The 71783-nt window shown below is 41.8% G+C and overlaps 2 protein-coding genes and 1 non-coding gene across 3 annotated transcripts; all 3 read left to right on the forward strand.

The window, feature by feature from the left end:
* The first annotated feature begins 2114 nt into the window (after nucleotides 1-2114).
* STX12 (syntaxin 12) lies at nucleotides 2115-36660 on the forward strand. Its single transcript, XM_065877567.1, has 9 exons — nucleotides 2115-2356; nucleotides 15902-15971; nucleotides 17537-17636; nucleotides 21777-21914; nucleotides 27792-27835; nucleotides 29150-29255; nucleotides 32941-33013; nucleotides 34044-34126; nucleotides 35438-36660. Exons 1-9 carry the CDS (start codon nucleotides 2239-2241, stop codon nucleotides 35528-35530), a joined length of 825 nt encoding a protein of 274 aa, XP_065733639.1. The 5' UTR covers nucleotides 2115-2238; the 3' UTR covers nucleotides 35531-36660.
* A 4970-nt stretch (nucleotides 36661-41630) lies between these two features.
* Nucleotides 41631-59019, forward strand: PPP1R8 (protein phosphatase 1 regulatory subunit 8). The gene is made up of 7 exons (XM_065880792.1): nucleotides 41631-41742; nucleotides 43645-43705; nucleotides 48325-48478; nucleotides 49788-50008; nucleotides 51596-51740; nucleotides 56025-56089; nucleotides 57559-59019. Exons 1-7 carry the CDS (start codon nucleotides 41687-41689, stop codon nucleotides 57910-57912), a joined length of 1056 nt encoding a protein of 351 aa, XP_065736864.1. The 5' UTR covers nucleotides 41631-41686; the 3' UTR covers nucleotides 57913-59019.
* LOC136141021 (small Cajal body-specific RNA 1) lies at nucleotides 45271-45436 on the forward strand. Its single transcript, XR_010657696.1, has one exon. It is a non-coding gene; the product is annotated as a small Cajal body-specific RNA 1 (non-coding RNA).
* Nucleotides 59020-71783: the final 12764 nt, after the last annotated feature.

Below are 71783 nucleotides of genomic sequence, written 5' to 3' on the forward strand. Positions count from 1 at the left end.
TGGAGGATCTGAGTTACTTTGACACAGAGAAGCAGCCTCAATTTCCAACCCAGGTGCAGAGCTTCAGATAAGGGGTTTCCAGATACAGCATTCCACATTTATCTTCACGCTGTAGTTTCCAAGGAAACAGGATTCTGAGTCTTCTTGTTAGCTCAGGCCTGATGATAATCCCTTTACACATAGCCTGGTGTGCTTTGAGGCTATCAAAAACACTGCTTCTTTTAAATTTTACCTATACTCCATCTTTCCAAATCCTGGAATAATTCTATCTCTCCCGTGCTTGGTGAGATACCCCATGATTCCTCTGTTGTGTCGTCCCCCTTGCAGCAGTAAGTTAATAAACCTAACCTTGTCAGACCATATAAAGATAAAGCCACTTTATCAGATGGGCTTTATCTTGGGTATTACCAATAACTTTGTAAAATGTGTTCACATTACCTGGATGGACATTAAGAAATGATAGCTATTTTTTATTATTCATGTATAAATTCAATATATGTTCATTTGACATCTAGTATTTGCAAGGCACAAATGTATTGCTATGAGAGATAGCACAAGATAGCCATGGCACAGATGGAAAACCACATTTTATTTTAGCTGGAGAAAGAAACCAACAATAACAACCACCACTATGTTTTCAATCCTAGGAGAAAAATACCTTTACTGAACTTCACTTTAAATAGAATCAAATGTAAATGAAAACATTCTCAAGACTATTTTATAGGTAAAAAGTACAATGTACACGATTTACTATAAGATAGGACATAAAACTATGGATTCTAAGAAATCGTATGGTTTTAATAACCAGGATGAGAGGACCCAAATGTCTGTCCTTCTCTAAAGAGAAAAAATTGCTCTTATAAATGCTCCAACGAAAAATAGAGACAGCATTGCTTACAAAAGCTCTAAGGCTGAATGCAGGCTCATTCACCCATTTAGGGTCCCCTCCTACACAGGCAAGCAGCTTCCTCTCTTGGTCATTCCCCAGAGATTGCAAAGCAGACTGGAGTGAAGTGGGGTGGAGAATACAGGAAACAAACACTGCCAGTTCCCCTTCACTTCTCTCTATCTTGATCTCCTCCAACAGCAAAATCCTACTCTTGTCTCTCCATCTAACATATGCTCACAAAATGCAGTCTTCCATGGGAACATTGAGGTCATACACTCCAAATTACTTAAGAGAATGATTTTAAAAATTTGACAGTCTAGTTCTCCAAGAAATCCTGGTTTGGGATATAGATGAAGAAATTATTTGGGAGGGATTTAGATGGAGAATGAATTTGGTAATATAAGAATGTGTTTTAGGGACATAGCAAGATGACAATACAATTAGCTTAGTGTTTGGGTTTTGCAGTCAAATCTCAGAAAAACAAATTAACCTCTATGGTCTTAACTTTCTCAACTGTAAAAGGGAAAATAATAATGCTTGCTCTGTCGAGTTACTTTACTTCAACATTAAAAAAATCGATTGTCCGTTATCTAGTCTGAAGGTAAAAATATAGTTAGAACATCGTCCCTTGCTGTGAAAGAGCTTATGAACAACTGAATTGCAGTGAGGGGATCACAAATAATACGTGCTCAAGAAATCTTATTATTATCATTTTATTGTTTAGACTAGAAGAGGGGTGGAGGGAAAAATGAAAGTAATTTGTAAACCATAAAAGTGCACTCCAATAAAGATGTAAAAAAAATAATAATAAAAAAAAGTGCTCCACAAATCCTAACAAAGCCCTAGAGGATGGAAGCAGAGTGAGGAATTTCAGCAGTTTGGTTACGGATCTGGGTTTCAAGGCTGTCGAATTCTCCATATTTGGGCCTGAATGCTCAGAATAGAACAGAATAGGATGTTAGGGCTGAGATCATCTGGTACAATTTTATGCTAATCGAAAAATTCTTGCCTTCTGTCACCGTGCCCTGGCGATAAACAACACCGCCACCTCAGATTCTCCAATCCGAGCCCCAATGGTATGATGTCATCACCCCGCCCCGCATCCCCAAGCTCCAGGGCGTCACGTCTCTAAGCTACCGTGCCTACACCGGTTCCAGAGGCGCCTGCGCAATGTGGGGGAGCCAGGGCGGACGTGTGCGCGCTGCGAGGGGGCGGGGCTAGCGCTCACGCAGCTTTATCCCCTTCCCCGCCCTTTCTCTTCCCGGTTTCCCTGTCAGCCTGCTGGTCGGGTCTGGCGGCTGCTTCCGGTAGGAGCGCGGTGCAGGGCGAGTCGGTCTCGGCTCCTCGTCATGTCCTACGGTCCCTTAGATATGTACCGGAACCCGGGGGCCTCGGGGCCCCCGCTCCGGGACTTCAACAGCATCATCCAGACGTGCAGCGGCAACATCCAGCGGATCAGCCAAGCCAGTGAGCCGGGGTACCGGGCTGGGGGGCGGGGGCCGTCCCGGGGACAGGCCCGGGTGAGGCTGCCGAGACGCGGAGCCCGGCTAGGGCTACGGCCAGGGCCACACCTGAGGCCGTCTTGGGTGCTCTGCTCTGGATACGGCGGGCTGCTATCCCCGAGTCTGCCAGGCCTAGGCACCCCGAGGGTCCGGAGCCCCAGCCGCAGCTCGAGTTTCTTCTCAGGAGTTCTGCTCTTACCGTGTTGGGGCCAAGACAGCAGTCCTGACAGCCGCAGGGTGGGAGGGTGTGTGTGTGTCCCCTCCAGAGCAGTGAATGAGTCGACTGGCTCCAGTGGTCAGCCTAGTTTTTCCTGTCATCTGCCTCCCTCCACCCACCTCTCTTTCCTCTTTGGCCAGCTTGGATCGGGAGCTGTTTACTGGTTTAGACTTTACATTCTGCTGAGCTTCTGGCTTCTTGGAAGTCAGAACCTTTCAATTAAGGGAAGTGGAGAGTGCATGTGTTTTGGTGACTTTAATACAATTCTTCCTGTAAGGAATTTGGAAATCAGATACAATGACTTGTATTCGAGGGGTGAGATGACTTCTACTTTAATAAAGAGAATTCACCAAAAACATTTAGGTTTACATTCTTTTGTCTTTTGTAGCAAAAGATTTGCATATATTTTTGGATTTCAAGCCAATGAGGCTTTTGTTTTCCTTCCCCACCTAGTTACTCTTTTGAACAAGCATGATACACAGAGAAGCTCAGGGACATGGCCACAATCACATAGCAAGTAAGACATGGTAGAGGTGGTGGTGGATTTCAGAATGTCATTGCTTGTCTTAAAACTCCCTCCCCACCATTAGGGTCTGAATGATACTATAGTTGAATGAGTCAAATACACGTTATTCCTTGTGCCTGAAAATTAGCTCAGAGCCTTATAAACAGGAGGTCAGCAGCAGCAACTACTTGGAAAGAATGGTATCATGATCCTTGTTGTTTATTATTGTGTTTTTGTGAGCTTGGCTGTACCCTGTTAATAGGTACAACTAGTTGGTCCTGAATTATGTTCTATATTTTAAAGAACAATCTATCACTTAGCTTTTAAATTTAAATATATAATGAGAGAGGGAAGTTTCTGATGGAAAGCGTTTGAATCTGGGCACTTTGGAAGTGGAAAGAAGAATATGTGGTCTGTTAAATCCAGAAATTTGAAACAAAAATTAATGTGACCACTGGTTAGAAAGTATAGTACTTTGTGTTCCAGTTTCCTTTTGTGAGGGAGCTGTAATGCAGGTTAGATCAGAATATTCTGGTTCAATGCTGAAAGTTTCTTATTGAGGCCAAATATAATTTTAATGTCTATTTGTGAAATTTTCATTCTGCATGTATTTGAGTATGAGGCATGTAGTATGTATAGGAACTGACATGGATTCCTTCAACAGGGAGCCTGTGGCGTACATAATGACTGAAAGCGATCGCTACTATAGAAGAGATATAATAAAATTATAGATATTTAGGAGAGAAAGACACCTTTTTCACTTGGGAGAGGCCAGGGAAGGCATTATTGGCATTTGAGCTAGGTCTGGAAAGATGGTGGAAAGTATTTGAACTTTCGAGAGTAAAGAAGGGAAGAGCATTCCAGGAGGGAATAAAATGAACAAGGCATGGTAGTGGGAAAGCATGTGGTGTGTATAGAAAAGTAGAGTGATTTAATTTGGCTAGACTGGTGGAGTCCAGGAAGTAGTGGAAAATAGGATTGGAAAGGTAAGTTGGGGTCCAAACATGAAGTGCTTTAAGTGCTACACTAAGGGGGTTTGGATATAATTCTTTAGAAATGTGGAAATTGAGTTGGAAGGGAGAGAGACTGGAATCAGAGACACCAGTTAGGATCTGAAAATGAAAAGAAGGAAAGGATAGGAGAGGTGTCTGGTGATAGAATTGATAAGGTTTAGCTGTTGATTGGGCATCAGGCTCAAGGGATAGTTGGATTCATTCCATTAATAACATTAATAGCTAACATTTGAGTATATACTGTATGCCAGGCAATATAAGTGCTTTACATGCATTATCTTAATTTTGTAACAACCCTGTGAAGTAATTACCAATATTATTTCTTTTTATGGGTTAGGAAACAGGCTGAGAAAGGTTAAATAATTACCCAGCTTACAAATGGCAATACCTAAATTTGAAACCAGACCTGTCTCTTATGACCAGCATTCAGCCTTTTTATAATTTTTAATTCATATTACAGTTTTATAACAGTTAACACTTCAAGTTACAAGTGACTTTTCTTTTTCTTTCTTTTTTTTTTTTTACTCTTCATAGGAAGCTGTGGGGAATACCTGAGGCTGTGGAACTTTCTCTTCTTGTGGTGTGTCTGCCTCTCCTGCTAGATTGTTAGTTCCTTTGAAGAAATGGGACATGACTTATTCATCTTTATATTTCTAGTACTTATCTCAGACCCAAGTATATGTTAGGTTCATTCATTCACTGTTCAACAAATATTCTATGAGCACCTGCTATGCACTGGGGATGGAGTGATGAGCAGGACAGACAAAACCCTGCCCTGATTGTGTGTATGTGTTTGTGTATGTGTACGTATACACACGTATGCATACATGCACATATATAAACAATATTGAGAAATAATAAGTGCTATGAAGAAAAAAATAAGGGAACAGAGAGTGAGGAGAGCAAGAGGGTGGGTGTGCTATTTTATATTTTTACATCAGTTGGTCAAGGAAGGCCTCTCTGAGGGGGTGATGTTTGAGTAGACACCTGAATGAAGTGAGGGAGAAAACCTCGTGAGTAGCTGGGGGAAGGCATCCTAGGCAGAGGGAATAGCAAGAGCGAAGACCTCAGTGATTTCAAGAATAGCAAGGAGACTAGTGTGGCTGGACTGCAGTTAGAGAAGGGGAGCATAGTAGGAAAAGAGGCCAGGGAGGTAGCCAGGGATCATATCATTTAGGGTCTTGATGCTTAGTAAATTGTATTTAGTAGATTTGAATGAATGAGGTTTCTCTACCATCTTGGAACTCTTCCTGACTCATTTACCTTGTGCTGTGTGGTTCCTACCACATCTTATGACCCTAGTCAGTGTGAGTTGGAATTCTCCCCTTGGGATTATTTACTGAGGCACTGGGAATTTGAAATTGGTAGGGTGACATTGCTTCTACCCACTTATCAGGCTGGTGCCCATCCCCCAGACGTGGCCAGCATACCTAAGTATACAGTCTGAATGTGACCTCCCAGACATATGCCCACATCCATATAGTCCTGCAAGGACCTGTATCTATTGAAAATTTGAGAGAATAGCTATTCTTTTTTCTCAACTGTGGGTTTTTTCACATATGTGGGTTTGGAATTGCTGAGCATATCAGCCTGAAATGCGGCAGGCCACTGCGTGGGTTGTTACAGGTACAGCTAAGGTTGACTGCCTGGTACAAGGGGTTGTTATCAGTATGTGTGGGCTACAGAGGAAAACTGCTTGACTCTGCCTGTTGTGAAACAAAGGGTCTGGGCAAGTATTGCTGAGGCAGATATAAGGAAATAACCTTAACAGGCGCCAAGTTATCTCTGAAGAGATTAAAGAACATCATTTCTGTTCTTTAACGTTGCTAATTTTTTTTAAAAAATTTATTTATTTATTTATTTTTGGCTGTGTTGGGTCTTTGTTGCTGCATGCGGCGAGCGGGGGCTACTCTTCGTTGCTGTGTGCAGGCTTCTTATCGTGGTGGCTTCTCTTGTTGCGGAGCACAGGCTCTGGCGCGCGGGCTTCAGTAGTTGTGGCACGCGGGCTCAGTAGTTGTGGCTCACGGGCTCTAGAGCGCAGGCTCAGTAGTTGTGGCGCATGGGCTTAGTTGCTCTGCAGCATGTGGGATCTTCCTGGACCAGGGCTTGAACCCATGTTCCCAGCATTGGCAGGCGGATTCTTAACCACTGCACCACCAGGGAAGCCCAGCGTTGCTAATTTATTGATATGGTTCTGTTTACTAAAAAAATTAAAAGCAGTTGAACTTTTAAAACTGATTATCGTGTGCAGTCCTCTGGGTTGTTCTTTCAGAGTTATTTTCATATTGGTCCTTTGCTCTTTATTTCATTGTCCTCCTCATAAGCCTTCATGATCTCAGCCTCTGTCATCCAGCAGCATACTCTCAGCGTCTCTGTTCCCATTCTAGTTCATCCTGATAAGGCTATCAGCAGTATGTCTAAAGTCCTGTTTTCATTATACCACTCACCTCCTCAAGAGCCTATGGCGGCTCTCTGTTGTCTGCTGTATCAGATCTTAACATTCCACCTTGCTTTCACTGTCTCTGTCATCTTAACCCAAATTAGCCATATTTTCTACTTCTCTTTGTTACAGGCAGGCTGTTTTTCTTAACATCCCTAAACACGGGGTTTTGCTGCAAGTTTTTGCTCTTTCTGTTCCTCCTTTCTTTAATCTTTCCCTATCTCACTAGCTACCTAAATTATAAAAATCCTTTGAGTTGTGCTTAAATCCTGCCGCTTGTAACTAAGCCTTCCTTTGCTTTTGAAAGAGTGAAGTCAGGAAGAGCCTGGGCCTTAAGCTCAGTAGATCTGTCACTGAGTCCTTGCTCCTCTGTGTTGTACTGTTCACCTTGGGCAGGCTAGTTCCCCTTTCTGTCTGTTACCCCATATGTAAAATGAATGGTGTTGTTAAAGTGGGATGTTTGAAAGTGCCTAGTCTAGTGCCCGGTACATAGTAGACATTCAGTAAATGGTGATATCATTGGTTGAGCCCCCTGCTCCACTACAGTTTAGTAGTTAAGTGAGCAGGCTCAGGAGTCAGACTGCCTGGGTTTGAGCCCTAGATCTGCTTCTTGCTAGCTATGTAAACATATTGCTGTACCTCTCTATTTCACAGTTTCCTCATCTATAAGATGGAGTTAATGATAGACTCTACTTCACAGGATTGTGGGAATTAAGTGAGGTAGTTTATATAAAGTGCTTAAAGCAGTGCCTGCAACATCGTTTAAGAAATGTTAGCTATCATTTTGGTTTTTTCCTTTGAACTTGCAAGCTTAGCACTTACTTTATTCTGTAGTCTTTAATTCATGCTTTTTGACCTTGTTATTCCAACTGAGAGATTACTACTATTAGTTTTGTTGTGGGGATAGTGATCACGCATTGTACAGCTGTCTTTAGCTTCAGTGCCTGGCACAGCAGTGGATATGTAGTTAGCATTCGATATGTACTTAATTGATTTTATCATTGCTAAGTACATTTTTCTTGGTCTCGAGTTTGATAATAATAGCTATCCTTAATTGAGTTCTTTTAAGTGCCAGACATGTTCTAAATTTAGCTTCATATTATCTTAGGTTATCCTCACAACAACCATATGAGGGTTCTCTTGTTTTTCCCATTTTTTAGGTGAGGAAACTGAGGCACAGAGGAATAGAAACTTTTGCTAGGAAGTGGTGGAACCAGGAATAGCACACAGCAGTCTTAACTGAGAGTCTGTGCTCTTAACGAGTTCGTGTCCTGTCATGGGTATGGTAAATAGAAGATTATACCTTTGATGTTTAGTATTCATGTTCAGTTTAGTTTAGAGCTTTACTATTGTAGTATAGTGGCTACTTTTTTTTTTTAGTTGTTTTAATTTTTTAGCTGCATTGGGTCTTCGTTGCTGTGCGCGGGCTTTCCCTAGTTGCGGTGAGCAGGGGCTACTCTTTGTTGCGGTGCGCGGGCTTCTCGTTGCTGTGGCTTCTGTTGTTGCGAAGCACGGGCTGTAGGCGCGTGGCTTCAGTAGTGCGGCACACGAGCTCAGTAGTTGTGGCGCATGGGCTCAGTAGTTGTGGCTCATGGGCTCTAGAGCGCAGGCTCAGTAGTTGTGGCACACGGACTTAGTTGCTCTGTGGCACGTGGGATCTTCCTGGCCCAGGGTTCGAACCCATGTCACCTGTTTTGGCAGGCGGATTCTTTTTTGTTGTTGTTGTTGCTAGAAATCTCTCCCGTCTTAGGAAGTTGACAGAGAGATACTACTTTTTTTTTTTTCTTGAATTTTATTTTATTTATTTATTTATACAGCAGGTTCTTATTAGTTATCCATTTTATACATATTAGTGTATATATGTCAATCCCAATCTCACAATTCATCACACCACCACCCCGTGGCAGGCGGATTCTTAACCCCTGCGCCACCAGTGAAGTCCTATAGTGGCTACTTTTAAAAAGTCAGGTCAGGGCTTCCCTGGTGGCGCAGTGGTTGAGAGTCCGCCTTCCAATTCAGGGGACACGGGTTCGTGCCCCGGTCCGGGAAGATCCCACATGCTGCGGAGCGGCTGGGCCCGTGAGCCATGGCTGCTGGGCCTGCACGTCCGGAGCCTGTGCCCCGCAATGGGAGAGGCCACAACAGTGAGAGGCCCGCGTACCGCAAAAAAAAAAAAAAAAAAAAAAAAAAAGTCAGGTCATTTTCATTGTAGCTTTGCAAAAGCAGTGCAAACCTAATTTTCAAAGACACTGAGATGACTTCATTGTAATAATGACCACATAGGCTATCATTTTCTCATTTAATGTAAATAATGCTCTTTCTTTGAATTTATATTTGCTTGTTTAATATACTGAATTAGAGCGTTCGAGTCTCTCAGATGAAGAAATTTTTACCTGTATGGTAGTTGCTTTTGATATGACTAGACGTTGATTTGGATTAAGGTTCATTTGGAGATTCACATTCTGCCTATATCAGCTAAAAGCACATGAAGAGTGTTCAGTCTAGAGTAGTTCCTAGTGTAGATGTTAGCTGTAATGGGCAATAAATTGATTTGCTTCGTAGTCTTTTAAAAATTTTAGCCAGGACATGCTTTTAAAAGTGAGAGGTCAGTGATAGGAGAAATTGAGGCCTAGTTTTAAAAATAACAAAATTGCTTACACGGAACTGAGGCCTAGTCATCTGGTTTCCAGGATTATGTAGCATTTCATAGAGAATAGATACCCAATTATTTTCATCCAAAATATTGTGACAAATCAATCCAAAGTAAAACTTTTATTTACTAGAATGCTTAGAAAAGGAGTTTTCTCATTAACCAAGCTGACCAGAAAACCCTTTTAGATGTAGCCCATTTTGGTAAAAATTGTTCCAAGGAGTGTCACTGCACTTTTTGACATTTTAAGTACATTCAAGTGAAAATAAGCATGTATGTAAACATTCACACTATTCTATTTCTTTTTGTGCTTTAGGTTGAAGGGATACATTTCTTAGTTGTAAAACAGATGGGTCATTAAGTCACTATTTTCAAATAAACCTCTGATGTTGGTGGTTATGGAGGGCGGTATACAAAACAATGATACTTCCAGTAGATGTAGACACCACTGTCTTTATCATTTGAGTTTTGGGGCATCTGATACCTGAGTCTTGCTGGAAACTTTTAGGAAAATATCAATATGCAGGAATTTAGATAGAATTGATGGAGGCTTGGATTCATTCTGGTGCTTAACTAGTAAGTGACCCTATAAAGTCCTCCTCTGCCCCACCCCCCCATCCCAATTCAGGTAATGTCAGCAAACAAAAGAAGTCAGAAAAGTCTAGATAAATAAAAGTTCTCAGCTGAGAATATACAAAGAGCAGCTGAATTTCAATTGATTTTTTTCCCCCCAAAGTCTGTAAAGTCCCCTTTGCTCTCCAGGGCATTTAATATGGTTTGATAGACGATTAACAACTTGAAACTTTGACATACCTGTAGAGTTTCTAAGGAGAATGCTCTGTATAAAGACAGTCAGTAAGATGAAATGTTTCCTTGAACTGCCATACCAGTAACATTTCCCTTTATGTGTCACCCTGTAACCAACTATTTTCTGGAGGGGTATGTATGTGTGTGTGGTTATGCAAATACAAAAATGAGTAGAATGTGGTCAGTGCCATCAGAGGCATATAGTCAATCCAGTCCCATTTGTACACAGGCAGAGTCTCTCTAAGCCAAACTCTGGCTTAAAAACACTGCTTGGTTACACAGCATCATTCTGGGACTAGAGCTTCTTCATTATTGCTGAATTTTAGCATTGAGCAGTGGTGGGAGTACTTAGAGATCATTTAGTCCTTACATAGTTGTAATAATTTAATGAATACAAAGCCCCACACAAATAGTAAGTACTGTGACAAATAGTAAGTACTCAATATATGTTAGTTAAACCTGAATATCATATACAATTGGTGAAAGAGACCCAGCAACATGAAATGACTTGTCTGGTGCCATACATGTAGTTAGTGGTCGAATCCGGCTTAGAGTTTAGGTCTCATTATTCCTAGCTCATGTTTATTCATATCTTCTGCCTTGAAAGTGGCATGACATAAAACAGAGGCTAACTCAATTAATCAGCAGTTACTTATTACCCGCTGGGTGCTGGCACTCTGCTGAACTCTGGTGAGTACACAGGAACCTTACCAAAGGTGGGAGGGAGTCCGGGAAGGGAGCAGGTTAGAGCAAGGGCATCAGCCTATCTAGAGCAGAGAGCTATTAAGTTAGGAAGCTATCAGATAAGCAGGGTGGGGCGAAGTGGAACACTGGGAAACGGAGGCCTGCCCTAAGTCACTAGTTCTGTGTATTTCCTTCAAGCGTCAGCCTTTTGAGAGAACCTAGTGTGGCATAAAAAATATAGTCATTGTGGGGGGCTTCCCTGGTGGCACAGTGGTTGAGAGTCCACCTGCCGATGCAGGGGACACGGATTCGTGCCCCGGTCCGGGAAGATCCCACATGCCGCGGAGCAGCTGGGCCCGTGAGCCATGGCCGCTGAGCCTCTGCGTCCGGAGCCTGTGCTCCGCGCGACGGGAGAGGCCACAACAGTGAGAGGCCCGCATAGTTATTGGAATTAGCCCTCCTGGGTTTGAATTCTGGTTTTTATGACACTCTGCTCAAAACCATCAGTGGCCTCACATTTCTTTAAAATTCGAAGTCCTTGCTCTAGTTTACAAGGCCCTATGTAATCTGGCTCCCCTCTCTCTCTTACCTCTCTTTTGCTCCCTCTAGGCCTCCTGTGCCTCCATCACAACAAGTGCTCTTGCCTAGGGGATTTTGTGCTTAATGCTCTCTGCTAGAGAGCTCCCCCAGAAATTTCGCATGGCTTGATCTTTCACTTCATTTGGGTCTCTGCTCTGTGTCACCTTATCAGAGAACTCTTCTCTGACCGCCCCGTGTAAACTAGTACCCCCTCCCTACCAGCCTTTATCTGAATTTATTTTTCTTTATAGCACTTATCACCACCTGACATATGCTTATTATCTCTTTTCCTTAAAATGTAAGCTTCTCGAGAGCAGTATCTTCTAGAGCATATAACAGTGTAGAGTAGGTATTCTAAATGAATGAATGAATGAGTTTTGTAACACTCAGTGTGAGCCTCAGTGTGCCCATCTGTAATAATGCTTATTTAATAAGATAATACTTATCAAGTGTGAAGGAAAAACACTTCTGTGTTTCCTCTACTGTCAATACTTCTGACACCAGATGTGTGGATTTACCACACACCAAGCAGTTATCAGATTCTCTGGACTTCAATTGGGTGTCCTCCAATTTAACTCAATTCTGACACTACCTGGAGTTAGCATCAGATTCCACAAATCAAGGGCTTAGTCCCACAAGATTCCCTCCACCCCACCCCCTTCAGATGCCAGTTGTAAGTCCAAGTTCTTATCTGAGCCATATTGGAGGTTCCCAGGAGCCCCTCCTCAGGTTCAGCTAGTTTGCTAGCCCAGCTCACATAACTCAGGAAAACATTTACTTACTAGATTGCTGGTTTATTATAAAAGGATATAATTCAGGAGCAGCCAGATAGAAGAGATGCATAGGGCAAGGTATGTGGGAAGAGCTCAGAACTTCCATGCTCTCTCTGAGCGCTGACACCCTCCCTGCATCTCCGCGCCGGGGGCGTCCCCCCCCCCCCACATTTCCAGAGGTTGATGGGTGGAACTGAAAGTTCCAACCTGATAATCACTTGATCTTTCTGGTGACTAACCCCACCCAACCTAAGCCTATCAGGAGCCCTACCCTAAGTCACTTCAATAGGTAAACTCAGTATGCTCCAAAGGAACCCTTTATGAATAACAAAAGACACTACTATCACTCAGGAAATTCCAAGGATTTTAGGAGCTTTATGCCAAGAACTGGGGACAAAGACCAAATATATTTTTTATTATACCACATCAAGTATGTAGCCCAGTGTCTGGCACATGGTGAATGCTCAGTAAATGCTAACGTCTGTCCTCTTTCTTAAATTATTTGTTTGGCCACCCAGTAGATAGCTTTGACTCTGATTCCCATTTGACTTAGGTAAGAAGGACATTATACATCTTAGTGATGAAAAATGATTATTTATATCTTACATAGTGTTTTTTTTTAGCAGAATGCAGTATTTTATAGTGCTTACATTTTCCAATGGAACCAATAAGCTAAAAACCCTCATTTAATAGAATAGATATATTTTAGGAAAGTTTGTCAAAAGGCAACTTTTTAATCAAGTGAATTCTATATTTCTATTGTGAAAGTGGAGTTATAGTTTTACTTAAAAAATGGCCTCAAAATAAGATAAAATCATAATTTGAAGTGTTAAAAACCAATATATTCTTGACTTTGCAAAATTTTGCTTTGTTACACCCATGATGACACAGGGATTTGGGCTAGGGAGTGTTGACCTAAAACAGAGACTGCCAGATATTTCTCCAGCAAACAGGGTTTTATTCACGATCAGCAGAGAGTTGCAGTTTGGGGTCTGCAATCATGGCTAGCCAAGTGGAATCCCCCTCCTGGCAAGGGAAGGGGAAAAGGAAGTTGGGAGGGGTATAGCAAACAAAGAGTCCATGGCTTTTCATTGGCTGAGAGGAGTCTTCTTCATAGCAGTTGGGCTTGGCTGTTGTGGCAGGGTGTGCGAGCTCCCCCTTCTGGTCTCCCAACTCTGTTTAACTGAAGTTTCTGTTTATTAATTTTTTACAGGAGAAATAACTTGTACATGCTGCTAAGGACTAAGTTGTTCAGTTTCTACTTAGGAGAAGAGTCACTCAGCAATCACCTGGAAGATTTTGCTTAATTATTGTTTCTTAACAGACTTAGAGGCTATTAACACATCTGTGTTTTTGTAAGGTAACTGGTACTTAATAAACTTCGGCTTGCCTTTTTACTACCCTTGGTGACCGAATAAGGGCCAAGGTTATGACTCTGACCCCCAAATTTTGTTATTTAAGAAGCATCTTATCATAAGAAACAATTAATTTTTATTTATTAATTTTAAAAAATATTTATTTTGGTTGTGCTGGGTCTTAGTTGCGGCAGGTGGGCTCCTTAGTTGCAGTTCACGGGCTCCTTAATTGTGGCACGTGGGCTCCTTAGTTGCGGCAGGTGGGCTCCTTAGTTGTGGCACGTGGGCTCCTCAGTTCTGGCGTGTGAACTCTTAGTTGCGGCATGCATGTGGGATCTAGTTCCCTGACCAGGGATCGAACCTGGGCCCCCTGCATTGGGAACACGGAGCCTTAACCCCTGTGCCACCAGGGAAGTCCCAGGAACAATTAATTTTTAAAATTTAAAATTCTAATAAGTGCAGTTTCGTTTTCATTGGACATTGAAGCTTTGTTTATATATTGTTCCTATGAGATATATACAAATGATACAGTATACAGTGGTTTCCTCATCTTCTTCCACTAAGCCAGTCATTTAGCAGTCTGGTGTTTCACAGGTGAAACTTGGGCATTAATCCTGAGAGGGTAGGAAAGGCCCTCACAAAGGACACTGTCTTTTGGCTAGAGGAGCCATATATTACCTATTGTGTTATAGTATCTCTTGAAGTTCTAGTGAAACTTGAAGATAATTAATTGTGTTTCCCCTGGGCAAAAAGTACTCTATTATTGTGTTCTGTATTCCAGCTACTTGCAATAGAAGACAGGGAATGCTCTTAAAATGCAAGCGTGTAAACAAACAAAAAAGTCGTACAATAAAATTCCAAGCTCTGCAAATGAATGAATGAATGAATCTCCCTCGTCCTCCCTGCCAACCAGAAAAAGAAAATAGAAAGCAGGACATGGGAAATCAGGGGCTTTGTTCCTGTTGCAGAAGTCAGTGAGGGACAAGGGTGTTCAGATTCCCAGGCAGGCTGGTGTTTCTCCTTATTGAGAGATAATCCATTCCTCTGCTTTCCTAGTCCAGGACTAGGGGCTTAAACATCTAGGATTCAAACATGACCATTCCAAATCTTAGCACGATACCTAGGTAGAGTAATCTGAACAAAACGATACACTGTTTGTCTACAGACAGCGTAGTTAAAATATAGGCATTGCAGTCTGATGTACCTGGGATTGATTTTTTTGCCCTGCTACTTTTTGTGTGCCCTTATATAAGATATTTAACTTCTTTAAATGTACTTCCTCATCTGCACAGTGGAGATACATCTACTTCACACTGTTGCTATGAAAATTAATAAGATTATGTATACAAGGCTCCTAATATAGTACTTGGCACATAGAGGTGCTCAGTTAGTGGTAACTTAATAATAAGTGTACATTGTCTTTCCAAAAATGTTTGCCGTATAAAATATTGTGTATGAGTGAATTTAAATTTTTATTGTTGTGAATTGATATTTGGTATCAAGGCCATTCCAAAAGCGATGAACATTTTAACCGGTGCCATGGGAAATCTGGCAAAATGTGGGAGTTCTTTGGGAGTGACGAACAAAATCACCACCCTCTACTTAGTGGCACAGTTACTCTAGAGGAGAAAGGCGGACCTTATAAGTAGCTTTCGACGGGAATATATATGCCAAGGTCTTGATCATAGCATGCTTTCTATTAGTTGTATGTACTTATTCAGGATGTGGAGAGAGACCAGTGATCTGAGAATTAGCATGCTCGTGATGAATGTATTTTTCTTTTTTAAAAAAATTTATTTATTTTATTTATTTATTTTTGGCTGTGTTGGGTCTTCATTGCTGAGCGGGGGCTACTCTTCGTTGCGGTGCACAGGCTTCTCATTGCAGTGGCTTCTCTTGTTGTGGAACACGGGCTCTAGACGCGTGGGCTTCAGTAGTTGTGGCACGTGGGCTTCAGTAGTTGTGGTTCACGGGCTCTAGAGCGCAGGCTCAGTAGTTGTGGTGCACAGGCTTTGTTACTCCGCGGCATGTGGGATCTTCCTGGACCAGGGCTCGAACCTGTGTCTGCTGCATTGGCAGGTGGGTTCTTAACCACTGCACCACCAGGGAAGCCCTGTGTTTTCCTTTTCAATAAATCTTTTTTTTTTTTTTAAATGACATGTCACTTTAAATTTTTATTTATTTATTTATTTTTGGCTGCGTTGGGTCTTCGTTTCCGTGCGAGGGCATTCTCTAGTTGCGGCGAGCGGAGTACACTCTTCATCGCGGTGCGCGGGCCTCTCACTGTCGCGGCCTCTCTTGTTGCGGAGCACAGGCTCCAGACGCGCAGGCTCAGTAGTTGTGGCTCACGGGCCCAGTTGTTCCGTGGCATGTGGGATCTTCCCAGACCAGGGCTCGAACCCGTGTCCCCTGCATTGGCAGGCAGATTCTCAACCACTGCGCCACCAGGGGAGCCCCTCAATAAATCTTTTTTTCTTCTCTCCGCAGCTGCTCAGATAAAGAATTTGATGAGCCAACTAGGAACTAAGCAAGATTCAAGCAAGCTACAGGAAAATCTGTGAGTAGCTTCCTAACAAGGTTGGGATTTGTGAGGACCTTTTGGGGACCCACTTAATACCCTTGCTGCCTGGCAGCTGAGGTTTCAGGCCTGTGAAATCAGAATGAGAGGCAGTGGGATATGAGGTCATAGCTGGATCTAGAAGGGGAGCAACAAAATATATTAATGGGTTGTGATCTCCGTTACCTCGCAGAGTCCTTGAACGCTGCTTCTTTTCTCCCTTGGACAGTTTAGCAGAACAATTTAGGGAGGCAGAGAGGGAATCCCTACCACTCTTAAACTACATTCTGCCTAAATGAGCTTCCTTGTTGGCAGAGGCCTCCTGATGATCTACAGCGCTCGTCTAATCGGGTTGGATTTCCAACTGTCTATCATATTAGAAAAATGTATTCAGAATGACCCGAGGAGAGTCTGAGGGAGAGAATAGTGGAATAGATTCTTTTTATTATGTCCTTCTTGACTCCATCTCTGCTTTTAGAAGTTCTAGTTTTCATCTTTAACACGCACTGAACAATATTCTTTGTTTCCTGTCCTAGACATTGTGAAGTGAGAGAATGACTTACTACTTTGAGCTTTTTCCAGGGAGATGTGAGATAGCTCTGGGTATGTTAGTACTCTATGCAATGCTCAGGCTTCTGATTGACTTCCCTCTTGGGGTTGTTTTGTTTGTTTGTTTGTTTTGTCTCCCTCTTGGTTTTGGCTCCCTTGTTTTATTTATTTATTTATTTTTATTTTTTTATCTTGGAGGCCCCTTTGCAGTGAAAAAAACATTAGTAATTAATGGTGTGGTTTCCCTGTCCTCCCTTAAACCCTTTGTAGAAATGGCCAGATAGTAGAGGAAACCATGACTAAAGGAGCCTTTTTTGTATTTCTGCTACCTTTCAATCCCACTTAATATAGCACACATTCTTCCCTCTTTAATTTCCTTCCCCCTCTGCTCGTTACATTTTTTTACACAGTATAGGGCTTCTTTGTTTTGGAGGGAAGAGCCAGAAAGTCAGGCCTAAGGGACAGGTAGGGAGCCAAGGATAAAGCTGAAAAAGCAGGAGCTTCAAGCAAGAGCGTGGGAGTAGATCTTTGGAGGTTGTTCCCTAGGGTGGAAGCTGTGCTTCTAATGCACATTTCGTCCAACCTCCAGTGCCTGGATTCTGTCACTAGTCAGTGGACTGTGACAGACAGTACCCATGCAGAACTCCTGGGCAAATCAATACGAGAGTTTTGAGAGAGCGTTCAGTTTGTTAAAACTCTTAGATTGAGGTGTGGGGGCAGTTGCTCTTCTTCTATCAGAACTGCTGAGAATGCTTTTCCTTCCTCCCCGAGGAGTTAAAATACCCAGTCAGCAGGTTTCATTGAGGCAGGTTCTTTCTACTCAGTAACATGAAGACGACTTGAGGTGAGTATGACTGGGTAGTATTTCCGGAATTTTGTTGTGAACCTGGGCATCTGGGAACCCATTTCTTCAAGTGCCCTTTCATTCCCTGCTTTGTGAGACACTATGAGAACGAACTGATACCAACAGCTCTCAAGAAGTGAGAATATCCTAAAACATATCTTTTCTCTCTTAGGCAACAGTTACAGCACTCTACAAATCAGCTTGCCAAGGAAACAAATGAATTACTGAAGGAATTAGGGTCCTTGCCCCTTCCTTTATCTACTTCAGAGCAGGTTGGTATTTTGTGGGGTTTTGGCTTGTTTTTTAATAAGAAAGGACTTTGTTTTTGTGGAGAGGCAGTGTGTGAAACAAAAATAACTTGGCCTTTGGTTCTAGATAGACCTTCTCTGAACCTCAGTTTCCTTATTCATAAAATGGATAAGTGTCTTTTGTGACAACAGAAAGAACGTATGCACCGGATCTTGCAAAGTGCCTAGCATTTAGTAGGTACTCAATATGGGTAGTGGCTGCTGTTATTAGTAATAATATATTAGTAAAATGGGTTTAACTGGAGAAGAATATCCATGTTTGCATCTTGTTGGGGTTTGACCTGAAGCTTTATGCTTTCAGGCTTGATCCTAGTTTTCTTGTATCCTGTATCTATAAATTTCAAGCAGACGTCTTTTATATTTTGTAGTCACTTTCATGTCGCATCATGAATCATTTATAGGTCTCAGGTTGAGGAAATGCTCAGGGAAATAGATTCCTCTATTTAAGTCATTTTCTTCAGTGGCCATTTAAATCCTTTAAAAACACACAATTTTTACTGGAATTCATTGTTCCCTTGATATGCGTGCCTTTTCTTCAGACGTTCCTGAAGTCAGATGTACCCCCTCCTTTGTGGCTTGACTTTTTAATCTATTATTCATGGTCTGCCTCAAATCCTCTCTCTTCCAGGGCAAAAACCTTCTCCATCTATCTTAGCCTATTATGATTCTATTTTGCTTTTAGTTTCTGTACCATTCATGGGAGCATTTAACTTACATTTCTTTTTATTATTGAATTTTTTTAAATGTGGTATCCTATCTCTGATGGCTCTAAAGATGAAGCCTACCACCTCCCTATCCCGGGTTGTCTGTGCACTGTGACTATTGGAACATAAAACAATTTTAGTGTGTTGTGATCATCATTTATAAAAATGAAACAAAGTAGAAATATCAGGGTGTGTAACCATGTAATAAGGGTAAATACTGTTAATGAAACTTTCATACATATGTATATATATGGTGCTAGGTCAAGATGTCACATTCTTATTCTGTGTCTCCATCAAAAAAGTTTGAAAATCATCAGTTTAACCCATTCCTGGCAAGTCGTTTAATGAAGTATACGGTTCAGCCTTTGGAGTTTTGGCATCCCCTTGCACAAAAGAAAAGAACCCAAACTAGGTGCTTTTGTCATCCTGCTACAAAGTAGTAACCTTAATGTAATCACCCTTTGACTATCCACATTCTTGGATCATTAAGAACATGAAATAAATCTACAGACATATTCTCTCTGGTGAAATACAAATCCTTGATTCCCTTCCTCCTATTGTGCTGAATATTCTTTTCCCTTTCAACTGTTTCTTTACCTAATTAATCTTAGCCCTGTCACCCATCTTTTTGTTACTGGACTATCAAACCACACATCCTACTCTCAGCATTTTTCTCATACTTACGTGCTATCATCAGTAATCTTCTAGTTGCTAAATCCAGTGGCCTTTTTTGAGTTTATTCACTTCTCTTTGTTTCATTTGATCCTCTTGCCCATCCTGTCTTCACTGAAACTTTCTTCTTTCCATGATCTCTGTAGTAAAGCCTACAAAGTAGTTTTCATGTCTCCCAACTCTGGTGATCCCTTTCTGGCCTATTTTCTCTTACCCCAGGTTGAGTCTCAGCCTCCTTCTCTGACTTTATATCTTCCTAGAAGTGGGTGTGCCCCAAGGCTCTGCCATTGATCCTGTAATTTTATTACTCTATGCTTTCTCCCTCAGGAGTCTTTTCTACTGTACTTTTATGAGCTTCCTGTCACCTTTATGAACGTGATCCCCAGATCTTTTTCAAGCCCTAGCCCCTAAACCTCTAAGTATTTGGCCCACATTGCCAATTCCTGCTCTAACATCTCCTCTTGAATATGCTGCCTTCATCTAAAATTTAATGTGTTGTCTTATACTGAATTCCTCCTGTTTCACCCAAACCCCTTAACTAAGCTGATTAACAATGCTTATTGTCATAAAAAAGTTTGTGCCTTTTGACCTAATGTTCCCACTCCTGCAAATGTGTCTGCGTTCTAAGAAAAAGAAACCAACTATGTACTCCGGAGCCAAATTTCCTGGATTTAAATTCTACCCCTGCCATTTACTCTGTGATCATAGGCAAATTGCTTAACCTCTCTGTGCCTCATTTGTCTGATCTGTAAAATAGGTACTATAAGAGTACCTAATTTATAGGTTGATGTATGGATTAAATGAGTTATTATATAAGGTACTTATAACAGTACTGGTACATGATAAGCACTGTATAAATATTAGCTGTTACAATGGGGCTCACTTTAGCTTTATTTATAATGGTTAAAAGTGGAACAGTCTAGAAGGAATGTTTACCTAAAATTTACTAGATCAACTTGATGGAGTATTATATAACAAAGACCATAATTGTGAAGAGTATGGTAACATGGAAAATGTTAATGATAGTACTTTTGTATAGTGAGATTGGGGAGTGATGGGTTTTTCCCCCCTATTGTTATAATGTTTATGTAAAAATTAAAATCCAAGAAAAGGGATAAAAAGTCCCTTATCTAAATTTGCTTTTCAGTATTACCATCACTCTCCCAGGTGTGAAATTTGAGTCATCCCTTGACTTTATACCCCTTTCCCCACAGCCAGTCACATAATATTCCTTAGATTCATTTCTTTGTGTCCCCATTACTGATACCACGTCTTCCTAACCTTAAATCTAGATTATTGCAGTCATCTTTTTTTTTTTTTTTTTTTTTAAAACTTCTTTTATTTTTTGGATGTTGGGGGTAGGGATTTATTAATTAATTTATTTTTGCTGTGTTAGGTCTTCGTTTCTGTGCGAAGGCTTTCTCTAGTTGTGGCAAGCGGGGGCCACTCTTCATTGCGGTGCGCGGGCCTCTAACTATCGCGGCCTCTCTTGTTGTGGAGCACAGGCTCCAGACGCGCAGGCTCAGTACTTGTGGCTCATAGGCCTAGTTGCTCCACGGCATGTGGGATCCTCCCAGACCAGGGCTCGAACCCGTGTCCCCTGCATTAGCAGGCAGATTCTCAACCACTGCGCCACCAGGGAAGCCCTGCAGTCATCTTTTTGACTTGTTTCTTTTTCCCATTCCATCACCATCACGGACTAATTTTTCTAAGTTATCATTTTGTACCCATCGTGTTCTCCACACAGAAATTTTCGTTGCTCTTTGTTCTGTAGAGGTTGAATCCCAAACTCATTATCTTGGCATTTAAAACCTGCCGTGGCCACCCCCTTTCCTCCTTTTCCAATTTTATCTTTTAGCTATGCTCGTGAAAAAGCCTTTGGTTCAAGCCAAACTATCTTTTTCTAGATCCTCTGCAAATTTCTGCCACCATGCCTTTGCTCACACTGTTGCCTTGCCTGGATTCGCTTTACCCCTTCTCTCTGCTCTTCATGCCTTACTCTTCCTTCGGTGCCCACCTCCTCTGGAGGCCTTTTGATCACTTAGATTCTTACTGATCATACTTGCCTCTGTATAATGTGTACAGTACTCTGTATAGTACTAATTGAATATAGCAATTATTTGTATATCTAAATTCTTTATCTCCAAATAGATGATAAGCTGTTTGAGGTCAGGGGTGACTTTTTACTTCTGTGTTCTCAGCACCCAGCAAGTGCTCTCAGTATGTGTTTTTTGAGACGTAGCATCAGTAAGCTTAGTAAAGGTAGCTTGTAACTCTACAAAGTAGTTTTCAGGTTCTCAAAGATTTTGAACCTCACTACAGTGTGAAGGAAAATGATGGTTTTCAGGTTAGCTGTGAACTCAGTATAGATGAATACAGTATTAACATTTTAGCAAGAAAACAATCTCTGTTGGGTATTCTGCTTTTAGATTCTCCTGGGAGCTAACATTTTGAATTGTGGCTCCCTCTGAGATTCCCTTACCAGGTAAATGATACCCAATTCCCAGGTTTGTCAGAATGAAAGAAGGAAAACTCTGACTTGGCCTATAGTATTAACCAGGGATTTGAGTTAGAAAAGGACAAATTTATTAATTTAAGGAAGAGCCTATTTCATAGTAATTTTCCTAGTTGGAACTCTGTAGGAGGTATAATTTTGCTTTTAATGGGAATTAAAACCAAATGATTCTGGGTTAATGTGAAATTTAAAGTTCTTATTTAATTTCCTTAGCGCCAGCAGAAACTTCAGAAGGAACGTCTCATGAATGACTTCTCTGCAGCCTTAAACAATTTCCAGGCTGTGCAGAGAAGGGTATCTGAAAAGGAAAAGGAGAGTATTGCCAGAGCAAGAGCTGGATCTCGTCTTTCTGTAAGTTTATTTCCAAAAGAAGACCTTTGCAAATTTCAGGATGTTCTTTCCTAAGTTTTTAAAAAAATTTTGACCATTTTCTTTGCTTACTATCCCTCCAAATAATAAACATAGACATTAGCTGCTGTGAAAATGTCAGATTGGTTTACCCTTTGTTTAAAAAAAAAAGTGGACATATGGTCACTTTGTACACTAGACTAGAAAAGAATGTGCCCAAAGATTTACAAAAGTGACAGGTAGAATTGTGTGTAATTTTCTTTTTCCTTTTTTCTTGTCATGTTGATCTTATGTTAAAAACTTAAAAAAAGAAAACATGTTTCCTAGAATATCGCAGGCTAGGTTATTTGGACTAGCCTTCTCTTTGAAAAGAATTAACAAATTCTAGATTTTAACAACCCAATTTCTTAAAAATATTAAGAGCCCTGAAAATATTAAGGTCAAAGTCTAAGAGAAGGTGTGAACCCATAGACATAAGCAGAGCACTGAAACTGCTTTTCCACTGAGTACATTTACTGAGGGCCAACTTAGATTCAGTTTCGATGTCCTCATGGCATGAAGGGGGACAAAAGTCAAAGCCAAGAATCCATGCATGGTGGATAATCTAAAAGAAGGTGCTCCTCAAATTAAACTGGGCCCTAAAAAATGAAAAGTAAGCCCTCCTTTCCCCTAGCAGACTGCAAAAAAGATCGCATTAGCACTGAGGATGGCAGGAGGGAGGGGAAATCCAGACAGTAAGTTGTACCACAAAGTAACCTTCAGGCAGATTTACTGCCCAAATTCTACCTGAATGGTCCAAAAGCCTAAAGCTTCAAGTAGTCCTGGTCTGGTTGAGTACCTACGTGCCAGACAGAAGCAAATACAAATCCTTTCTGTTTAAAGGCCTTTATCCTAGCCCTAAAAGAATACCCTCAAATAATTTTTGAAGCGTAATGAGCAGCCCAGGGTACACAAATAAACAAATAACCCTGGACAAAAACTAGTAGAAACAAAAGTGAGGTGAAATAGACCTATAAAGACTTAATGTATTAGAATTATAAGACAACTATACTTATTGGGTTTAAAGAAATAGAAGATCTTGAACACATCTGCAGGAAGAAGGAAACTACAAAAAGCTTTGTAAAGAGTCAAAAGATTTTCTAGAATTGAAAAATATAATGTGGAAATTAAAAACTTAACGGGTATGTGGTTTAACTAGAAACTAGGTTAGAAAATATTATCCAGCATGTAGCAAGAGGGTTAAGAAGTTAAATAGGGAAGAAAGGTTATGAGAAATGGAGACTGAAGTAAAAGGATCTAAAATAGTTTTTTTTTTAAATAAATTTGTTTATTTATATTTGGCTGCGTTGGGTCTTTGTTGCACGTGGGCTTTCTCTAGTTGTGGCGAGTGGGGGCTACTCATTGTGGTGTGCGGGCTTCTCATTGTGGTGGCTTCTCTTGTTGCGGGCTCTAGGCACATGGGCTTCAGTAGTTATGGCACACGGACTCAGTAGTTGTGGCTCGCAGGCTCTAGAGCGCAGGCTCAGTAGTTGTGGCGAACGGGCTTAGTTGCTCCGTGGCATGTGGGATCTTACTGGACCAGGGCTCGAACCCGTGTCCCCTGCACTGGCAGACGGATTCTTAACCACTGTGCCACCAGGGAAGTCCCTATAATAGTTTTAATTAGAGTTACAGAATGAGGGTAGAGCAGACATAGATCAGAAGTCATATTTGAAGAGAGAATGGCTGGTAATATTTCAGAACTGATGAAAGTCACTAATCTACAGTTTCAAGAACCCCAACAAATCCCAAGAAGGATAAATTTAAAAACTCTAATTCTAGGTATATCAAAGAGAAACTTCAGAACACCAAAGACAAAGAGAAAATCATAAAAATAGCCCGGGAGGGCTTCCCTGGTGGCACAGTGGTTGAGAGTCCGCCTGCCGATGCAGGGGACACGGGTTCGTGCCCCGGTCCGGGAAGATCCCACATGCCGCAGAGCTGCTGGGCCTGTGAGCCATGGCTGCTGAGCCTGCGCATCCGGAGCTTGTGCTCCGCAACGGGAGAGGCCACAGCAGTAAGAGGCCCACGTACCGCAAAAAAAAAAAAAAAAAAAAAAAAGCCAGGGAAACAATAGAATATCTTCAAAGGTGCAATAGTTAGACTTCTCAACAGCAACACTTGAAGCCAGTAGAGTGTTGTCTTTAATGTTATGAAGGACGATAACTGCCTCCCTAGGATTCTAAACCCAGTGAAAATAGATAACCAGAATGAGGGCTAATTAAAGACGTTTTCAGTCAAAAGAGAGTTTGCTATCAGCACACCTTACTTAAGAACATTCTAAAGAATGAACTTCAGGCAGAAGGAAGGTGATCCCAGATAGTAAGCCTGAAAAGCAGAAAGGAGTAAGAATAAAGAAAGTGGTAAATATGTGAAAAGACAAATCACAAACAGGGAGAAGATACTGCTATTTGTACAACTGACAAAAGACTGGTATTGAGAATATATAAAGAATTCTCAGGAATCAATATGAACAAGACACAACCCAACAGAACAATAGTTTCTTAAACTTTTTGATTTCAGGGCCCCATTATACTCTTAAAAATTATTAAGGACCCCAAAGAGCTTTTGCTTGTATGAATGATATCTATTGATATATATTGTATTAGAAATTAAAACTGAGTTTTTAAAATGTTTATTATTTCATTTACAAATAATAATAAACCCATTACATACTAACATAAAAATGTAAATGAGATTTTAATTAATACTACTTTTCCAAAACAATAAAAAAAGTTTTAATGAGAAGAGTGGCATTGTTTTGATTTTTGCAAATCTTTTTAATATCTGGCTTGACAGAAGGAAGCTAGATATTCATACCTGCTTCTGTATTCAGTCTGTTATGATATGTTGTTTTGGTTGAGGTATCTGAAGAAAATCCAGCCTCACAGAGGTAAGTAACTGGAAAAGGAAGGAGTATTTTAATTAACCTCTTCAGATCATTGTTGATATTTTTCCTTGATACTACATCAAAACTTAGTTGCATTGTGGAATCGAAAACCATTGTCAATGACTTGTTCATACTCTGATGCATTAAAATCTTGGTCTGTCTTATGCTTTTATTGGATCTTTTATCCGTGCATGATTTTTATAACATCATGTATTTATCATTTGGAAAATATTGGTTCCCTGACTTATGCAGGTCTTCTAAATGTTGATATATTTCATTTTACAATATCAAAAACTCATGTATTATCTTCAGCTTGACCAGAAAAGTCTTTAAATATTGAGAATCTCTCAAGTTCACAAGCAGTAGATACAAGTTTTCTAGAATTCTTTTTTTTTCTATTTGAAAGCTAGATTTTTATCACTGGCAACAAACACTGTGCATTATTTTCCTTGAAGTGACAGGCTCACATTGTTTATCTTGAAGACCTTGTCTTTTGAATACCCATCTGAGTAACCATAGATTGTTAGTTATTCTTTTATATATATCATATATAATATATGTTTGTGTATACATATATATGTGTATATATGCGTATATATATGTATATACACAAATTGTATTAAAAGTTTATATATTTTAAAAGTTTTATATATAAGTATAAACTATATTGAATAAGTAAAAATGCTATTCCCTAAAAATAGTAGCTAGTTCACCCAGCAACTCAATTACACAAGTGCTCTTCCTGGAGACAAACATCGTATTGCTGTTTGTAGCAGGAGGGCTTTATGTATACTTCCCATTTCATCATACAGAATATTAAAAAGACATGTACTAAAGAAAAAAGAGACATGTACTGAGATTTAGTTAATTAATAAATTTAATGGCTTCATTAAGGACGAACTGGCTTTTATCCCCCTATGTGTGGTGATAAAGAATAGAAAACTCCTAGTATGGTTTGGTGCCACTGCCTTGATTTGTGTTAAAGTGCAAGTGGTAGTTTTGTCCACCTTTGTTTTTGTCAACACAGTGATAAAAGCAAATAACATCTTAGTATTGCTTTGAATAATGGTCAAATGGACCATTTTTAGTAGTCATGGAATTACAGATTAAAACCACCCTGAGATACTATTTCATGTCCAAAATAAGGGCAGAAAAAAAAAAAAGGCAGAAATTTAAAATTCTGTGAACAGGGAGGGTTGTTGCCATGGATATGATGCACAGGAACTTCCCTATCTGGCCAGTGGTAGTATGAGTTGGAACAACCACTGGAAAACATTCTGGCTGCAACTTCAGAACACATGCACACCTTATGACCCAGCAGTTCTATGCTAGAGAACACTGTAAGTCTGTACCAGGGTATATGTACAGGAATGTTCATAGCAGCATTATTTGTAGTATTCAAAAATTGGAAACATCCAAATGTCGATTAACAGTAGAAGAGATAGGGCTTCCCTGGTGGTGCAGTGGTTAAGAATCCACCTGCCAATGAAGGGAACACGGGTTCGAGTCCTGGTCCGGGAAGATCCCACATGCTGCAGAGCAACTAAGCCCATGCGCCACAACTACTGAGCCTGCTCTCTAGAGCCCGTGAACCGCAACTACTGAAGCCCATGCACCTAGCGCCCATGCTTTGCAACAAGAGAAGTCACTGCAATGAGAAGCCTGCGCACTGCAATGAAGAATAGCTCCCGCTCGCCGCAGCTAGAGAAAGCTCGTTGCACAGCAACGAAGACCCAAAGCAACCAAAAATAAATAAATACATTAATTTTAAAAAACATATAAAAAATACAAGAAAATGATGATCACAAAGTCAGGATGATGGTTGCTCTAAAGGAGAGGGAGGTGATTGTAACTGGAGGAGGGCACATAGGTAGGCTTTAGGACACTAGCAGTGTTCTGTTTCTTTTTTTTTTAATTTATTAAATTTATTTATTTTTGGCTGCATTGGGTCTGTTGCTGCGCGTGGGCTTTCTCTAATTGTGGCGAGTGGGGGCTACTCTTCATTGCTGTGCACAGGCCTCTCATTGCGGTGGCTTCTCTTGTTGCGGAGCACGGGCTCTAGGCATGCGGGCTTCAGTAGTTGTGGCACACAGGCTCAGCAGTTGTGGCTTGTGGGCTCTAGAGCTCAGGCTCAGTAGTTGTGGTGCATGGGCTTAGTTGCTCCGCGGCATGTGGGATCTTCCTGGACCAGGGCTCAAACATGTGTCCCCTGCCTTGGCAGGCAAATTCTTAACCACTGTGCCATCAGGGAAGCCCTTGTTTTGTTTCTTGATATGGGGAAAGAGTAAAAATGTTTTTTAAAAAAACCCACAGTGTTCCTCTCGGTGGGTGGAATTTTGAAATTTTCTTTATTTTGCTTATCTTTTTAATTATTGTTATCATAAAAAGGGACGGCTTTTTAAAAATAGGAAAAGATTGCTCTTTTAACATTTTTTCTTAGTTTGTTGTTAAATTACAAAAGTAATACATAATTAGACTGATTTTTAAAGTCAGTTTGCCACTTTAGTACCTAATATGCTTTAAATGTCCATTTAAAAAAATCTTCACATGTTCTGAAAATTTGTTTCCTAGCAAGTTTTCAACTCCTTCCCTTAATCCACCTGCCTCCAAATTTTAAGATAGGTTATCATTATTATTAATTTTTATTCCTTTCTCCTATCCATGTTTTCTCCGTCCTACTTAGTATGGTTTCTGTTCTGAATCCAAATTGGAATGCAGATTTGCTTTCAACTACTTCACACCCATTTCCTGGTCCAGTCAGATTGCCAGAGCCCTGTGTCATCTTACAGACTCTGTTGGAGCCAAGGGATGTTACTTCTTTATACTGTAGCTAAAGGAAGCCATTGTGTGTGTGTGTGTGTGTGTGTGTGTGTGTGTGTGTGTGTGTGTGTGTGTGTCTGTCTGTGACATGTTTCTGGATAACAGCAGCAATAATGCCATCTGCTTTCTAGGTGGAGGAGAGGCAAAGAGAGGAGCAGCTCGTCTCATTTGACAGGTAAAGGAATTATTCTAATGTAGAGAGTTGAGATGGGATTTTATACTTTATACTTAATTTTAATTTTAAAAATCAATGAGAAAAAAGGAGGAAAAAGAAAGGGAGTCCTGGAGTAGGTAATTTATAATCCATCAAATAAAAAAGTCAAAACTGTGGGCTTTTCCAAGATCTTTGAATTATGGAAGGAATAATTTCAAAGTGAATAAAAAACTTTCAAGAAATCTCTGATGTCTATGTGTTGAGGAGAGGGTGTGGCTCAATAAGAATAAGTATGAGCCCCCAAATCTACGGATTTGGAGGTCTAAATAATTTTACCTCAAATTCAGATTTAAATTCTTCAAAGTTCTTGGGTCAGTGTTTACTCATCCCTAAAATGGAGGCAACCCATCCTTCTAGGAGTATTAAAAGAAAAAGCAAATAATTTGTATCTGAAGGACATCTCCTTTCTTAACTTCTCCAAACTGAATTAACTAATTCCATAAAAATGTACTGATGGTATTAGTTGAGAACATAAAATGTTTTCTTATAGGTATGTATCTATCTCCCCCCCACTATACTGTGAGCACCTCAAAGGCCTGGGGTGCTGTCTTATTCAGTTTTGTATCTCCAGGACATGGAGGAAATTCTTTAAATATTGTGGAGATGATTTATGATTTATGTGTACTGTTGGAAAATGCTTAATACTGAATTTTCAAAGTGTTACATTTCTAGTATAAGATGTCGTATGCATTTCTTTTAAATATGGTACCTGAAAAGAAGGGTTATAACATTTCACTAGCTTTTTACTTTGGCTTTCTGTTAAGAGACATTTAACCTAAAGCATAACCTCAAAGAGATTCTCGAAAACCAGGGGATGTGATTCTATCGGACTAATTGGTGAAGCACTGACAGGTCACTTAACCTGCTCTCCTCCACCTGTCTAGTACCCGAGATACCAATACAGCTTGCACTTTGAGAGTGCCCTGGGAGAGAATGGGCCTTTGTTGATTTCAAATCTCTGCCCACTTCTGTCTAGCAAGCCCTAGCAAGATTGTAGAGTGTACCCCTGAAGGGAAACAGCAAGGGGTCCCATCCCTTATAATTCTGCTTCCTCTTAGTTTTGCCCAGGAAAGCTGAGACTTTGTTTTCTTGGTATTACCAACTCTTTGCCTCTGGATGTGAAGAATGTGGCCTCTGACACTTGTATTGATACCAGAGGAGTTGGAGCCCTGGTACTGTCTTTGGGCAGGCTCTGCTGGCAGCAGAGGTGATGAAGGTATGTCTTATGCACACCTTAGAGAGGAGGAGTCAACTAGTGTGCTTGTCTCCCTGCAGCCATGAGGAGTGGAACCAGATGCAGAGCCAGGAGGATGAGGTGGCCATCACTGAACAGGATTTGGAACTTATTAAAGAGAGGGAAACGGCAATTCGGCAGCTGGAGGTGAGAGCCAAGTCATGTTTTTTGTTTGACTCAATGTAGATGCAGTCTCTTAATTCACCTGGTTTTTCTCGCAGTGATTATGAAAAAGGATGAAATGAGTTGTTGTATGGCTAATGAGACATATTATGTCTCAGTGTAATCACGGTGAATTTGAACTACCCTTATGTTGGTATAGGCCATGGCACCTGAGAATACCCGAATCCTCTCCTCAGTTACTGTATCTTATATGGACTCCATGAGACTATGCATAGAGAACAGAGCAAGGCCAACAAATATTTTATTGCTCATTAAGACTTTGTCCCCAGGGCTTCCCTGGTGGCGCAGTGGTTGAGAGTCCGCCTGCCAATGCAGGGGACACCGGTTCCTGCCCCGGTCCGGGAAGATCCCACATGCCGCGGAGCGGATGGGCCCGTGAGCCATGGCCGCTGAGCCTGCGCTCCGCAACGGGAGAGGCCACAACAGTGAGAGGCCCGCATACCGCAAAAAAAAAAAAAAAAAAAAAAAAAGACTTTGTCCCCAAACCTCAATGCCAACCTCTAGGTTAGGTAGGGCTCTATGGAGAGCCCTTTGCTTAGTCTGAATAGCCCAGAATAAAGATAGGCCAAAAAGGTTTGCTCCATTTTTGTGTATCCCAAAGTCCACTCCCAAGTTTTGGATATCACGTCAGTGAGTCAGAGAAATAGGAAGAGTTTTTGAGGTAGGGGTTGAGAGAGCGGTCTTGAGGCCTCTCTTACCTTAGTTCCCAACTTTAATCTTGTACAGTGACCAGTAAGATATCCTTAAACCTGAGTACTTTTCTCCTCCATGGGGATAGAAAACTGCCATCCGCGGAGGCAGTGGGGAGGGGAGGGTTGAGAGAGGAGAAACTTTGAGCTCCTCCTTGACCTTCATCTGTGGCAGTCGTTCTGAACCATGACTGCACTTTAGAATCACTTGGAGATTTTTTTTTAAATTCCCCAGCTCTCCTCCTCTACTACCAATTACTATGTTTGGACTATATGATTTGCCTATTTTTCATAGATTAAAAATGGGCAAACATCCACAAGAGGCCCTGGCCGTGGACACATTTTTCCTTACAAACTTCGCAGGTGATTACAATGTGCAGTCGAGGTTGAGCCCCACTGCCCTAGAGCCCATCAGTGTCAGTGTTTTTGATGGGACAGCTCATCCTCAGGTTTGATTATTACCTTCAAAAATGTCATGTCTTGGGCTTCCCTGGTGGCGCAGTGGTTGAGAGTCCGCCTGCCGATGCAGGGGACACGGGTTCGTGCCCCGGTCCGGGAAGATCCCACATGCCGCGGAGCGGCTGGGCCCGTGAGCCATGGCCGCTGAGCCTGCGCATCCGGAGCCTGTGCTCCGCAACGGGAGAGGCCACAACAGTGAGAGGCCCACGTATTGCAAAAAAAAAAAAAAAATGTCATGTCTTTTCTCTGTTTCACCTTCAAAAATGTCATGTCTTTTCTCTGTTTCACCTATTGCTACTAATCATTGACTTGGTTCTTAACATGAGAAATCCTGTTATAGCAGGGAGTAGAGTGAGATATATGGAGCTAAGGAGAAGAATGTAATGTAGTAGATGTCAGGAGTGTAATGGGCACTTCATTCAACAGAATTAAGGCCAAATTCCTTAGCCGGGGCTGGATTTTCATGTCCAGTCATTTCCTGCATCTAACATACAAACCCCATGCTAATGGTGAGGCATCACACTCCTGTGTGCCTCTTCTGCTGTCACACTACACTGCTGACACTCCTGGCCCCTAGATGTGTGGGCTTATTCCCACATCAAGCAGCTCTGCCACACCATCGGGATGTCCTGCAATTCAACTCAACTCTGACACTATCTCCCTGGAGTTAGCCTCAGATCCCACAAGACTGACCCCCCTCCCTGTGACTTCAGATGCCACTCCCAAATGCAGGTCATCACCTGTGCTTCTGACTGACAGGCTGGAAACCGGAGGTTCTCACGACCCCGTCCTTGGGTTTGATTAATTTGCTAGAGCTGCTCACAGAACTCAAGAAAACAGTTTACTCACTAGATTACCGGTATATTATAAAAGGCTACAGCTCAGGAACAGCCATATGGAAGAGATGTATGGGGCAAAGTATGTGGGAAGGGGTACAGAGCTTCCATGCCCTCTCCAGGCACACCACTCTCCCCAAATCTCCATGTGTTCACCAACCAAGAAACTCTGAACCCTGTGGTTACATGGGCATGATTGATTAAATAATTGGCCCTTGGTGGTTGATTTAACCTTGAGCCCTCCTCCCCTCCCCAGAGGTCAGGATTGGGGCTGAGAGTTCCAACCATCTAATCATCAAGTTGGTTACCCTGGCAACCAGCCCCAATCCTTACTGGTTTTCCAAAAGTCAAGCCATTAACATAAACTTAGGAGTGGTTGAAAAGGGCTTGTTATGAATAGAAAAAGACATCTTTATCTCATTTATCACTTAGAAAATTCTAAAGTTTTTAGAAGCTCTGTGCTGGGAATGGGACAGAGACCAAATATATATTTCTTATTATGAATCACAATATCACACCTTATGTTATAGCCAAACTGGGCTGTTTGTTCTTTAACCCAGTTACCTTTCTGTGTATATAGCTTCTCTTTTGCTGTAAGGCACAACTCAAGTCCTACCTCTTCTGCCATAGTCTTCCTCCTCTGCTAGACTTCCTATACCATTTATTAGTCATTTACCATGTAACACCCTTTCTTCTTATTTATCTTATTGTATACTGATCCCTCCCCCCGCCCCCCCCCCGCCCTGTTAGCTATTATTAAGCCCTTTTATATTCACAGCAATTAGCAGACTCTCCCAACTATAGTAGACTCTTAGCAAGTAATTGAGGTTCTGGCAAGAACTATTCTTGCAGGTTATGATTAGGAAGTCATTGCTTTGAAGGCATCATTTTTTATTATAGCATTCTGAGAGGCAGTACACTTTGAAAGAGCGTGGGCTTTAGGGATATAATCCTGGCTGCAATGCTTAGTTTCCTCACTGACGAGTTGTATGACTAGACAAGTTACATAACCTCTCTGAGCCTCATTATCCTCAAAGATACTTAATTCATAGAGTTACTGAATGATTAATTCAAGTATCAAGGAGGCATAGTAACAAAAGATCATGAACTTTTAATTCTCAGTTCTGCCACTTGCCAGCTGTGAGACCTTGGGACAAGTCATTAAACCCCTTTGAGCCGTGATTTTCTCTTCTGTAGAATGGGGATAATACATGTCTCATTGGGTTGTCATGAGGACCAATTAAGTAATAGTTAATAATAGCTGACCCTTATGAAGTGGTTATTTCACAGTTCTAAGAACTTTTTATTTAGTACTTCTGAAAACCCTATGAGATGGGTACTGTCATTGTCTACATTTTAGAGGGGAGGTCCAGAGAAGTTCTTAAGGTTGGACAACAAAACTGGAGGACTAACAGTCCTCTGTAGCTGACAGTCAGGCTCCGAGAGACTGTGCTTTTAATTACCTACCTGGTATAGTACTTGGCACATAGTAGTCATTTAGTAGATGTTAATAATTAACTATTTTTCATTTTCTGTTTATGGAGAAAACATGATTTATAAGCTTTAAAAACACACGTGTTGTTACTAGACAAAACTTTAGGTAAGTGGAGGAAATGAATCTTCTAACATGTTGCTTAATGTTAATTGTTTTTTTGTGTTCCTTAGGCTGATATTTTGGATGTCAATCAGATATTTAAAGATTTGGCAATGATGATCCATGACCAAGGTGATCTCATTGGTATGTATTATTGATACCTTTAACATGAAGGTGAGTTGGCAGTATTTGTGTGCAAAGAAGTCAGTAAGATGTGTCTTAGGAATTTTGGAATACCATTTAAAAATCATTAAATTCATTTTCTTAGCAATTTTCTTATGTTGTCAAATGTGTAAGTTAAAATGAGGCTTCCATGAATAGTCAGCTCCATTCACTTGCCATAGCCTCTTGGTAAGTCTTTGGCTGTTTAGGGAAATATTAGCTGTCAGCTTCCCAGTTTTTATCTCCAGAAACTTGCACAACTATGGGCTTAGAAACCCTTTTTTTTAAAGCTTTTTATTTGGAAATAGTTTCAAGTTTATAAAAAGTTGCAAAAATGAAAATAATAAGGAACTCCTTGGGCTTCACTGGTGGCTCAGTGGTTAAGAATCCGCCTGCCAATGCAGGGGACATGGGTTCGAGCCCTTGTCTGGGAAGATCCCATGTGCTGTGGAGAAACTAAGCCCGTGTGCCACAACTACTGAACCTGCGCTCTAGAGCCCGTGAGCCACAACTACTGAGCCCATGTGCCTAGAGCCCCTGCTCCGCAACAAGAGAAGCCACTGCAGTGAGAAGCTTGTGCAACGAAGAGTAGCCCTCACTCGCCACAATTAGGAAAAGCCTGTGCGCAGCAACAAAGACCCAACACAGCCAAAAATAAATAAATTAAATAAATAAAAAATAAGGAACTCCTTTATAAACTTTACCCAGATTTACCTCTTGTTAACGTTCTGCCCCACTTGCTTTTTATTTGCCCTCTTTCTCACTCTATGTATATACCTGATTTTTTTCTGAACCATTTGTGGGTGAGTTATATACTTCATAACCCTCCACCCCAGTATTTATTTCCAAAGAATAGGGCTATTCTCTTATGGAGTTAGTAACTTTTGATTTCATGCCTGGATAGTTGGAGTGATGGTGATGAACCAGGACCCACAGCATCATAATTGTCTTCAGTTTGCAGTCTTGAGACATCTGAGTGTGGTAAAACATCCACTGCCCTTCTTTTTTGCAGACAGCATAGAAGCCAATGTGGAAAGCTCAGAGGTGCATGTAGAAAGAGCCACTGATCAGTTACAGCGAGCTGCTTACTATCAGGTAAAAGCAGGTACTAAAGAAAGTCACTGTGTGCTGTAGACTTTTTGAGAGCAGCTGCAGCCTTTTGCTTAGACTTAAGCTGGAGACAGGTAGTCATAATTGCAGTCCCAGCTCCACTTTTAGTATTTTTCTTTGCAGAGAGATCTACAAAAAGGCATCAAACTTTGAATAAACTGACATAGAAGCCTCTTAGCTGCAAAGCTAACCATGTAAGCTAGCATGATACCTAATCTGGTATAAGCCTACGTTTATAACCTAAACAGCTGAAGTTTGTTTCAATTAGGATAGTAATAGGTACAAAGTAGAACTTTGCAGATACGTTGACTGTTGCCACAGAGGATGGACAAAGAATCAACTCCGACAGCTATTTATGAATTAATAGGGGCTTATCATTTTGGAGTTATTTCGTATGAATAAATAGGGGTTAATTGTTCCACTTTCTGTAAAGTGATATTTTTCTACATATGAGTTGAAACTATAGTTTTATGACTTTTATCTGGGTCTTTACCTCAGTTTACAAATATTGTGAATGAGGTCTCTCTCATTTCTCCTCAATTTGGTGTTGCATGGCTTTTTAGAAATAAATAGCATTCAGTCAGTTACCATGTTCCTAAGATAGCTGTATTTCACCTGGGACTGTTCTTAAAGAAATTCATATTTAATAATAGTGTTTCCCTTTAAAACTGAGTGATGACTTTAATATCCAACGGTAAAGGAACAATTAAGTAAATTATATACATCCACTCAATGTTATGTGGGAATTAAAAGATGTTTATGAAGAGTTTATAATATCAGAATTTTTATGCTAATGTATTAAGTGATAAAAACATCAAACATCATACAGTATGGTCCCAATTATGTCAGATAACAACATGCATGGATAAAAGATCAGAAGGAAATACAATCAAAATGTCAACTGTTTTATTATCTGTGGGTGATTATTTTCTCTTCTGCTCGTGTGTAGTTTTTACAGTGAACATAATTTTACAGTGAACAAAATTTTATACTAGGTATAAAACCTTTATTAAAATACACATGTATGGATAACTTATTTTATTGCAAATAATGCCTAGCAACATACGTATAAACAGTTCCTTTGCAAAATTGTATTTGGGAGCCTGGAATTAGAACTTGCGCTGCTGCCTAGCACTGGTAATTTGAGATTTTTGAGAAGGTGTCCGCATAGTCATACATGGATAGAGTTAATTTTGAATTACCAGGAGGCAGATTGATGAAGCACTCTTGGGGTCTTAGATTGAAACATTTTTTACTTGTTTCATGAGTGTCTTCTTTACATATTTCTCTCCTCAGAAAAAATCTCGCAAGAAGATCTGTATCCTGGTGCTTGTCCTGTCAGTGATTATTGTAATCTTGGGACTTATTTTGTGGCTAGTTAATAAATGAAGTGATTGCCTCCGAGCCTTCTCCTGCTGAGCTGTTTTCAAGGGCAAGTGCTTGCTGGAGTCTTGCCAGAACAAACTGATCACAAGAAGACAGAATACACCAGAATGTCCTGTAATAATTTAGTTAGAAACTAACTACTAACTAGTCCTTGGAATTAGTGACCTGTGGAGACAGTATTTATCAACTTATGTATACATTTTATTGATTTCTCAAATTAAGAATTAATTTATGTGGATTTTGCTTTCTCTTATACTCTGATTGCCCTTCGTCCCAAGTGTTTACTGAAAATTACATTCTAGATATTCTTGTTTTGGTAGGTAACACTATAGTCTTGTAATATTGTCTTTCTATGTACATACAAGATTTACCTTTTTACTAGCAACTGAGATAGAATTACTTTCTGTCACCCAGCGTATTGGAGTCTGTCAGAAACTGTATAATAAGCCAGCATTTTTTATTATTTAATATTTGTTTGAATTTCTAGAAGCCTGCCCCCTATATGCTTTGAAAGGTTTTGGCAATGTATTTAACTAGAGAATAAAAAATTGCACAGATCCAGATTAAATGAGAAGTAACTATTTGAGCTGGCCAGCTGTTGGGGTGTGTGTTAATCTGGGTTTAAGTTTATTATCTGCTAGTGTCATCGACTGCAATTCATCCATATATACACTAAATGATCTTGTTCACTTTTTGAAGAGTTTAATTAACATTATGATTCTCTGTGGGGTTCCTCTCCCACCTGCCTGTATAGAAGGGGAGAATTAGACAAAGCGTTCTTCTGGAGAGCAAATAGGAATTGTTTGGAATGATTTAATCTTTTGTTGTTGTTGCTCAGTTGTGGTTCTGCACTCCTGGTAAATGATGAATGTTGCCGTCAAAAGGCTGCCCCATACCCTAATAAGGTTTGCTGGGCATTTGATGGCAGGAAGATTTTAAAAGCTAGACTGAAGTTGGTTTAAAATTTAGTCCTGTGAACCTGGCGATAAAGCAAAGGTTCTTTTTTGTAAATAATACTGGTTTGGAATAGTGATGTTAGACTTATCCTAATTTATGAACAAGAGATTAATCTCTCCATGCATAGTTTTAGACAAAAAATGTTTCAATAAAAGATTGCTGTCTTGTAACATAAATGTTGTCCACTCCCCTTTTTCACAAGTGTAGGGAAGTTAAAGGGAAAGTAATTTCTCTAGGCTCTCACATAAATGTGAATTGGGCCAACGATTTCAGTTCATCCTTTAGTGAATCAGAGGATCTCACTACCCTGGATATATTTATACTTATTTCTTCCATTCCCTTTAATGTTACTTAATCTTCTTTTACTAAACTAATGTGAACAGCAGGGAAACAGGGCTAAATGCATAAGTTTCTTTGCACTCTTGCAGCGTTCCACCCACATAAGGCAAATAAACATTTGAAAAGCTTTTGTAGTAAGTTTTTATGAGTTAACATCCTGATGCAGTAGATATTGGGTAATGTGCTGTCCAGAGAAAAATTGAGACCTGCAAGAAGACTGGAGATCAGGTGAGGATTGGTTTAGGGGTGGAATAGGTCCTTTCCTTGAGGAACAGGATAGAGCTATTGGGGCATCAAGTGGCCCAAGCAGCAGCTTCAGAGGTAATTCCTTGGTTATACAATCACTGCCCCTTCAGCTCTAAATTACGGTTGGACTTGAATACATCATTTGTAACATTCCAGGCAAGAAAAAAGTCTTGACTGTTAAAAAATACCAAACAAACAAAAAAACACGAAACCTTTCAGTTTGGGTAAAATGAAGCCACCATAGTTCTGTTCTGTGTTATCCAATGGTGGTGGTAATAGTAGTCATGGGTAGCAAATATGACCTTGGCCTAGAATTTCAATGGCCTGGAATTTGTAGTAGTCACCAAGAGGTTCTGCTAAGTGGTCCTAACAAACCTGTTCACAGAATCCTCCTTGACTGTGCTTTGTCCACCTTTAGGGCACCATGGTTTAGGGCAGTGGCTCTTAACCATGGCTTCACATTAGAAACTAAAAAAATACTGATACCTAGGTGACCGTGCCACAAGATTCTAATTTAGTTAGTTTGGGTTATAGCCTGGGTATAGAGACTTCTAAAAGCTCCAGATAATTCTCAGGTATAACCATGGTTGAAAACCATTGGTTTGGAGGTCAAAAACTAGACTGGGGTACAGAAGGCCTGGGGAATCTTAGCTCTGTCATTAACTTGCTGCAGGTATTTGGACAAGTTATTTAACCCATAGGCCCCTAGTTTCCTCAGTAGTTCTCTTAAAGCTATAAAATTCTTTGATTATAAAGACCATAGGGATGTGGTCTGAACATACCAACTGTATGTTTGTCTCTGTATTCCTTTCCTTTTCTCTTTCTTTCTCCTTTCTTTATAGAATATTTTCTCTTCAAGTGAATTGAAACAGTAGTACTGTAGTACAGGGTAAAGTAGAGGTGTCATGCTGGCCACTTCCTCTGCGAATGTTCCAGAACAAGAACTTGCTAGCTGCTAGACCAATGCTCCCTGGGTAGGTTTTGTTTTGTTTTGTTAAGGGGTGGTGATACGCTGCCTTGCACCACTGGGGAAAAAATATCAAAATGAAATCATGCTTCAGTCAGTGCAAACTAAAACATACCGAGCCTCCTCCATTCAGTTTTTTTGTTTTTTGGGTTTTCCCCCCTTCTTTTGTTCAGGGGCAGTTCTCAGTCATGGGAATGAAGCTTTTGCTTTTGGTCACTAAATGCAGACCAGAACCTCACTCAGATTTCATTCTATCCTGTTTCCTAGGGCTAGAAATCACCTGCTTCCTCCCTTTTCTAAGCATATTTAGCGTATCCCTAGGTTTCAAGGAATTTTTCAGTATTGCTTTCCAGTACTATGAATTACATCTACTACTTTAGAATCTCCATTTAGCCAGGAAATAGCTTGAAAGGTTTTAATTCCAACCCTTGATCCTGCTTTTAGGCCAACTGAGTAGTTCGTTTTAATACGTATCCAAAATGAAATTTGATTAACAATATACTACTTAATTTTTAAAAGATAAACTTGAAATAATAGAATTTTTAATGTGGGACTCTGATTAAGGACCAAGTTTTTACAGTCCATGGAGAAATGAGAAAAATAACATAGTGGGCTTTTTAAAGTACCATCTTTGAATCTGAGCTAATGGCCTTCTCACTTTTTAAAAAGATTATGAAAAGGTGGTGATGTTAGGTGACAGTCTTCATTTAAAAATCTCAGTTGGCAAAATAAAAGTTGACACCCCTGTAATACTTATTTTCCCCTGGTCCATGACATCTCGAATATCTGAACCACTCATCTATAAAGCTGCATCACTTTACAACTGAAGAAGCTGAGGCCAGGAATGGCAGTATACTGCAGGAAATTAGAGGCTTGAGGAAGTGCTCTGTATGTGAATGGTCATTTGTGGGGTAATACTGGAGCCCTTGCTACAAGCAATTTACTATGCTGAATGTTTTACATTTATCATCTTACACTCACAAAACTATCGAGGAGATATATTTTTCTCGTCCTCTTTTTATGGATTAGGAAACCGAGGCATAGTAAGTAAGCGACCTGGCCAAGGGCACACAGTTTAGGAGCAGTGGAGCCAGGATTTGATCTCAAGCACACAGACTTCAAAACCACACCTTTAGACACTATACACTGTCTCCATTCATCACTGATACAAACTATCCTGCTCACCACGTCTTTCATGAAGCTTTAACAATGCAGAGTAATGGGAATTTCTATTCAGTTTTCATGAATATCTTTTCTTTTGTTGGCACCTTGTAAACTTTTCATTCACCACCCTGCTAAATGAAGTCTCCTGCTGTACCATCTCTACACACACAATTTTTTCAGTGTCTCCATTTGATCACTCATATATAAAAGATGTTCTAAGAAGTTTTTTGATATCAGTATGCTCCTTATGTCTTTAGATTCTATTCTAAGGAAGTCTCAAAGTCTAAGAAATTAATGTCTTTGTTGAGATACCAAAATCCAAAGGCAGCTAGCCCATCAGTCTTTACATTTCAAAAGGTTCATGTCCTAGACTGCTGTCCTCCAGTTTGCTGATCTCTATTGACATCATTGGTGCCCAAAGAGCATTTTGCTTTATAAGGCCCAGGAAAGTGTAAGGTGCCATTACATCAGAGGTCAGTGTGAATATCGGCTATGCTGGAAACAGGGAACATGGCCAAGGAATAAAAAATTATAGGGGTAAGAATATAGCTTAGGTTTCTTGGGTGTACATTCAGCATTATAAGGGATTAAATAATAGAACACCCACAGAAGCTGAGAAATTGAAAGGCAAAGCTGACATAAGATGGTATTAGGTCCCTGATAGTTAGACATGGCTTCAATACCTCTTCATGCCTGAAAAGGGCATGGGACCTTAAAGGCCCACACAATCTCTGTAGACACAAGCACCTTGCTCCTCTCTGTTACACTCGAAACACTTGAAACTATTTAATTCTTTTTTAAGAATCAAGTCCTTGTGCTCAAAGGAGGAAGCTATAGCCTGTTTTCCTGAAACCAAGTTTAGAGCTATCAGCCTAGTCTATTTTTGGAATCACAAAGCTGGAAAGTAGGATATTAACCAGTTTGTGTGATAAGTGATCTGAGGGAATTCCGTGGCAGTCCAGTGGTTAGGACTCAGCGCTTTCACTGCCTAGGGCTGGGTTCAATCACTGGTCCGGGAACGAAGATCTTGCAAGCCCCGAGGCACAGCCAAAAAAAAAAAAAAGTGATCTGATCAGTTAACATCCTTGCTGGATGAGTTTACTGTGCATTTGAAGACCAGGGGAAAATGTGATCCTCCTGCCCAAGAGTTGATCATTTTAAATTCTAAGTTAATATTATGCTGCAGCTAAATCTTGATGCCTACAGATGTCACCAAGGGCAAACTCTTTTGAACAGGCTGATGTTCGATTTAAAATCTAGAGGACCAGTAGCAAGCAATCAAGAAAAGAAATAACTCCACCATAGAAGGAGATAACTTGCTGTGCAGTCAGTGCCTCTTTATGGGTGAACAATAATTTTGCATTCGGTTTCCTTAAAAGAAAGAAAGAAAAAAAAAGGTCAGATAATCCTCCCATGTTTTCTACAAAAGTGAAAAAGTGTTGGGCTTTAGTTGCATGCTAATATGATCACACCAACATCAAAATGTGACAGATAGCGATGATTAAAGAGCATGGGCTTTGGCATCACACTGATTTAGATCTGAATCCCACTCACCACTTGTTCTAGGGTGAGGCTGGGTAGCTCAATCTCTCTGACCCACCCCTCAGGAATCATAATACCTATTTCAAGAGAGTTGTGAGAATTAAATGAGATGATTCATAGAAACTATATACTTGCCCAGATAAGTAAGCACTCAATAGACATAAGCCATTACAACCAGAGGACCTGCTGCTGGTCTCTTTCACCCAGCTGTTGGCCTAAAGCAGGCCTGAATCCTAATTCTTCCTTACACTATCTAGTCACTATGACCAAAGTTTTAAAATCCAAAGGGGCCTCAACTTGATTAACCATTTCATTCATGCACACTGAAGATCTGGACGCCTGCCATCTGGTTGGATCCGTCCCTGGCTCCTGTTTGTCCAGAGTTTAATGACCCCCAAAGGTAGCTTCCCAGATAATCTAACAGAAGCTCTCAAGTGCCGGATTTGGGTTACAATGGGGAAGGGAGTACGGTGCATGCAGCTCTACGCAGAAGGACCGGAAAAAGAGAAACAGAAAAGTTGGAGTTTTTCCAATCTCTGAGCTCTACCCTCTAGCTTCTCTCCAGACTGGGGTCGAAACGCTGAGGGGGCAGGCCCAGAGCAAGGGTGGAGTCGCAACATTTTAGAGCCTGGGAGCGTGTTTGCAAAAAGAACGTAGAGGGAAACAGAACCCCTCCTTACGAGCCCATTTTCCTCAAACAACTCCCGGCCAAGGAAAACCCTGACCTCTGTAAAAAGCGAACTATCAAGCACTGAAAAAGACCTCAAAACCCTACCCCAGTTCCCCCCACTACTAGAAGCGCCCTGTGCTTCTGCGCGTCTATGCGTGCGTGGGTGGGCGCGCGCGCGCATACGCACAGGCTGATGGGAAGCCGCCTCTCTCCTCTGGGTCTTCCAGTTTCCCGGCGTGCTTCAGGCCCGCCAAATGGGAGGGGGAGAAGCAAGATGGCGGCAGCCGCGAACTCCGGCTCCAGCCTCCCGCTGTTTGACTGCCCGACCTGGTGAGTGGCGGGGTGACCAGCGCTGGAGTGGCCTAGCCTACGCTGGCCAGGGCTGGCCGGGCGGCTCATTTCTCGCAGCGAGCCGAGCGGCCCAAAGATCCTGGGACTGACTGAGGGAGAACTGTCTGTCGGGCCGGGCGGCGTGTGGAGGAACCGGGAACCCGGAGCCCGGGCCCAGGAACTGGGGAAACCCAGAGTTGGGGGCTCTGAGGCGCTCGCTTAGGCAGCCCCTCGGGCAATCAGCTGGTTGCCGGGGTGCTTCGGGGCCTGGACCCCGAACTTACCCCAACTCCTGTCTGGTGCTCTTGTGGAGCATCGTATCTGCCCCCCTGCTCTCTGTCCCGAGCGCGCACGAGCTAGCTTCCCGGCCCCGGCGCCCCGCTCAGAGCCCCGCATCCCGCGGTTGTTGATGCAGCCTGGGTGCGGCACTTGCCTGTCTCTCGCAGACTGGGAGCTCCCTGAGGGCAGGATCGGCTCTGACCTACCCCCAAGCTCGCCTCAGCGACCAGCGCGAAGCCGGGCAGCAGAGGGCATCCTTGTTTGTTAGGATGAACCCCTTTCCTCCTTTCGCAAGTTCTTGGGAATAATGGAATAATTTTAGTCTTTGAGTAGAGTACACGATGAATACATATGAATTGCCTTGCAAGGAGACCCATCCGAGTTGGGGCTATTTCTGCTCATCACAGTGTATTGTTTGTGTTATGTTTGTGTTACTCTCTGGCCCCCGTTATATAGAGATCCTAAAAGGCAAGGGCTGCCTAACGCATCTTTATATTCCGAGTTCCTAGGCCTGAGCCTGGCACGTAGTAGGAGTTCAGAAAGCATGTTTTAGACATAACTTGGCTTTCCCTGTTTTCCAGACAAAATGGGCTTTTGTCCAATGCACTTGTCTTACTGACAACCTCCATAGAGGAGTTGGGTCAGGATTGTGAGATGACTGTGTTGCATCTTAAGTTAGATGTAAACAGATGCATTTTTGTGTGTGCATATGTAGGGACTCTGGCAAGATTGTTCATCCTTCAAACTTCAAAGGAGCAAACACAGGAAGCAAGTGAATGTGTGGCTATTTTCTGGGTCCCTCTGCACTTTTGTAACACCCAGTTGCTTCAGTCTACAAATTCTGTGTCCATTTTGGCTCCTTGCTGCATTGATTTCAGAAGTTGGGCCAGGACAGTAAACTTATAGTTAGAAGAGACTGTATAAGATCACCTACCTATTTTCTCAGCGTCTGTTAGGCACCAGGCACTGTTAGGTGCTTTGACATACATGTATCTCCCTTGGATGGTGTGGTTACAGGAGTGTAGAGAAAAGTTCCCTTACCCATGCCATTGTAGAATGACCTGTTCAAGGTTAACAAATATGTCTTGTATTTATTGGTACCTGGTTTCATGGGCATAGTTTTGGATTGTCTTAGCTCCCTAATTACACTTCTCTGATTTGGACTCAGAGCTCAGGACAGTACCCTCTGCTTATTCTGTGATGAGTCTAGTCTTGATCAGCCCCAGACACCAACTGATTTATTCTGCCTTTATATGGTATTAATTAATGGTAGTGGCAAATCTTAGATTCAGACTCCAAGTGACCAGACAACCCCAGCTATAGTACTTGCAGTCTTTGTGCTGCTTTCTCTCCAAGGTGGATAATCCAGTGCTAAAATATGGGTTTCTTTGGTGCTGCTCTAAATACAGATCCACTAAAATATGTTTCGGAGCAGTTGAATCACTGGGGAAGTAAGTGTCAAATGTAGAAAGGAGCTATAATAACAGTGAAGTAGATGGCATTTCTGCTTGAACGTGAACTAATTATAGGCTAGTAAGAGAGCTACAGTGTTGAATGGGATAATGATTGTAAATAGCATCTACAAACTCATCCTGAAAATGTTTTTTCACACTTATTTTTCAGGGCAGGTAAACCCCCTCCTGGTTTACATCTGGATGTAGTCAAAGGAGACAAGCTAATTGAGGTATGGAAGTACATGTCTTCCCTTTTTTTTCCACCACACTAAAGATTTTTGCCAGTGACTCACTTTTCCACCTCCTCTCCTGTGCTTTGTTTTACAGAAATGCTACTTTCGTTCATCCTGATTTTTTTTTTTCTATTAAAAGCACATGGTGATATAACACATTAAAACCGTGTATCTCCACAGACACTCAGTTTTTTGTGACTCCTCTCACCTTCCAAATGAAGGGTTTTAATAGATCATGGGCTTGTAGGCCTCAGTCAAACTGGATGCCCTATAACTTGGTGAATTCCTTCTCTCTGAGTATGTGGAGTTGTATGGAAGGTGCGAGATCTGTAGTAATTGAAGAAGAAAGTGAATGATGTAGATTGAATTTAACTTTTAAGTTGCTTTTATGAGATTCAAGCCAAAACTCTTCAGAGAAGATAGTAAACTAAGATACTTGCTCAAAAAAGAGAATGGAAATGGTGACAAAATTCATTCATTCATTCAAAACATTTACTGAGTACTTATTATGTGCCAGTCATTGTGCTCGGCATAGGACTATAGCAGTGAACAGAACAAATGTGGTTCCTGTCCTCAAAGAAATCATCTGATGGGAACAACAGAATCAGACAAAAATTTGCATGATTATAATTGAAATAAGTACTATAAAGGACAAGTTGAGCAGAATTCCAGCTTTTCTACAAGTCTCTAGAATGAAAACCACATAGAACTTCAAGAGAACATGAATTTTGATTAGCTGTTAGGTTGTGTACTTTTTAAAAATCCTTATGTTACCATTTATTTACCAAGAGATGGAGATTAAGCCCACTCTGACTGTGGAGTTGTGAGTCTCTGTGTCTTCAACCAATTTTATGTTTGCTTGCTTAGATAGAATTTAAGTTCAAGGCCCTATTATTGAGTGCAGTTATTTTTCTTTGGTATATATAGTAAAAACATTGCACTCCATAATGAAAAGCTATCTTTGAGGTCTCCTGCAGGATATTCTATAAATACAGTGTTTTCACTTTCAGGATGTTGTAGAGATACCCACGTATTTTGCAAAGTATTAAGGCATGAGTTGTGATGAATTCTCTTATTAATTCATCAAGCCCTGAGCCAGTCACTTAGAGCCCCTTTGTCATGTGTTCTTCTATCTTAAAGATTACAGAGTACCAAGATTATCAAGGGAATAAGTTAGCTAAAATGTTTTTTGTTTTGTTTTGTTACACTGTAGACTGTTCCACACATATAAAATATTGTTGCTAAATAGACATATAGGAGTCTTTTTTTATATATAACCAGAATTTAGTAAATCTTTAGTTTACTACAGGAAGAAACAGACAAGGAGGGCTAGCATTAATGATAATGTCATATTCCTCTGCGAAATAATTTATACTTTCAAAGCACTCTGACTTGTCAAACATCCTTCTAATTACTGGTTTCCATTAAGTGATAATGTTCTCTTTCAGTGCTCTTAGGTGTGCTGAGTTGCCACAGAACTGTCATGTTACAATACTTAGACATCACTGTATTGTTTCCGAGAGGAATAGACATGAGATGTGCTTATTTTTTAAGGATTTAGGCAGCACTTGATACTAACCGAGCTATCTGTGTCCTAGCCTTATGTCAGAGGCTTGTGATGTGTTGTGATAGCTGGGTTTAAGAAGTGCAATATTAAAACAAAAGCCATGAGTCTTTTAAGCCCAGTGTGTAAAGATACACTCTGAGTTATAACTCAGAGGCACAACTGAATAATGGTACTAGCCATAGCTAGTTAAGAAATTGTGGCTTAGTGGCTATTGAAAGACCAATGCATTATTTCATTCACTTGGACAGAAGAAGCATATTGTCTAAGAATTCACACATTTTCTTGCTTCTGAGGCATACTTTTTTTTCCCCTACATTTTCATATTTCTATAATTGAGATGCCTTTAATAGTGAATGTATATATTTAATTTGGAGGCCTTTTCTTTTTTTTCCCCTCTAAACACCTAAATCGCTGGTACTGGCAGCTTAGAGTCATAGAAATGTGGTCAGTTTTATATATATTAGAGCCCAAGTGCTGGTGATCTTATGTACTGTTTCTTTAAGTCTAGCCTGTGAACACTTTGGTTAGCAAATTTAAGCTTATGAGGACATAATCTATGTGCACATAAATATGAATGAGAAATGCAGTGAGATTCAACCTGCATAGATATTATCTAGAGAGAATAAGATGCTGAAATTTCAGGGCTCTCTCAGTTCTGAAGCATTGTCTTATTTTTAACCCAAGTCTTAATACTTGGGTCTGAGCAGACATGGGGATGCTTGTGTGACTGAGCTGTCAGGCTGTTGTTGGATCCTGGTGCTCCCTAGCACTAGGGGCCTGGGACAAGCTCTGCCAGCAGCAGGTGGGCACTGCTATACACGGTTTCCCAGAGGTGACCCCCATACCTATTTTGAGCCTTAAAGGCTAAGCTGGGAAGGAACTGGGTAAGTGATTGTTTAAAAAACAATTAAGAGTGTGACCCATAGTACTTGTTCACTCCTTAAAATGTTTTTTGCCATATGGTGGATTTTTTGATGCAGGAAGAGTGAAGAAAATATATAATGTAGTGGTTTAAAAAGCTTAGACTCTGAAGTCAGACAAACCTGAAATTTCTAATCCAGTTTATAAATATCTAGCTGTGTGAACTTGCATATATTAATTAATTTCTTTGCGCCTCACTTTTCCTATCTATAAAAATAGGAATAATAGTGCCTGCCTACCTCACAGAGTGGTTGTGAGGATGAAATGACATAGCATAAAACTCAGAGCATAAAACTCATAGCACATAGGCACATAAGTACTCAGCAGTTGTTAACTGTTATTAGTACGGGAGGTGTATTTCTGGTTTTGTAAGAACACTAAAGCATAGGGGAGAATTGTAGCCCACTGTGGATTCAATGACATAGCCAGGAATGAAATATAAGCCTCTTGATTCCTAGCCTGGTACATCCTAGTTTGACTATACTTCCCTACTCAACTTTGTGCTGTCTTCTCTCAGGGATTTTAGAAGGAGCATAGTGTGAAATCTGAACTAGAGCTTAGTGAGACCTTGTGTTTAAAGGAAAAACAGGGAATTCCCTGGCGGTCCAGTGGTTAGGACTCGGCACTTTCACTGCCGAGGGCACTGGTTCAGTCCTTGGTGGGGGAACTAAAATCCCTGCAAGCCGTGTGGCACAGCCAAAAAAAACCCCCAAAACTTAAAGGAACAACATAATGTATATGAATGAGGGTTATTCTTCAAGTACTCATATTATAGACTTTAAGAACTGAAAGCAGTGTTAGTGAAAATTTATCCAGAGTCCTTCATCTATGATGGCCCAGTCTACAACCAGTCTGTGGCAAAGGCTTTACTGATCGTGGGCTAAAAGAAAAATAAAGACAGTGTAGTGAGTTTTTCATAAATTCAGCACAAAGAGTGGTCCTTTATCCCTCTTCTTACTTATTTGTTAAAATGACCTATCTTTCATAAAATGATTATAATACTGATTGATGACAATTAAAAAAATAGTTCTCATATGGCAAAAGAAAAGTTAACAATACTATGTCAGCCCCTACAATTTTTAAAATAATAGATTGCTGGTCTGCGAAATCCTCTTTTCTGCTATTATATTGGGGCCTTATACAGTTTTGTTTTTTCCAGTACCACAGCAGTGGCTAGAAACATTTTGGAGCTCTTCTCAGAATTGTTTCAGACCCATGGCACTGTTGTTTAGAATGTTAGCATTGCAGGTCATTTCACACCTGAGTTTAAACCCCAAATCTGCTACTTAACCAGCTGGACTGTCTTGGATACGTGGCTTCATCTCTCTGAATCTATTTTCTTATGTTTAACGGTAAAGGTGATACTTGGTTCACAGAGTTGTTTTGAGGATTAGATGATATAATACTTTAAAATGCCTAGCAATAATAGTTCTTCAATAAATGTTTAATCCCTACGTCCCCTTCCCCCAAACCTGGAAAATCTTTGCCCTGTGAGGTTGTTCCATATTTGGACACAGCAAATACTCATTTAGAGTTAACTTTGAGTAATGCTTTTTTGTGGGCAAAATGAAATGGGACAATAAAGTTAGATTTAGAGGCTCATACAATGATGTCTAATGTAATTCTAGTTTCTAAAGAGGGTTCCAGAAATACTCTGGGTCTCTGGCAGCATGATTAGAATATAGATAGGTGTTTATATCCCCTTCCTTTTTGAACCAATTGATAATCTTCATTTGAATATATATTTTTCTGAAAAGCGATCTTATTACTTTATAGGCATGCTTTGTGTTTCCTGCTTGACCTAAAATTAAGATTCAGTGAAATCTTAAATTTCCAATGGTCAGAAGACAACCACTTGTGCATGCCATTTACATCTAATACGATTAGGAAAGTTCTTTTCATATCAACACTAAACATTTGACCACTACATTTGGGGAGATTAATTGCCAACCATCCCCCAATGTTAGTAAATTATTTTGAGCTCTTTATCTTGAAGAATAATAGTAAATATAAATATTTCCCTTGACAAGGAATTTTATCTTAAGATGCTCTACTTAGTTTATTGGAAGAATTTTTGCTAAACCCTGTTGAAACAAGCTTTAAGTAATATTTAATTTAATTTATTTAGAAACTGATCATTGATGAGAAGAAGTATTACTTATTTGGGAGAAACCCTGATTTGTGTGACTTTACCATTGACCACCAGTCTTGCTCTCGGGTCCACGCTGCCTTGGTCTACCATAAGCATCTGAAGAGAGTTTTCCTAATAGATCTCAACAGTAGTAAGTAACTCATATCCCATCCTATTTCACACATTGTCTTTTGGGCAGTGTGAAAATGCTCTTTGGGTTCTTCAGTTTTGAAATTGTGTTTTGTTGCTCATCAAGGAAGTTTATGTTTGGTTTTTAAATTAGTTTTTCTCCATTCCTGTGATATTTCCTATTTTACTGGAATAATTGATGACTGGAGAGAGAAGAGGGTTTTGGGGAGCACTTTCCTGAAGAGAGCAATAGGTATATACAGAGAACAAAAAAAGCATCCAGGAACTAAGGAATGTGTTTATAGGCCCATGATAGATTGTGGTCCAATTTAAGCAGAAGCTGTGATTAGCTCCATTTATGTAGTAGAGTTGTAGTACAGCTCTTTAAAAAAAAAAAAAAAAAAACTTGTTTTGACCAAAAGTTAATTTTTTATAATGGGCTCTTTATCCCAGCTACATTTTGCTGTGATATTAATAATATCAATTTTAATTCTATGAGCACACTCCAACTAATAAGATTTTCAAGTTTGTCAAAGATAATCCCAGAAATGCAGTTGAGACTTGACTTCATGGGGCCTTGAATTTGTTCATTTTTGCCTATGTATAAATTACAGCTTGAAATGTAAAGGATCTGCTTCCTGGGTTGATCGTGTTTTACTCCTTTCCCCGCTCCCCATACACACGCACACATCACCCCAGTATGCTTATATAATGGTTTTGGAGAGCCTTGTCTCATAAGTACTTACTTGCAAATTTATCTCATCTTTTCTCTCCATTTCATAATATGCAGAATGCAGACATGGAAAGATATCCAGACTCTCCAGTAGGATTGTGGCTTGCCTTGCCATTGATATTGCACCTGTTTCAGCCAACCTCATTTCTTATCCTGGGGAAACCCCAAGCATAACTGCCACCAGGCCAGCAATTTCTATGTTCCTTAGACTTGGGGCTGGAGAGGTCAGACCATAGCAATTCCTGTCTCCTGCCTTAGCGGGCATGCCTATTGCTGGGTTGGAACCATTCCTGCTGGACCCAGAATGGAGCCAAGCCTGTCTGGCAGCAGAGAACAAGCAGTGGTATTTGTTATGTGGGGTAACAGCAGGTCTGAAGATGTGTAAGAAATCTACTGAAGAGATTCAAGATTCAGTGAAGGAGTTTCCTTTTCATTGTGACCCATGACAAGGGATGCAAAGTGGACCCAGAGCCATTTCCATTTTAAAAAGCAAAACTGATGTGCTGGCAGGAGCTACTCTCCCTTCTACAACTCAGGTTTGTTTGTTTGTTTGTTTGTTTGTTTTCCTCTCTTACATTTCTGATTTGGTTATTCCCAGCACACGGCACTTTCTTGGGTCACATTCGGTTGGAGCCTCACAAGCCTCAGCAAATTCCCATCGATTCCACGGTCTCATTTGGTGCATCCACAAGGGCATACACTCTGCGTGAGAAGCCTCAGACATTGCCATCGGCTGTGAAAGGAGATGAGAAGATGGGTGGAGAGGATGATGAACTCAAGGGCTTACTGGGGCTTCCAGAGGAGGAAACAGAGCTTGATGTAATTCCATTGTCTATGTCATTGTTATGTCTTTTGGGACGCTGGCTTTTGCAGTGTGTAGCTGTTCCGTGTAGTGTGAAATGCCAGTAACTTAGCAACTGGAGGTTTTCTTGAGCCCAGTGATAAGCCTTTGCCACTTTGGCAGTGTGGTGTGGCCCTTGGAGAGCTGCATTGTGTGGGTTTGGTTATGTATAACCAGGGCTAACTAGGAGACTGGGTCTCCTGCCAGTAGACCCTTATGGTTGTCTTGTGCAGTTTCAGTGGATGTTAGAAGCCAAGGCTGGGAGTTACATTTCTCTAGAGCTGCACTGTCCAATGCAGTAGCCACTAACCACATTCCAAGTACTCAGTAATCACATGTGGCTGGTGACTAACCATATTGAATAGCATTGATAGAAAACATTTCTATCATCCAGAAAGTTTGTTTGAACAACACTAGCTTACAGAGATTGAAGCTTTCATTCATTTATGTAGCTGTTTTTGATATTGTCCAGTCAGCCCAAGAATCTTCTGAGTAGAACTAGATTACTTTTGCTTTGGGCCTGGCTGCCCTGAAGGCCATGAATTTTACAAGATTTAATTTTAATGTGCTAAGGTTTTCTTTTCTAGAGCTGACCCCAGTAGTTTGTGATGTAGCTTTTGTCTTCACATGTCTATCACTGCATTGGTGTGACTGGTCTATCCAGGTAGATCAAACGCCAGCCTGTCCTTAACCACCCACATGCATTTACTATTCTTGTATACTGAGACAGTTTCCCAGCCCTTAGGAAGAAAAGCACAGTAGCAGTCTTACAACTTAGAAGTTATTTTGTTCTAAAGAAGTAGCCTCATAGCCAGGGACCTGGTTGGTAGTCACTCTTGCACATTCTCTTCCAGGCTGCTTCCATGCCTTCCTGTCTTTTAGTTCAGTATGTTAGGTCATCTCTGGGTCCTTGTTCTCAAGACATTTGGGATGTCTCAAACTGCAGTACAGATTGGAATAAGTCCAGGTGATTGGGAAGAGGCAGGCAGCAGTGATGAGGCCAAGTTAATCACTGAGATGGATAGATAGTTATGAGTAGAAATGGGGCCAGATGAAGGGATGGGGAGTGACAAAACATTAATGCCAGATATTCAGTGCACTGGTAACGTCCTTACAAGTTTTAAAGGAGAGAGCTACTGGGAAAGAAGCTGTCAATTGTCCTTTCTCGTCTCTGTTACTTAAAAACAATTCTTGGATTTCTTCCCAGTTGTATTCCTTTAATTCTCAGCATGAAGACATGATAAACTTTATTCAAAAAAACCCAAAACCTCAACTCAAGGGTTTTTGCACAGATGACCTGTCTTCAGCTCAAGGTCCTTCACTCCCTTTTGAATATCACTGCTGCACTAGTCAATGAAGATGTTCCACATTCTGTCAAATTGAGGCTTGCTGGTATTAGCTGTCTAGGGACGGTAATGAATCTTTTCTGAATGCAGAAAAGAATCTCATCTGTGTGGAGAGGTCAAGGTTAGCTCCTAATACCTTTCTGCCCTTTATTTGGTAATATTCTCCTTCAAATTCCTTGTGTACTTATTCCTGTCTTTCCTGTGTGAACCCTGTCCCAGAACCTGACGGAGTTCAACACTGCCCACAACAAGCGGATTTCCACTCTCACCATTGAGGAGGGGAATCTGGACATTCAGAGACCAAAGAGGAAGAGGAAGAACTCACGGGTGACCTTTAGTGAGGATGATGAGATCATCAACCCAGGTGAGGTATTTCCTAGTTTTTTCTGATGAAAAAGCTGTGGTGTCAGAGTAGTGTACACAACCTGTAGGTCAGTTGTAATGTTTCTGTACAAGGTTTAGGATAACAGGGGAGATATTTTTGTACAGAACAGGCATACCTTGGAGATATTGTGGGTTCAGTTCAAGCATTGCAATAAGGCAAGTCACATGAATTTTTTAGTTTCCCAGTACATGTAAAAGTTACATTTACACAACTTCAGTCTGTTAAGTGTGCAATAGCATTATGTCTAAAAAAGACAATGTACGTACCTTAATTAAAAAATACTTTATTGCTAAAAGATGCTAACCATGCTAGTCTGAGCCTTCAGTGAGTTGTAATCTTTTTGCAATAGTAACAACAAAGATTGCTGATCACAGAGCACTGTTACAACTATAGTAATAATGGAAACGTTTTAAATATTGTGAGAGTTACAGAAATGTAACACAGAGACACGAAGTGAGTGAATGCTGTTGGGAAAATGGCACTGATAGACTTGCTTGATGCAGAGTTTCCACAAACCTTCAATTTATAAAAAACTCAGTATATGTGAAGTGCAGTAAAACAAGGGGTATGCCTGTACATTGATGGAGTGCCCTGAAACTCAAGCATTATCCAGTTGCAGTGTGAAAGAAGTAGATGAAGGAAGGCTGTAGTTCTCCTTTGCTGATCCAGGTATAGTGGAGTTTAAGTATAGGTCAGAGCAGACACTATTGTCATGGGGTTCCATGTATGACTGGTAACTCTAAGATTGGAGAACTTTCTGCTACTATTAATCGCATTGAAGACTTACCTCTGTAAGGTCGTAATTTATAGATAGTTTGTATGGAAACGTCAGCAAGATGAGAGCATCAGTTTCTGGGAAGGCCATTGAGTTTACCCATTTGTTCCATCATTCAACATTCATTTATTGGGCTCATGTTATATCTCAAGTACTCTGGGAGGTGCAGTTTATACAGTGAAGATGGAATTGGGATTCCAAAAATCTTGTTTGAAAATAAACCTTCATGGATGGAAACAAGGATCCCAGACTAACAAGTTGCTTTTATATCCCAAATTGAAATGCAGTGAGAATAACTTTCAAGTCCTGCATTTAGTTTCAGAATGTCAATTATTTAAATGGAGAAAATCTGCTCCAGTGACAGCTCATGTTAAAAAAAAGGTATAAGGATTTTAGTTAGTTAAAAATGCAGTCTGAGTCATCAGGCGGATATGGAAACTAATCAAGTACAGTTTAAAATTGCATTAATAGAATAATGGGGGACAGTAACCTGGTGGCCTGTGTTCCTGAGCAGAACTCACCCAAATGTGTTACTAAATGCAAGCATGGCCTTAAGTACTAAATGTGTTACATAGTCTTGAGGGAAGGAGGAGACTCCCAGCTATGGAAGGTGGTCCCTAAATGCTGGGAACTGTACATGAGGGAGAGTAGATTGGAGGGAGGCACCCTGAGGTGAATGTTTGCAAGGCTGACCTTCGGGAGGATGGAGTAGGCGAAACCAGAGCCTGTGAGTAGCAAGTATTTGGCTCAGCATGAAAAGCAACAACAAATCCTTCTTATATTTAGAAGAAGAATTAAAAGAATTCCTGTGAAAGAGATTGGGGCATTCATTCTAGTGACTTTTGTTCACATTTTGATGATGTGTGAAGTGGAATGAATTACTTCTCAAGGTACTGAATGCCCAAGGGAAATGTTTGGGGAGGAACTGGATGACTAATCTGGGAAGTTTATTTCTGAGTGCCAGATAAGAGTTTCTAGGGGTTGGACCTAGGCATTTGTAGTTTTAATAAGCTCCTGTTTGTACTGATGAACAGCCAGCAGTTTGGGAATCACTGAACTAGATAATTTGTTAAGTCTCTGTCAGGACTCGGGGTCTGATATGTTCTGTTTTTCTCCTTGAAAATTATTGTGGGACTTCCTGGCGATTCAGTGATTAAAACTCTGCTCTCCCTGGTTGGGGAACGAAGATCTCACATGCCACACGGCATGCCCAAAAAAAAGAAAAAGGAAAAAAAAGAAAATTATTGTCCTGCAGCTTTATTAAGGCAGTACGTTCAGACAGAGTATGGCATAGTGTTTAAGAGCGTGGGCTCTGATCAGAGGGCCTAGGTATGAAATCCACCTCTCCGCTAGTAGCTCTTTGACCCTGGCCAGTGACATGACTACTGGTCTCAGGATTGGTGGGGAGATTAAATGATTAATATATGTGAAAATACCTCATATCTGTGCTTGGCACTCAGTAGCCCTTGATAAGTGTTAGCCATTGTCCTCATCATCATCTGCCACCCCTTCTGCCTTTACCTATGCAGACTTTCCTATACTAGAGGTGGACTTAGCAAGAAACTTCTCGGTCGATCTTCCAGGAGCAGAGATTGCCTGCAATGGGCAGACCCCCTCTCTAGGAGTCGAATGGCTAGAGAATGAGGAGAGGGTGAGAGGCCTGAGCACCATTCAGCCAGCACAGGACAGGGTCCCCCAGATGGCTTAGCCACCACTTCTGCAGGCCTCTTGTGTTTGTGGGCCATATACCCCGTTAGCCATGCCTCTTGGGCTCCAGTTGCTCTTGCACTTGATTTAGCTTTCCTGAAGGGATGATTGGAGCAGGGCTGTTACGGTAATGAGAGAGAAAATAAGGGTGCCTTTTTTAGAGACCTCTCCTTCCTGATGAGTCTGGATATCTTTTCCTCTTTCTTCTTCCATATAGAAGCTATTCATTCATTGAACATCGATTGTTTGTGAAAATAATTCCAGGGTATATTCCTTAGAGGCATCCTAATATGTGAAAAGCCAGACTTAAAACAAATAAACCAGGGACTAATTATTCAAATTAAATAAGGAATCTTTGTATTCCAAAGGGACTCACAAGAGTGTTTCTTTAAATAGCAAGTGCCCTCAACACATTAAAATAAGGTGTACAACATCTATTAGGGAAACAACTCCTTTCCTACCACTATATTAAGATAAAAGGGCCCTGGAGTAGTTTTTTCTAGTAATGATAATAAGTCTATGCTTGCCTGTTTCCCCACACTCAGTCTTCAGTGAGAAAACTGTTGGTTCTAGGTGATCCAGCCCAATCTCCCCTCTGTGCTCCAAGAAAACTATTTTTGCACCACTCTTCAAGCACCTCCATTGTATTCTAGCCTGTCTGGCTTTACAACTGTGAACTCCTTACAGGCAGGACGGTGTCTTGTTCTTTATTTCCGTGCCTGATGTCCAATAAATGAGAGACTGACTGACTACAAGCATGTCCCTTACTTGGTCTTAGTGCATTCTTCTGACACAGTGACTGAATGAAGCTAGAAGCTTCGTAGGGTGCAATAGTGTGTATAAGCTGTGAAAAGGGAGCTGCTGTCCCACCCTGCCTGGACAGGGGCTTCAGATCCTTTAGTGAGTCTTAATTGTACAGGCATACCTTGGAGGAATTGTGGGTTTGGTTCCAGACCACTTCAGTAAAGTGAATATCAAAGCTAGTCACACATATTTGTTTGGTTTGTCAGTGCATATAAAAGTTATGTTTACATTATATTGTAAACTGTTAAGTGTGCAGTAGCATTATGTCTACAAAAGCAATGTACTTGTTTCTTTACAATGCCTTAATTACAAAATACTTTATTGCTAAAAAATGCTAACCATCATCTGACAATGCACGGTTGCCACCAACCTTCAATTTGTTGTTGTTTTTTTTTTAAAAAAAACAATATCTGCAAAGCACAGTAAAATGAAACTCAGTAAAACAAGGTATGCCTGTATACAGTTGTTCAGGTTGAAAGGCGAAGTTAAGCTAGAAGCCTTGGGTCTGAATCCTAATTCTGTTATTTGCTAATGAGCGGGTGTTAGCAAGGTATGTGGTGTGTGACCTCTTTTTATCACTAACATGAGATTATTGATGTCTTCCCTCAAAAGAGGGAGGTATGTGGAATGGGAAAGAACCTGGGGAAGCCAGTGTAGCACATAGTCCAGAGCACAGGCCTGTTTCTGGCTGCTTAGATTTATATCCTGGCTCCTCTCCAGCAAGGTGACTGGGCCGGTCACTTTCCTTCTCCAAGCCTGAGTTTGTTTTCTCATCTATTAAATGTTTATTGTAGTGGTACTTACCTCGTAGGGTTGTTGTGAGGATTTAACACAGTACCCAGTAAACACTTGAAGTGTTAGCTGTATTTTACTGTTTTAATATGAATTATTGTGATTGCTTTATTCGCATTGAGCCCTATAACCTTAATCCTCCCAGTTGATTACTGAACTAACCCTGCCCTCGTGTGTTTTTGCAGAGGATGTGGATCCCTCAGTTGGTCGCTTCCGGAACATGGTGCAGACTGCAGTGGTCCCAGTCAAGGTAGGAAGCATGTTATGACAGTATTTGAAATGTCATACAGTCTGGTTTAAAAACCCACTCTTTTATATGTAGGTAAGTGTTAAGTGTGTGCTTAATTTTAAAACATTCTTTGCTCCTTTCCCATTTTTCATACTGTGGAAATCCATTTACCCCATCTGTGTGCAGGGATCCTGGAGTGCCATAGAGAGGCTGCAGGTGACCAGCTAGCTTGATCCTGCATGTAAATTATGGTGTGATGTGGGTCTGTAAATTTACCTCCCAGTAGGGTGCAGAGAGACCCACCTTTCTTTAACCTTCCTTTCTTGACTCAAAGTAAGCTATTAGGCAAAGAAGAGACATTGTTGCATTTCTGCATGGCACCTCTGGCCTTTACCACATCTTTATTTTGTGAATGGGGATGGCACAGATAGGAAAGCCAGCCCACATTGGATTAGGTTTAAAGAGCTGAAGAACCAAGAGGTGGAAGTTACAGAGGTGTTCTGATTGCTCAACATGTGGAGAACCACCTGCCAGCTAGGGCTCCAAAAGGGAGCAAATGGCCCCTGGAAGTAGATCCCTATTAGTAGAGGTATTCAAAATGTGATTGGAAGATGCTGGTCAGAGATGCTATAGGGAGTTTTATTTTTTTTAAATCTTTAGAATATATTAGAATAGATTGATAAAATGTGTCAAGTTCATGCAAAAGGAGTAGAGGGGTGAGGGAGGATCTTTCATTGAACTTTAGTCCAGTGTGAAAAAGTATAAGATGAAATTTTTCCATACAACTCCATAGTATTTGTGTCACATTTCCCCTTGGGCACTTTTTTTTCTTCACCCTTCGGAATTTTCTGTTGTCTTTAAAGTATAATTTGAATTTTGACAGATATATACACCTGGGTAACCACGACCATAATCAAAATACAGATTTCCATCACCCCAGAAAATTCCCCTTTGTCCCTTTGCTGTCAGTTTCCTCCCACTCCCAGGCAACCAGTAAGCTGCTTTCAGTCACTACAGATTTGTTCTGCTCTCAGATTAATGTTTAAAAATTAGGTGCCCAACAGGAAGATACTAACTTTTTCTTTTCCCCCCAAAAAAGAAAAATTGAAATACTTGCTCCATCTGTTATCACCTCTGATTCCTGAAAGGGCATTTTAATGATGAAAACAAGAGGGAGGAGTATGACCTTTAAAGAATGGTCACTTAAACTGGATGTCTTACTTTATGAAAAGTTCACACACTAGCCTCATTTTTCTCAGTTTGACGTAGGATGGTGACCACTTTGTGTGGGGCAGTGTTTGGGAGCCGTGATGTTAGATGACCACTGTAAGGTCTCTTCAAACCCTGAGATTTCAGCACAGTGAGATGGGTTGTTTAAGAAACAAAACAAGTTAGAGGTTTAGGGGCCTTCCCCAGTTTTTCGAGGACTGCAATAGAACAGGCTAACAGCACTCTTGTGTCTCACTTCTTGTCTTCTCTATAAACCACAGAAGAAGCGGGTGGAGGGCCCTGGCTCCCTGGGCCTGGAGGAATCAGGGAACAGACGCATGCAGAACTTTGCATTCAGTGGAGGACTCTATGGGGGCCTGCCCCCCACGCACAGTGAAGCCGGCTCCCAGCCGCATGGCATCCACGGGACAGCACTCATCGGTGGCTTGCCCATGCCATACCCAAACCTCGCTCCTGACGTGGACTTGACTCCCGTCGTGCCGTCAGCAGTGACCATGAACCCTGCACCAAACCCTGCCGTCTATAACCCTGAAGCTGTCAACGAACCCAAGAAGAAAAAATATGCGAAAGAGGCTTGGCCGGGCAAGAAGCCCACACCTTCCTTACTGATTTGATATTTTTGGTAATGGAGGAGGGTGGGATTGGGTGGGAACAGGGTGGAAGGGTGATGGGGGAGCTAATGAATTAGGGAGAAAAACTTTCCATGTGTGCAGTATCGTCTTTCAGAATGTCTCCTGGGGTCCTAACCATGTAATATTAAAACTGGGGGTGGGGTTGAAGTATCCCAGAAAGACCTGTCTTCAGAACACTTTCATTGAAGAGAAATGTTTCATACATCCTTTTAAATAGACTGCCCTGGCTCTTTTCCTCTCTTTCCATTATCTCCTTTTTTCTTTTCTCCCTCTTTCTAGGATCACTTTTTAAAAAATCATTTACCCCAGGGAGAGACTCCAGGCCCTCAGGTTGAATGCAGAGCTGTGGAGGTGACAGTAGCATTGCCAGCTTTGTGGGTTTAGCAGCCTGATTTATATTTACTATCCTGCAAGTCCCAGGTAGCAGAAGGGTTGCCACGGATTCCAGGTTAACAAGAGGGTTTAGAATGCTTCAGTTAAGCTAAGGTTTAAAACAACTCAGAAGTTTTCCTGGGTCGGTGGTTTTGAGGTCCAGTAGTTAGGCTTTTCTCTTTTGTCCTTTCTGTTAGAATGAGAACATTTTGATTTTTCTTCATCTGTGACCAGTGCCATAGACACAGGTTGATAGTTTTAAACTTACAGTATTGTTTGAACTTTACCTGTTTTTCTTGTCAAACCTGAGTACTCTACTTGCTGAAGTTTCTCATTTGATTCCAGAGTACTGTCCTCTACTCTCTAAGGCATTACTTTCCTTTTCAAGTGTGTTATGAAGGCAATATAAAGGATATGACCAGTTAGAGCAATTTCAATTAAAAAGGAAAAGATTTTACTTTGAAGTAACCGATATCTCGAAGAGGACATTTTCAGATGTTGATTTGGAGGCTCTTTCCCCCCCTTGACTGAGAGCTCTCGTTGTCCAGAGCTCCAAGACTAGACCTGGTTAACAAACATAGGAGACGAAGGTAGGACACATTGATGTGAGCTTTGTACAGAGATTTGTACATTTGTGTAATAGGCCTTTTCACGCTTTATGTGTAGCTTTTTACCTGTAACCTTTATTACATTGTAAATTAAACGTAACTTTTGTCATTCGGGTGCAGTCTGTGATTCAGTTGCCATCACCTATTTCTACTGCCATTAGGGAATTTTTGTCAATACAGCTGTCAGGCTTGGGAGGTGATGCTCTGTCCCCATTTTATTACTACAAATAAAGATGCCCCCTGATGAACGTGGAAATTCTAATTAGAGATTCCAGTCCCCAGACTGAAGCCTCAGCGAGCAAAGTGGGTTAAGAAGTGCTTGCTGCCCTTCATCAGGAGGCAGAGCCGCAGGTCTGACGAGGAAGACTGGGCTTTGGGGCCCTTGTCCTGGGTGTAACCATTGCCCTCTGGTTACAGCTGCCTGCATTTGCGCTATAGCTCAGGAGGCACAGGAGTGAAAGGAAGCTAAAAATGAGTACATTTAGAAGGGATTTCAGCCAGAGTTTGGGTTGGATGGGTGTGTCTTGCATACTAGAACCTCGTGTGCAGGAAGTGCATTTGTGTGTGGTGAGACTTAATATATGTGGCTTTGTGGTGAAAATGCCAACTAGGTTCCAAATCCCTTAGATTGAGAGTGTGGACTCACGGCAGGAGCAGCCTGTTAAAGAACAGAGATCTGTAACATCACAGACAAGTTAACTTCTCCACTGGCCTCCGTAACAGTGAGTGTCCTCGTCTTCATGAGGGTGCCTTCCTCTCATCACAGCGAAGGTTACTGTTAGTGCTGGTTAACTGTCACTCGTTGAGCACCTGCCTACTGTGCCAGCGATCTACAAGCATGTCATTTAATTTTCATAGCCCTAAGAGGAATACTGTTTTTATCCCCATTTTACAGATGAAAAAACAGGCTCAGAGCTAAAGTAAACTTCCTTATGATTTCATGTAGTAAAGTCAGGATTTAAACTGTAGCCTGAATCCAGAGCCTGAGCACAGGTTTACACGGCCTCCGGGATGAGTTAAGGGGAAGGATGTGCCGGTCTTTAGGTGGCTCGTCATTGTGCTCCGTAGACTGGAGCTAGGTGTTCGTTCTGAAGTTTGAAAAGAGTATTTTTGGGACTTCCCTGGTGGCACAGTGGTTAAGAATCCGCCTACCAATGCAGGGGACACGGGTTCGAGCCCTGATCCGAGCCCTGGTCCAGGAAGATCCCACATGCCGCGGAGCAACTAAGCCCGTGTGCCACAACTACTGAGCCTGCGTGTCACAACTACTGAAGCCTGCGCGCCTAGAGCCTGTGATCCTCAACAAGAGAAGCCACCACAATGAGAAGCCCACACACCACAACTAGAGAAAGCCCGCGCAAAGCAACGAAGACTCAACGCAGCCAAAGATGAATAAATAAGTAAATAATTTTTTTTAAGAAGGGGAAAAAAAGGTTTTTTTTCCAAACTGGACAACTTACTAGAAGGTATAATAAGGGATTTAGGTCTAGTTTAGATAATAAAATAAATCCTTCCTGGTGAGAGAGAATAAAATCCTTCCTGGTGAGAGATGTCATGCATTATTCGGTTTCAGAATTTGAGTTGCAGAGTAAAACGAATTGGTGTCTCAAAGAAGGCTCAACAGAGAATATCCAAGCCTACAAAGCTCTGTCTTTCTCTTCAAAGGTCCATTTGCCTTTAGTGGAAGCAGGACTGGCTGAATTTGGTGGTTACACAGCATACGGAGGCATGTGTGTATGGAAACCTGGCTTTCCTGGCACCAGATTTCTGATTTATTCCAATCATGTTTTAGTGCCCCTCAAAGATGAACACTGCAGGAAGGGGCTCAGCTGCCTCTCGCCCCTAATGCAGCTCTAGACGATGACTGGGTAGGTAAGCCCCCGCTCTTCACCACCAGGATCAGCAAATGGTCTCTATCGCTCAGGTGAGCACAGTGCTGCTGAGGGATGCAGGGATGAGAAGCAACTGTTGGTTTCCCCAGAGTCCTATGCCCCTAATAGACCACCTGCTAAGGAGGGAGGGGATGACTCTTCCCCTCCCCAGGGTGGGAGAGAGTGATGAACCCCATGGAGAAGGACCTATTGACAGAAAGCAATAGGTGATCACAGCTCAAGCTGTTTGGTGACTGCTTGCCTGAAATATGCTCATCATCATCAACTCAGAATTTTGGAGTCTGGAAGGGTTTGTAAGATCCTGCCTGGATCCCTCATTTTGCTTGCAAGCAAACCATGGCAGCGGGGACTTACTTCTACTTCTTTCAACTAATATGGATTGAACATGTGTGAGTAGAGATGAGTGAAACCCGGGGTGTCAGGGAGGCTTCTAGGGAGATGATGTTTGAGCTGAGCATTGAAGATCAAGGAGGGATTTGCTGCGTGAAGGACTGTGGGCCATGGTTCTCCAGGCAGAAGAACCAGTGTGAGAGAGGCATGGAAGGAGGACGAGGGGATGGCTGGGGGGTGGCAGGAGGGAGGAATCAGAAAGGCAGAGTCCAGGTCCCACACGGTGAGCTCTGCTGGGGAATTTGAATCTACCAGGGAGCCAATGAAGGATTTGTTTTCCTTACTTAAAAAAATTAATGTATACAGACATTCTTATACAGCAATATTGGAAACTCCAGAGACATATACCTCACACAGACACGCACCCTCCTCACCCAGAGTGGGGAGACTTCCTCGGGGAGATTTCAGGCAGGGCAGCAACGGATCGGATTCAGATGCTAGAAAGTCCCTCTGGCAGCAGACGAATGAGGCAGTCCCTGACCTCAGGTGAGTCTCGAAGCAGGGGAGACAGGTGTTCTAGTGTACTCTCTCACACAGTTTAGCAAACCTAGAGGTAAGTCCAGATGTAGAGAGAATACGGAAATGAAAGTTCCTTAGTAGTTCTATCTGTGAGAGGGAGGGGTGCTAAGAGGAGAGGGTCATGGAAAGCTTCAGACCTTTGATGTTTCCAAATGGCGGAGGTGGGGGCACTCCAAGCAAGGGCAGCTGCAGGAGTAAAGGGGGTTAGGGTGGATTAAAGGCCCTGGCGATGTTGTTGGGGGTGGTAAGAAGGCTGGAGTGCTCACCTACCGAATTTGGGTAGTATCTGTAGCCATGGAATGAAATTGCTGGAGGAATTGTATGTGGAGGCTTCTACCTCTGAAGTGGGGTAGAGGTGCAGTTCCAGAGTCAGCCAGCAGGCAGGGCCCTGCTCCCATCTTGCAGCTGCCGTAGGAGCCAGTGTGAAGACCCAGGGTTGTGGGTGGCAGAAGATAGGAAGGGAAAGCATCTGGCTCCTTGTCAGGCACCCTGATGGCACTTTACGTGTTTTACCTCCCTAAATTCTCCCAACAGCCCCGAGAGGAGGTTGGTGGAGTCCGACTTTATACCTGGAGAACTTGAGGCTCACAGAGTGCATAGCGGGCAAGCGATAAACCAGCAGTTTGAACCTGGACCTGCTGTTTAGGATGACGAAAAACACAAGGGAGCTCCTGACTCAGGTTGCTGTCCCTGCCTGTGCCTGGGGTCTGTGAGAGACTCTGGATTTTGGTCCCTTTCTGATTTTTCTCTTTCTCAGTTTCCTACCCCTTCCGTCTCCATCTCTGGTCCCTTTTGGGGTCCATGGAGCTCCAAGTGCTGTCTCCATACCTGGGCCAGGCTGGGTGACTGAAGCCCCCTCCAGACACTATTGCACTCATGGCCTGGGGACAAGGTTACTAACAGGAAGTGCAGGTGAGATGTGGAGAGAGGCTCTCAGGAGAGAACCTCTGATGACCAAGTCCCCCAGCCTGCCTGCCTCGGCCTCCCCTCCACCCCCACCATTACCACGGTATTCCTCCATAGCCAGGCCGCCACTTGGGCCTGGAGCCTGTTTTTCTGCGGTTATGCCCTCTCCAACTGACACCATCAAGACAGTCTCTCCTCCAGACCTTCCTCAGCAGTGTTCTATTCATCGTCACTGCTCTCAAAGGGAAACAAAACCAAAACCTCTATTCCACTTTCTCACCAGGTACCACAGCTTCCTCCTGTTTCTCTCTTCCACCTTGCACTACAACCTCTGGAAAGAATTGTCTCATCTGTGTCTTCATTCTCCAATTGCTTGTGAATCGACTTCAGTCAGGTTTTTGTCCTAACACTCCATCAAAACTGCCTGCTGATGACTCCAGTCCGTCGTGTTCACTGCTCTGCTCAGAACGCTCCAGAGGCCCCTCATTTCCTCTGGCCTGAGAGCCAGTCTTTTCACTGCTCTGCACCCCCTCCCATTGCCTCTCTGTCCTCCTACCTCTCTCCCCCTTGCTCATTCTGCTGCAGCCACCACGGGGTCTGGCTGGCCCTTCAGCCCTCAAGGCACACTCCCACCCTGCCCCTGTGGCTGGAACTCTTCTCCCAGATGGCTGCCTCCCTCACTGCCTTCAAGCTGAACAAGAGGAAGGCAGGCCCTGACCTCCAGAGGCTGGCCTGGCTCACACAGCTGGGCCTTGGTGCTCTCCTGCTGAACATATACAGTTTCACAGAACATCAGTGTCAGACAAGGCCACTCTGTGACCACGATGGATCAAGACAAACAGGACCACTCTGTAATGATGTCGGAACACAGACAAAAACGTGAACACTGTCCAAACCACAGAAAGGAATAATTACCTTAAATGTCAATGGACTGAATGCTCCAATTAAAAGACAAAGAGTGGCAGACGGGATAAAAAAACAAGAGCCTACGATATGCTTCCTACAAGAGACCCACCTTAGGGCAAAGGACACGTAGATTGAAAGTGAGGCAATGGAAAAAGATATTTCATGCAAATGGAAATGAAAAGAAACCAGGAGTTGCAATACTCATATCAGACAAAATAGACTTTAAAGCAAAGTCCATAAAGAAGGACAGTATATAATGATAAAAGGATCAATACAAGAAGAGGATTGTACACTTGTCAATATATATGAATGTAATTTAGAAGCACCCAAGTGCATAAAACAAATACTAACAGACATAAAGGCAGAAACTGACGGGAATTCAATAATAGTAGGAGACTTTAACACCCCACTTACATCAATGAACAGATCTTCTAGACAGAAAATCAACAAGGCAAGAGTGATCCTAAATGATACAATAGAAGAGTTAGACTTAATTGATATTTTCAGGACATTACATCCAAACCACAAAAAGGACCAGCCATCCCTGTACTGGGTTGACTTGTGGCCCCAAAAGATACGTCCACCCAGAACCTCAGAATGTGACCTTATTTGGAATAAGAGTCTTTGCAGATGTATTTAAGGTAAGCATCTTGAGATGCGATCATCCTGGATAAGAGTGGGCCCTAGATCCAATGATGAATGTCCTTGTAAGAGACAGAAAAGGGGAAGACACAGAGACACAGAGGGGAAGCTTGTGAAGAAGGTGGCAGAGACTGGAATAACATGTCTATAAGCTCAGGAATGCCAAGGGCTGCCAGCAGCCACCAGAAGCCAGGAGAGAGGCATGGAACAGATGCTCCCTCAGAGCCTCCAAAAGGAACCAACCCTGCCAACACCTTGATATCCAACTTCCAGCCTCCAGAATTGTGAGAGAATGAGTTTCTGTTGTTATAAGCCACAAGTTTGTAGTAATTTGTTATGGGAATCCCCCTAAGCCAGATAATATGGGAGACTTGCTTTTTGCTAATAACAGTGGTAACCTTGGTCTGGTCTTCCCTCCTTCTAGCTAAAGTTAATTAAGATCCCCAGTCATGAAAGTAAGGGGTTGGAAAAAATATTCCTTGCAAATGGAAATCAAAAGAAAGCTGGAGTAGCAATTCTCATATCAGACAAAATAAAGACTTTAAAATAAAGACTATTACAAGAGATGAAGAAGGACACTACATCATGGACATATACACACTAACAAACGTAGTAAGGTAGATAGCTAGTGGGAAGCAGCCGCATGGCACAGGGATATTAGCTCGGTGCTTTGTGACAGCCTGGAGGGGTGGGATAGGGAGAGTGGGAGGGAGGGAGATGCAAGAGGGAAGACATATGGGAACATATGTATATGTATAACTGATTCACTTTGTTATAAAGCAGAAACTAACACACCATTGTAAAGCAATTATACCCCAATAAAGATGTTAAAAAATAAATTAAAAAAAAAGGACACTACATAATGATCAAAAGATCAATCCAAGAAGAAGATATAACAATTGTAAATATTTATGCACGCAACATAGGAGCACCTCAATACATAAGGCAAATGCTAACAGCCATAAAAGGGGAAATCAAAAGTAACACAATCATAGTAGGGGAATTTAACACCCCACTTTCACCAATGGACAGATCATCCAAAATGAAAATAAATAAGGAAACACAAGCTTTAAATGGCACATTAAACAAGATGGACTTAATTGATATTTATAGGGCATTCCATCCAAAAACAACAGAATACACTTTCTTCTCAAGTGCTCATGGAACATTCTCCAGGATAGATAATGTCTTGGGTCACAACTCAAGCCTTGATAAATTTAAGAAAATTGAAATCATACCAAGTATCTTTTCTGACCACAACACTGTGAGATTAGATATCAATTACAGGAAAAACAGTAAAAAATACGAACACATGGAGGCTGAACAATATGCTACTAAATAACCAAGAGATCACTGAAGAATTGAAAGAGGAAATCAAAAAATACCTAGAAACAAATGACAATGAAAATACGATGATGCAAAACCTATGGGATGCAGCAAAAGCAGTTCTAAGAGGGAACTTTATAGCTATACAAGCCTACCTCAAGAAACAAAAAAAATCTCAAATAATCTAATCTTATACCTAAAGGAACTAGAGAAAGAAGTACAAACAAAACCCAAAGTTAGCAGAAGGAAAGAAATCATAAAGATCAGAGCAGAAATAAATAAAATAGAAACAAAGAAAACAATAGCAAAGATCAATAAAACTAAGAGTTGGTTCTTTGAGAAGATACACAAAATTGATAAACCATTAGCCAGACTCATCAAGAAAAAGAGGGAGAGGACTCAAATCAATAAAATTAGAAATGAAAAAGGAGAAGTTACAACAGACACCGCAGAAATACAAAGCATCCTAAGAGACTACTACAATCAACTCTATGCCAATAAAATGGACAACCTGGAAGAAATGGACAAATTCTTAAAAGGTATGACCTTCCAAGATTGAACCAGGAAGAAATAGAAAATATGAACAGACCAATCACAAGTAATGAAATTGAAACTGTGATTAAAAATCTTCCAACAAACAAAAGTCCAGGACCAGATGGCTTCACAGGTGAATTCTATCAAACATTTAGAGAAGAGCTAACACCCATCCTTCTCAAGCTCTTCCAAAAAATTGCAGAGGAAGGAACACTCCCAAACTCATTCTATGAGGCCACCATCACCCTGATACCAAAACCAGACAAAGATACTACAAAAAAAGAAAATTACAGACCAATATCACTCATGAATAGAGATGCAACAATCCTCAACAAAATACTAGCAAACAGAGTCCAACAACACATTAAAAGGATCATACACCATGATCAAGTGGGATTTGTCCCAAGGATGCAAGGATTCTTCAATATATGCAAATCAATCAATGTGATACACCATATTAACAAATTGAAGAATAATAACCATATGATCATCTCAATAGATGCAGAAAAAGCTTTTGACAAAATTCAACACCCATTTATGATAAAAACTCCAGAAAGTGGGCATAGAGGGAACCTACCTCAACATAATAAAGGCCATATACGACAAATACTACAGCAAATATCATTCTCAATAGTGGAAAACTGAAAGCATTTCCTCTAAGTTCAGGAACAAGACAAGATGTCCACTCTCACCACTATTATTCAACATAGTTTTGGAAGTCCTAGCCATGGCAATCTGAGAAGAAAAAGAAATAAAAAGAATACAAATTGGAAAAGAAGAAGTAAAACTGTCACTGCTGATGACATGATACTATACATAGAGAATCCTAAAAATGCCACCAGAAAACTACTAGGGCTAATCAATGAATTTGGTAAAGTAGCAGGATACAAAATTAATGCACAGAAATCTCTTGCATTCCTATATACTAATGGTGAAAAATCTGAAAGAGAAATTAAAGAAACACTCCCATTTACCATTGCAACAAAAAGAATAAAATACCTAGGAATAAACCTACCTAAGGAGAAAAAAGACCTGTATGCAGAAAACTATAAGACATTGATGAAAGAAATTAAAGATGATACCAACAGATGGAGAGGTATACCATGTTCTTGGACTGGAAGAATCAATATTGTGAAAGTGACTATACTACCCAAAGCAATCTGCAGATTCAGTGCAATCCCTATCAAATTACCAATGGCATTTTTTATGGAACTAGAACAAAAAATCTTAAGATTTGTATGGAGACACAAAAGACCCCAAATAGTCAAAGCGGGCTTGAGGGAAAAAATCGGAGCTGGAGGAACCAGACTCCCTGACTTCAGACTATACTACAAAGCTACAGTAATCAAGACAACATGGTACTGGCACAAAAACAGAAATATAGATCAATGGAACAGGATAGAAAGCCCAGAGATAAGCCCACGCACATATGGTCAGCTTATTTTTGATAAAGGAGGCAAGAATATACTATGGAGAAAAGACAGCCTCTTCAATAAGAGGTGCTGGGAAAACTGGACTGCTACATGTAAAAGAATGAAATTAGAACACTCCCTAACACCATACACAAAAATAAACTCAAAATGGATTAAAGACCTAAATGTAAGGCCAGACACTATAAAACTCTTAGAGGAAAACATAGGCCAAACACTCTATGACATAAATCACAGCAAGATCCTTTTTGACCCACCTCCTTGAGAAATGAAAATAAAAACAAAAATAAACAAATGGGACCTAATGAAACTTCAAAGCTTTTGCACAACAAAGGAAACCATAAACAAGCCGAAAAGACAACCCTCAGAATGGGAGAAAATATTTGCAAACAAAGGAACTGACTAAGGATTAATCTCCAAAATATACAAGCAGCTCATGCAACTCAATATTAAAAAAACAAACAACCCAATCCAAAAATGTGCAGAAGACCTAAATAGACATTTCTCCAAAGAAGATACACAGATTGCCAACAAACACATGAAAGAATGCTCAACATCACTAATCATTAGAGAAATGCAAATCAAAACCCCAGTGATGTATCACCTCACACTGGTCAGAATGGGCATCATCAAAAAATCTACAAATAATAAATGCTGGAGAAGGTGTGGAGAAAAGGGAACCCTCTTGCACTGTTGGTGGGAATGTAAATTGATACCGCCACTATGGAGAACAGTATGGAGGTTCCTTAAAAAACTAAAAATAGGGGCTTCCCTGGTGGCGCAGTGGTTGAGAGTCCGCCTGCCGATGCAGGGGACGTGGGTTCGTGCCCCGATCCGGGAGGATCCCACATGCTGCGGAGCGGCTGGGCTCGTGAGCCATGGCTGCTGAGCCTGCGCCTCTGGAGCCTGTGCTCTGCAACGGGAGAGGCCACAACAGTGAGAGGCCCGCGTACTGCAAAACAAACAAACAAACAAACAAGAAAACTAAAAATAGAACTACCATATGACCCAGCTATCCCAGTACTGGGCATATACCCTGAGAAAACCATAATTCAAAAAGAGACATGTGCCACAATGTTCATTGCAGCTCTATTTACAATAGCCAGGAAATGGAAGCAACCTAAGCATCCATCAACAGATGAATGGATAAAGAAGATGTGGCACATATATACAATGGAATATTACTCAGCCATAAAAAGAAATGAAATTGAGTTATTTGTAGTGAGGTGGATGGACCTAGAGTCTGTCATACAGAGTGAAGTAAGTTAGAAAGGGAAAAACACCATATGCTAACACATATATATGAAATCTAAAAAAAAAAAAAAATGGTTCTGAAGAACCTAGGGGCAGGACAGGAATAAAGACGCAAACGTAGAGAACGGACTTGAGGGCACGGGGAGGGGGAGGAATAAGCTGGGACAAAGTGAGAGAGTAGCATGGACATATATACACTACCAAATATAAAATAGATGGCTAGTGGGAAGCAGCCACATAGCACAGGGAGATCAGCTCAGTGCTTTGTGACTACCTAGAAGGGTGGGATAAGGAGGGTGGGAGGGAGACGCAAGAGGGAGGGGATATGGGGATATATGTATATGTATAGCTGATTCACTTTATTATACAGCAGGAACTAACACAACATTGTAAAGCAATTATACTCCAATAAAGATGTTTAAAAAAATAGATCCCTAGTCATAGAATTGCCCCCACTCCTACAGCATCCAATCCAGAGCAAAGTCCTACTTCCTGAAGCCCTCCCAAATCATCTAACCGAAGTCCAAATCCCATAGTAATTCATTTCTAACACCCTCTTACTGAGTGACCCCACGGTCCCCATGGAGTACGCTGTCCCTCACTACAAGTCAGAAACTCAACTTGATAACTGCCCTGTCTTTCTGGTGGTTTTTGGCTGGAGGTCCTTCACAAAGTCTTTACCCAGAGGTTACCATCTCCAGTGAAAACTGCAGCCTGCCCCACCCCCAAGCCTCCCCATTCCCTTGCTCCATTTCCATCATAGCACCCATCGCCTTCTCCCACACTGGATCAATTTCTTATTTGCTCTATATTGTTTGTGGTCTGTCTCGCCCATCCCCAACCCCATTTGAATGTGAGCTCCACTAGGGGCATGGATTGTTGTCAGGATCGTTTCAGGTTGTATTCAGGATGGCTAGAACAGGGCGTAGCACATCGTAGGCACGTGGTAAATATTTGTTGAATGAATGAAACATTGCTAGGACCGGAGGTCCTAAGCAGCTTGGCCATCAGGAAGGCTTCCCTGGAAATGGGCTATGAAGGCTGGGATCTGATGGGTAAATAGAGGTAATCCTGCCTGACAGTGGGGAGGAGCGTTTCCAGCATGTGCAGAAGGCCTGGGGAAGCGAGGGGATATTTGATGATTGGGGGATTGCAAGTGCTTTGAGATAGCTCAAGAGGGAGTTCTGGAAGGGGAAGGCAAGAGATGAGGTTGGAGAGTTGTCAGGGGCCAAGAGGGCTGGGTCACTGGGAACTCAGAGTTTACCCTGAGGGCCACCAGGAGCCATGGAAGTGCTTAAGCAGAAGGCAGCATTTTAAGAGTAGATGGCAGGAGGGGGACAGTGCCGTGGAAGAGGTGAGGCTGGAGGTGGGAAGACCAGTGGCAAGACTGTAGGAAAGTGAGATGATGCCACCTGGGTCACGGTGGCAGCTGGAGAGAAGGGCCTGAGTCCAGGGAGAAGGAGAAAGATCCAGGTGCCTCCTGGGTCCTGGCCTGGGCATCCAGGTGATCAGAGGTGCCATTCACTGCAGAGGGGGAGGTGGGAGGGGCACGTTACGGGGAAGGTGCTGAGTGTGAGACACTTCGTGCTGTGGAACATCAGGGGAGATGTCACGTGGGCAGTTGTATGTATACCTGGAGCTCAAAATTGGACTGGAGACACAGGTTTGGAAGATGGACACAGCGGTGCTGAGAGGAGTGGTGGAGAGAGGAATTCTGAAGACTTCTAGCTGAGAAACCACAGCCTTGGGGGTTCAGGGCAGACAGGGTTTCAGGGAAGGCAGAGGAAGGCCCACTTCCCGCCCCGCCTTCCACTCTCTCTGGGGTCTCTAGGTCTCACCTTGCTCCCTGGAACTCCCAGTGGCTGGATCACTCGCTGGGACAGAAGAGTCCTCCCTCTCCTAATAATTCACCGCTCCAGGCTTGTTTAGAAAGCAGAGGGGGAGGCTCTGTGCTGCCCACAGGCCCTGGGACCAAAGCCCCACCTGGAGGCGGAGATGGCAGCCCCTCCCCGGGACACAGGCCCCCATTATTCTGGGAAAGCTCAGAAGGGGGGCTGAAGTCGGGGGGCGGGTAACCAGAGGAAGTCCAGGCACAATGTCACCATCAGCAGCTCACAGACAGCAGAGCTGGCGGGCAGGCCTGGCACTCTCCCTCCTTGTCCCAATGGCCCCAGCCACCTGCCCCCAAGACTCCGACCGGAGCTGACGGCAGCCCTGCCCCGATGGAAGGGCTTAACCCAGACTCCCTGGGCTCCATCCTGCCTCCTACATGCCTCTCCCTCCCATCTGCCCACAGCCAGGTGGGACCTCCCTCCTCCCTCCTCCCTCCTCCCTCCTCCGAGCACTGCTGCAGTGCCCTTCTCTGCCCACCAAGCCATCTTCCACATCTCCCCCGGGGTCTTCCTAAAATGCAATTCACAGCGCATCACTCCTCCTTCAGATGCCCCTGAAGCAGGGACTCATCCCCGAAACTTTTGGGTCAAAGGCCAATCTCCCTCCTGGGGCCTCAAACCCTCCCACTTGACTCTTAGTTCCTTAGTGTGCATCCTCCCTGCTGCCCTCCCCCTTCATCTGCTGTTCACCCTCGGCTCACACTCATCACTTCCTCTGGGCGGCCGTCCTTGGTCCCCAGGCTGCGTAAGGAAGGTCTGCTTGAGTAACTTCCACTCACTGGGTTTTTCCCACTCGGGTGCTGGGAGGGCAGAGTCTGGGTCTATCGTATTCACCACAGCTTCCCAGCAAACCCACAGTGGGCCAGCCGTATAGACAGCATTGAGTTGGAATGTGTCATGAAGCTCTTTCACCCTCCTCCCGTCCCCCATCCTTGGATCCTGCCCCCGCTGGATCAGGTGAGCAGGAGGTGTTATTCCCCATCTCAGCGAGAAGGGGCAGCTGAGTGCAGAGCCGCGTCCCTTCACCTGCGCCACCTAGAGGGTCTCAGCCCTGAGCCCAGTGACGTCCCAGGGGTGTTGGGAGGAGACACCAGCAACTGAAGTCATGTTTCATCAAGGCTCCCAAACCCTCAGGGGAAGTAAGCGCGATGAGACAGAGCAGGAGATTCTGTGGGGAGGGCT

This window comes from Phocoena phocoena, chromosome 1 (genome assembly GCF_963924675.1).
Source record: "Phocoena phocoena chromosome 1, mPhoPho1.1, whole genome shotgun sequence".
NCBI classification, from domain to species: domain Eukaryota; kingdom Metazoa; phylum Chordata; class Mammalia; order Artiodactyla; family Phocoenidae; genus Phocoena; species Phocoena phocoena.

Coding starts and splice junctions, on each gene's coding strand:
- STX12 (XM_065877567.1), top strand. CDS start 2,239: ATGTCCTACGGTCCCTTAGATATGTACCGGAACCCGGGGGCCTCGGGG. Junction 15,972..17,536: donor AGCAAGCTACAGGAAAATCT/GTGAGTAGCTTC, acceptor TTTCTCTCTTAG/GCAACAGTTACAGCACTCTA. Junction 21,915..27,791: donor GAGCTGGATCTCGTCTTTCT/GTAAGTTTATTT, acceptor TCTGCTTTCTAG/GTGGAGGAGAGGCAAAGAGA.
- PPP1R8 (XM_065880792.1), top strand. CDS start 41,687: ATGGCGGCAGCCGCGAACTCCGGCTCCAGCCTCCCGCTGTTTGACTGC. Junction 43,706..48,324: donor AAGGAGACAAGCTAATTGAG/GTATGGAAGTAC, acceptor TAATTTATTTAG/AAACTGATCATTGATGAGAA. Junction 48,479..49,787: donor CCTAATAGATCTCAACAGTA/GTAAGTAACTCA, acceptor GGTTATTCCCAG/CACACGGCACTTTCTTGGGT.